This window comes from Alligator mississippiensis, chromosome 14 (assembly GCF_030867095.1).
Source record: "Alligator mississippiensis isolate rAllMis1 chromosome 14, rAllMis1, whole genome shotgun sequence".
Classification (NCBI taxonomy): Eukaryota; Metazoa; Chordata; order Crocodylia; family Alligatoridae; genus Alligator; species Alligator mississippiensis.
In genome coordinates, this window is record NC_081837.1 from 35,136,496 (window position 1) to 35,208,584 (window position 72,089).

Genomic DNA, 72,089 nt, shown 5'->3' on the forward strand with positions numbered 1-72,089 from the left:
CTTCATCTCTTTCTGCTTGTGCTTACGTGTCTGTGGAATACTAATGCTTATTGCTTACTTCATGTCTAACACACTTTGAGATGTACAGCTGAGAAGAGCTAGGTATCAGCGGTGCTATCTTGCATCAGTTAGGAAATGAGTTTAGATTTCTAAGTTGAGAAGTAAAATGCCAAACAGCTGAGCATCGGATAATAAAATAGACCAGCGGACATGGGAGAGAGATAAGAAAGATTGTGTTTATTTGAACAGCCACAGGAAACTGGAGACTGAAAAATGCCTAGAAAAAATCCAATTTTGTTTAAAAAAATGACAACGTGTTGACATTTTATACCTCGTTTGTCAAACCCCGACTGGCGCCATACTGTCCCGTCAAGTTCATGATCTGTTATTGTTTTGGGGCTTATCACGAGAACACCCCCCATTGGTCTTGTTCAAAGATTGCATGCTGCCATTCCCTGTAATCACGCTGGTAAGTAGTCTTTCCACCTCCCCTGGTAGAATCTGTTTCTCTTCATTTTCTGTCTCCCTGTGGTAGAAATAGTTGAAGTTTGAGACAATGACTGGAACAGGAAGTGCAATAGTTAATACCCCTGCAATAGCACACAGAGTCCCCACGATCTTCCCTCCTGGGGTGGTAGGGCACATGTCACCATAGCCAACAGTTGTCATGGTGACCACAGCCCACCAGAACCCATCAGGGATGCTGGAGAAATGAGACTGTGGCTCGTCCACTTCTGCAAAGTAGATGGCGCTGGAGAAGAGGATGACTCCAATGAAGAGAAAGAAGATGAGCAAGCCCAGCTCCTGCATGCTGGCTTTGAGGGTCTGTCCCAAGATCTGCAGCCCCTTGGAGTGCCGGGAAAGCTTGAAGATACGGAAGACCCTGACCAGCCGAATGATCCTTAGGATGGCGAGGGACATGTTCTGCTGACCGTTGAGTTCGCTATGCTGGATCAGCTCAGTGATAACAGTCACAAAGTAGGGGATGATGGAGACAACATCGATGATATTCATGATGTTCCTGAAGAACTCAGACTTGCTGGGGCAGACGATGAACCTGACAAAGAGCTCAAAGGAGAACCAGATGATGCAGGTAGTCTCTATGATGAAGAAGGGGTCTGTAAAGGTGCTAGGGACCAGCATGGCTTTGGTCATGTTGCTAGTGACCTCTTTGGTGGCCTTAAATTCCCTTTCTTCTCGGAACTCAGGCAAAGTCTCCACGCAGAAGATGATGATGGAGATGACAATCACCAGCACGGAGACCAATGCCACACCTCTGGCAGCACTGGAACTCTCCGGGTACTCGAACAGCAGCCAGAACTGCCTGTGAAAGTCATTGGTGGGCAGGAGAGTCTCGGGGTCTTTGATAAATCCTTCGTCTTCCCTGAACTGGTCCATAGCTTCATTGCCCAGTTCGTAGAAGGTGATCTCATCAGCAAAGACATCTATTGGGACATTGGCTGGGCGCCGGATTTTCCCCCCTGACTGGTAATAGTACAGTATGCCATCAAAACTAGGCCTATTCCTGTCAAAGAAATACTCATTTCTCATGGAGTCAAAATAATGCATCCTCTTCTCTGGGTCTCCCAGCAGGGTCTCGGGGAACTGATTGAGAGTTTTAAGTTGCGTCTCAAACCTTAATCCAGCGATGTTTATGATGACTCTCTGGTCACCTTCATCCATATCCACCCGTTCTGCACCCAGGTGCTCACTGAATTCAGCAGAAAACTTGGAGAAAATGGTTTCATTGTTGGCATTCTCGCTATTGATGAGGATTCTCCAGTTGGACAGGAGGCTGGCACAGCTGGGGCGTCCCTTCTGCGATTGGCTAGCTGAGATAAGGTCGTTTGAATAACAGGGATCTTCCACTATCTCATCGGCATTGTCAAAACTGACTAGCGCTACCTCCATCTCCTTCCAACTGGGCACGTCCATCATACAGTAATCAGATTAGCAGGATAAATCCCCGGGTCAGATACCAGCAGCTTGTGTCTTTCCCACGCTATGATGATCTGAAAGCAAACACACACAGAGACAGAGATGAATTGTGTGTGTGTGCTTATGATGCTTGCTTTCTTGCAAAGAATTAAATAGATCAGTGTCCATGCAACCTTTACTTTTTTTAACCAAATATCAGTTGCACTTAGGGATGATATTTCATGCTTCTGTTATCTCTGTCGGTCAACGCTTCTGCAGACTGTTTTTACATACATTCATTATTGCAATTAAACCTTCCAACACACATTAAAGTATCCAAGGGTAAAGGGTGATGATGCAGCAGAGCTTAGAATAGAACTTGGGTGTCCTGGCAGGAAATGCCCTCCCAAGCTTGCAATATCATAGTCCCTCTGAAACCTGGATTTCAAATTGCTTTGCACACGCAATCACAATAACAAAGCTTCACAAATTGCAGCACACAAGGTTAGAGTGATGCAGTGGTAGAACCTGAAAAGGAGCTCATGAGTCCTGACTGACTGCTTGAACCAAGAAAGACATGGGGACAGAGCCCGGTCCTGCTGAAGGCAACGGGCAGGGGTTGGTTCCTAAGCCAGAAATAGACATTGCCGAATGAAGCAGATCAGCTGTGCCAGGATGCATTGCAACACACGTGATTTGCTTCACCGGGCAAAACATGCCACCCCTTGTCCTGCTATTGATGGTATGGGACAAGGGGGGGTGATGTGTTTTCCTGGGGTATGAGGGGTCTAGTCCTGAAAAACCCAAGAATTCCTGAGCCAGGATCAGGCACCACACCCTGACAGTCCTGCTCATCTTCTCCACTCACCCAGACCTGGGTGGAAAACCTGTGGGTGGATTTGTCCCCAGTTACCCAAACAGGGCCCTGGGTACCCCAAGGGTGGGTCTGAGTAAGCATGGAGACCTAGACTTTCCCTGCTCACCTAGACCCGTCCGTGGGATCTCCGAATTGGGTCTGAGTAAGTGGGGAAACCCTGCTTCTCCGCTTATCCAGACCTGCCTTGGAGTTATCCGGGGCTGGTCTGGGTAACTGGCTCTTGGCATAAAGATTGCCCAGGGTGTCTCTCTGTGAATGGGGAAATCCATCTCCCTGGGGTGGCTGGAGAGTAAAGGCAGCTCAGCCTATCTGCACTCTCCCACCACAGAGCTAACAAATGTCCACTGCAATAAAGCAGCAGAATTTATGACTACTTTTTGTTGCACCATTGATTTTCCTCTGATATGACCAACAAAAGGTAGGGACATCTATATGCTCGCCATTTGTGCCACCATAAACATTTTTATGGCAGTACACATGGGTCACCAGGCAGCATCTATTTCTACCCTTTGTCTCTCATTTGAGCTGATGTTGGGCCTGCCACAGGGAAAGACTGGGAGCTGCTCCTACAGGGCATTGACAAAACCAGATAGGGATGAGAACTACCATAGAATAGTAGGGCTGGCAGCGACCTCTGAAAGCCATCTAGTCCAAGCCCCTGCCTAAGGCAGGATCATCCCTATTCAAACCATCCCATTCAAGGGCTTGACTAATGGCTAACCTATACTGAAACTGCAGAGTCAGCCCTGTCACACAACCACAAAGCATAACATCCTCACCTGCCACAGGTAAAACAGAGGGATAATGGTGGGCAGTGCCCTGCTGCTACAAGGATTGTTAAAGTATACTTGAGCGATCCAAGAAGGCTATACCTTCTACTGCAGAGCATGCATTCGCAGTAGTGGAAGGAGCAGGAAAAGAGAGCACGCGAGCGAGTGAGCAAGCTAAATCCTACTTCACCTTCATGTGCTTATGTGGCACTTTTGTAGCTGTATGACTTCAATTTGTGACACTTAACATAGTTTGGGTTTGTTCTGTTTGGACCCAGAACTGCACTTGCTCTGTGCTTGCTTTCTGAACATGCTCGGAAGACTTCAGTGAGCTCCGGCCCAGAGCCTTTGCTGTCAGCATGCACATATATGATTACTGATTTACACCAGTAGTTCTCAGCCTTTTTAGACTCAAGGCATGCCTCCTTCAACTCAAGGCTCCCCTTGGAAAATGCCAACTCTTACTTTTCACTTGGTTTTTTGACTACAGAACAATATTAGAGCAATTTTTCCATTGAAAGGAACCCAGACAGACCACAGCAGGGGAGCCTGGTTTTAACTCTCTATATATAGGGTCCTATTTGAAATCTCTGGGTTTAATCTTGTGAACTGTGTTTGGACACCTAACAGTGCTAACATTACGTGGCACCCTGTCGCACCCTTGAAAGGATCTCAAGGCAACCCAGGATGCCATGACGCTCTGGCTGAGAATCCCTGATTTACACAGTTACCATAAAATTAAAGAACTCCCTGCCCGGCTCACTGTAGTTAAACCAGTTGGAGGCCAACCTTTTTGGCAGGAGTGCCACAAATTAGCTCCATCCCCCCACCAAGTGCCACTCTGATCCGCTTCCCCTGCCTGAGCTCCTGCTCCCTAATGATCTGCTGCTCTGCTTTCTGCTTCCTCCCCTGTGCTCCCTATGCCAGCTGATGCTCTACTTTGTGATTCCAGCCTTACCTGACTCCTTGTGGGCATATTTAAACATGCAATTAGTGCAGCTGAATAAACGCTGCCACAATTTGGGCTGGGGTTTTTTGCTCCCAGGTGCAGTGTTTACACATGTTCCTGGGACTGCGGCATGTTGAGCTATGGTGGCACAGGCATGGCTGGCAACGAGCCTGGGGGGGGTCAACCTGCCTGCCTGGGGCTGTTTTGCAGTGGCTCAATATGCTGCAGAGAGGCTCAGCAGGGCATGAGGGTACCATAGTGAGGGACTAGTGTGGCATATTAAATACCTCTGCCATAGGATAGTACTATCCTACAGTGGGGTTAATTAGTGCACTCCAGTCTAATAGCACTGCATGTGTAGATGGCGAAGCTTTATTGGAGAGCAAATTAGTCAAGACTGCAGTAAAGTGCCCCCGTGTTGCTTGTCCCCCCCCCGATGTGCTGCGTGCCACACAAAGAGGCTGCCTGTGGCATACACACGACAGGTTAGCCACACTGCTCTAAACAAACAGACCTGGCCAGGGCGCCTGTACACATGATGATGTACACGTGACGAAAAGTGATGAGAAATTGCCATTTGTCTAACAGAATGGTGTCACTATGTACATGTGCACAATTTTTTTTCATGTAAAAAGATTTTTGACCATGGCAACTTAGACCACCTCCAATGTATTTTAGTTTGGTTGTGCAAATTGTCCCAATGCGGACAAAAAAAAAATCTGTCACGTGTACATGTCACACAACTCCTGCTGCCTCCCTATGATGCCTCGGGAATGGGCTGGCTTGCCCATGGGGCAATGTGAGAAGGTGGCTGGAGGGTGGCTGGGTGTGCTGGTGGCTGGAGAAGGTGGTGGGGATGGTGCATGGGGTGCCAGGCTCGCAGAAGCTCAGGCTTGGCTACGTGCACCGTCCCCGCCACCTTCTCCAGCCACCAGCACACTCAGCTGCCCTCCTGCCACCTTCCTGCACTGACCCAAGGGCAAGCCAGCCCATTCCTGGGCAGTCCCAGTTGGCATGGACAGTGCATGGGGTGCTGGACCCCCGCCGTGCCTGAGCTTCCTCGAGCGTGCTTGGGCTTCCAGCACCCCATGCACAGCTGGATTAGACCAGGTGCTGCCTGTGAGCTGGGGCACCACCCATGCAACTAGCCCCGGATGCCCAGGTGGCCCTGAGGACTGCCCAGGTGGGCTGCTAGTGGGTGGGTGCCACCACCAGAGGGAAAGTCTGAGGCCCCCACAGCTCAGGGCCCACCGGCAGCTCACTCCCCAGCTGTGGGAGAAGTGGGCAGTCTTCACGATTAAAAAAAATTAAAAATCAGGCCCCTTGCCATTTTTTCTTTTCTTTTTTTTTCTTTCCAGTGAAGCCTGCCCATGGGGGGGGGGGGCAGGGGGTGTCAGTGTGTGCTGTCACTGCTCCATAACAGTGACGGAAGCCCCTCATTGAAACGGTGGGTTTTTAATCCTCACAATTAAAAACCCACCAATTAAAAACCTACTGTTTTCAATTTGGGGGAACTAAACCCCCCTCCCATGTACAAATGCTTGCAATTATCAGGCACTCAAGTAACCTGGCAACTTTATCACATTCTGCCACAATTCACTTCCATTTCAGCGGCTCAAAGAAACGCACTAAGTGCTTGTATGTCTTAAAGAATACTTATGTGCACATCTCCGTTGAGCTATTCATACAGTCTCTTCCCTTTAGTTTATTCTCTGCTGTATCATTAATTTGCAGATAAAGTCACAGAGGAGCTCAGGGACCATATAAAATGATGGAACTAATAAAGATAGGTGAATACAAATTAGAAGTAATTGGAGTGAATCTTCTCTGATACATTCAGGATCATTTGCTAAAGCTGGATGAAAACTTTTTAGAGGAAAATTTTCCATTGGGGGAAAAAAAAAGCCATTTTTTTAAATAAATGGAAACTTTCTGAGGAGGTGTGTCAATTAGACAAAATTTTGTTTTGATTAACAGATCAAAATGATGCACTTAGAGGATGCAAAGTGAAAGTGCTCCATTCGGATAGTACCAGTATTATCTGAATGGAGCCGTTTCATTTTTCATTTTGAAAGGACAAATTGTAAAATGTATTTCAGATTATATTATGCATTCTCATCGGTCATAAAGTAAGAGTCCAAATGAAAGCTTCATTCTTTGAAAGAAAACATTTCAATAGACTGAAATGATTTGCTTTTTTCTTGAAAATTCTGTTTTGTGGGAAACGTTTGAAATTCTGGCTTCCGCTCCCATTTGAACCACGTTTCAAGATCATAATAATTGCTTGCCCAAATGAAATTCCAATTTCTGCACAGCTTTACTCTCTGTCTTTAAATACTTTATACCTATAATAGCTCAATAAGGAAAGAAAGCGTTATGATCTGCATTTTACAGACGGGAGAACTGTGGCCTTGAGCAGTCCGTATCCTCAATGTTACATAAAGGTATAACTCTCGCTGTTGTAATGCATTTGGCACCTAAACAGCTTTGAAGCGCTCCGCCTAGGAGCCTTGACTCAGATCACTTAGGAAGGCGGTGGCAGAGCAAGTCAGGGCCTGACCCCATGCGGTGCTGAGAGCTCTTCATTCCCACTGACTGCAAGAAGAGCTGAAAAAGCAGGCTCTTTGCACAAGCCCAAAACAAAAAAACTTTGGGAGTCCGAGTGTTTTCCTCTGTGATTCTTTTCTGAAGAAACATTTTAATTAAAATATGAAAGATGTTCATATGCACTGAAGTATTCTGGGGATAGGAGAATATTCCTCTCTTCTCTGAGTGACCCTCAGATGAAAGTGGTTGTCCTGTATTATTTATCATATGCTATGAATATGAACCAAGGGAAAAGAAAGACAGGAGGCCAGTGATTAACAGGGAAGAGGATCATCCACAGGACACTGGAAAAGAGCAGGAAGAAGTATGTTGTCCACCTTCAGCTTCCTCTGTGCAAAAATGAAGTTTATTTCTTACCTATGGGGACTTTTTTACCATCTTAAATTTTCCCTGAGCCTAAGGAAGGGCGTGTGTGCCTGAAAGCTTGGAGAAAAAGAATTTTTTTTGCAATTTCTTAGTTGGTCTCATAAAAGGCATCACCTCTGAACCAAGAAGAGTGTGTGCACCTAAAAGATTGGAGAAAAAGATTTTTTTTTTTTGCAGTTTCTTAGCTGGTGTAATAAAAGGTATCACCTCTGAACCAAGAAGGGCATGTGTACCTGAAAGCTTGGAGAAAGATATATTTTTTTGTGATTTCTGAGTTGGTTTAATAAAAAGGTATCACCTCTGAACCAAGAGTTGTAGAGTTTTGCATTTCTTTTTGTCCAGAACAAGACACAAATGTGTTGGGGAGCAAGTGGGGTCAACATACCAATCTGGTCCAATGGAGAAAAGAAGATGATGGCTACAAAATTGGCCCTTTTCAACTCAACTATAGACACGCTCTTCCTGGGAAAGCACTTTACTGCAAAAAATCCATGCCTAGGACAGTGGGAGTTGAAGCGTACCGTGGATGATGACGTCCACTGCAGGGCTCGATTCAAATCCATGCTTCACCTTTAGACAGCTAGGCTGAAGAAGCTGTTGAGCAGCAAAATATTTCTTCTGTTGGCTATGATTCACCCTTTTTAGACAGCACTTTGGAGTTCGTTTTTAAAGGGAAACAAAGGATAGTAGAGCAGCTGCTGACTCAGAGGCTTCTAACTAAGGAAGCCTTGATCTGTTTGAAAGTGTAAGTGGGGAAAGCATTAACCCCTTCAGCTCCATAGGGTCCTTGGCAACTTAGAAAATGTCAAGTTAATCATTGGAAAAAAGCAAGAATAGGATCCAAGTCATCTGGCTTCGATATTCAGCTTGGATCTCGGCTCAGGTTGGGCCTAGATCTAATGTTTGTTGACTGACTGTCTTCATTTTTGTCATGATATACACAACTTTCAAGTGACTCAGGGCACACAGAGCAGGATTATGGGAGCCACGCTCAAATAATGCTGTTTTACGTGCTGCTTTCTTGCTTTGGGCTATGTGGTCTCATTAGATCTCATAACACATAGTGCAGAGGCAGAAAAAGCCAGTTAGATGCTACAGGAAGTACGGCTGCTGTGTCAAAAGGCATAAGTCTGTGCTCTGAGACACTGCTCATGGGCTAAACGTCTAATTGATGCTTTTGTTGCTTTGTGGAACCAAAAAAAAAAAAAGAAAGAAAGAAAGAAAAAAAATTGCTATGGATTGACCCCAAATAAATGTATTTTGAATCTTTTTTTGGTGAATTTAAATATAACCCCACCACTCTATCGGTTTGGATGAAGTATTTCAAACAGAACTGAGACGTTTTGTTTTGTGTACAAGCCTTCTGGTAGGCACGAGGGTTTTTTAAAAGAAAAAAAACACCCTGAAGAGAAACCCTAGAAGAGATTATTTTGAATTCCAAAAACCCGTGTTTCATTTTTAAAATGCTGCAAATGATCATTTAGGAACAGGGGTTAAATGAATTTATTTGGCAAGTTCATGTTTTGGTTGAACTGGATTTGCATTTTTTTGGTGAACAAGTTGCAGCTGAAAGATTTGACCTGGCTCCACCCAGGGCAGTGTGAAGATGGGCTCTTTTGTAGGAAATGCTGCCATTTGGAGGATTGAAGTGTTATTTGCATGCCTAATAATATTTTGAGGCCCTGAGCCAGGGATTGTACCTGTAGGGTGTTAGGTGCTGTACATATGAAAAGACAGCCCTTGTACTAAAGGCTTGTTGCTGCAAGAACAAACCAAGACCCTGCCTCCGTGTGGGAGCCATCATTCATACATCAGGGCAATCAAGCTATTCTCTTCCTCCTCCTCGCCTTTGTCACAGACAGGACTCCCAAAGGGGAGTCATCTCTGCCCTTCTTTCTCTTTGGCATGTCTTTGGGCAGCAATAGTGGTGGATTTAATCAGCAACTGCTGCAAGTTGGCCCTGCTTTGAGCAGGGGGTGGCCTGAGGTCCCTGCCAACCCTCATTTTCTATGATTCGATGAAAAGTGAGAGATCAGGGTGCTGCAGAGAGCAGCAGCACTCAGTTTAGGCTGGAAATCAACCTCATTTGGGGTATGTGAGAGGGGAGAGACTGGTAAGGAGTTGCCTCTGTCTGCATAGGAGAGGTCAGATGGGGATGGTCATAACTGAACTGGCTGGATAGGCATCTGGCTGGGGTCATCTCACCCCAACGCTCTTTCCTGCCCAGGCAGGGGGTCGGACTCGACGGTCTGTTGAGATCCCTTCCGACCCTACATCTATGAATCTGTGAATCTGGGCAGGGCTACAGTTGGCCCTGCCTTTTGCGACAGAAGTGATAAATAAATACCCCCTTTCCACAGAAACCCTGCCACCATTTGCAGGCAGAAAAGTAAAGCAATAATGCACTGCTCAACACCACTCCAAAACATGAAATGATATTTGGAAACTACTTTGCATTGTTTTCTTTTTTTCTTTTTCTTTTTTAGAGCTAGGGAATAACAATACTTGTTGAAAGACACCAAAGCACAACTGGAAACGTATAGGAACAGCGTCAAAAATATTTTTTTCTTCTCTCAAGAGTACAATTTGTGGTGCAGCTGCTCTCTGTTCCTCCAGAATTCACCTCCCAAATGCATTCGGTATCTGGTACCATTGGTATCTCACTGTATCACGCTCCTTAAACAAAGGGCTTTGGCTTTTTTCTTTTTTTTTATAAGGATGCATAATGGAGAGCAAAGCCAGTAAAATTTGACATCTGCACTGGGGCACATAATACCATTATACAAACAGGGAGAATCTGATATAAAAATCAGAGGAAGGCCAGGTTTGCTGTTTAGGTACAGGCATGTAGCTGAAAAGATTTTGTTTCAGTTCCTGGTTCTGCAGGAGATTTCCTGGGAGAGATGGCCATAGTCACCTTCTTTGTAAAATGCTCTAAGGTTAGCAGCGGGTGTGTTTACACATTCATTAATGCACGATAGTTACTGCACATTAAGTGTAGTACTTGGATAACCAAGTACTAAATCAATGTTCAGTAAGTCTCACTACGGCACACTAGCACCGGCACATAGGTTTTTTTGGACGTTAACTGCACAGTAGCCTAATATGACTGTGCAGTCATGTATTAGCACAGGTTTTGCCCAGCGTGCTACTGCGCAGTGTTATTAGGCTACTGTGCAGTGAGCATCTTGTGAGGATGCACCCAGTGAGGATGATGGTTGATACTTACTACACAAAAGGGCCAAACTGTTTAAGAAACAGTTAACCCATGGTGCGGAGACTGGAGTTGACATGGGTGCCTAGTGTCTGAACGCTACTTAAGCCCTGGTGTGGGGCCCAGCACTGATCAACCCCTGTATTTTAGCCACAGTTATTCTTAGAAATGATACTAAATCACTCCAGATAATGAAGCACGTGCTGTAAGAAGATCTTGCTGTGGTCTATAATAAACGCGTCTTGCTCATCCTATTGCATTCTGCCGTGATGCTCCCTGAGATTAACAACCGCTTGGCCCGAAGAGCAGAGCTGGTCTCAGACTTTCCACTGCACATCAAATCCTGACATGAGGGGAATTCGTTTTGTTTCTGCAGCAAAGTGAAGGCAGCAACTTGAGCTTTTCATTGAAACTAGCTGTCAAGAAACCACCACATTTGAAAAGCTAAAACCAGATTTAAAATAAAGAAAATCCTTCCGGGTGAATCAGTGCATTCCACGTGGATCAAAGCATTTCACTCAGATCCTGACTTGATTTTCTGTTCTAGTGTTAGTTATAATGCAAACTATAATAAAGGGCAATGCAAATCGGCATTTTGAAATGAAAACTAAAACCTTTCTGTTTTGATGAAGTCAAAATGGAACATCAAAAGGTTTTTCTTGTGCACCACCTCATCAAAAGGCTTTGCTTCGACTTCTTTCCCTAAACAGAAGCACATCAAAATCAGCCAAATTCCCCAATGAGTTCTGGCCAGAGGGGAGGACACTCTCCCACCCCGATTACTCATGAATAAATAGTAAATGCATGCTGCCAAATAGCTGTTTGCAACCAGGGCTCCCTCCTTTCCAAGCCTATGTCAGTAAGAGACGCTCCCTCTGCCTTTTACGAGCTTCCTCCTGGCCCCAAATAATCTTCCTCACTTGACTGATCACTGAGCGAGCTTCAAGAAGAGGGCTGGAGGGCACACTGGACACCGTGTAGCCCAGGGGTGGCCAATCTGCAGCGCATGTGCCACCGGAAACCTCTGTGTACGGCACGCGGCAGAGCAGGGGGGTAGGGAACGTGGCAACTGGGAGCAGAAAGCAGAGCAGCAAGTCAGGCAGGGGAAAGGGATCACAGTGGCACTCCGGGAGGATGCAGGACACACAAAAGGGTTAGCCCCCACTCGCCTATCCCGTGGCTTCATAGTTATAGCCCTGTGTTAGACCGTGGGAAGTGAAGGTTCAAGACCCCTCTGGATAAAGGGGCTTAAAACTTGGCTCCCTGTTCCCTGGCCAAGTGTCTCAACCACAGGGCTAAAAGGTATAAGGGCCTCCCTTCCCTTCCACTTGAGGACATTTTGCACATACGCGAGCGATCCTATTTTACCACCGGTTCTTGAAGCCAAAAATTGCATTTATGCAGCTATTTAAGTGCCACTGAGGTACGTGAAGGTGAGATGAGTTTTGGTGGTAGTCTGAGCCAGAAATTTATCTTTTTTCTCCCTTCTAAACCATTTAACATCTGCTTCCCAGAATCTGATTAACTAATATCCCTTATCTTAAATCCTAGGCTGGAAAAAAAAATAAAGGTCACTTTAGAGGGTACTACTCGGGGTTTGTTTCTAGCACATTATTTTTGCAAATTAATCAATTTTTGTCACAGTTTCCCTCTCCTTCCACCTCAAACCCTGCTGTTGGCAAGAACGACACACAGTTTGCTTCTGCTTCTGCCTGGAGAAGACTACAGACACAAATGATCCCTCATACTTATTGCAATTAAACACTCTCCACCTGAAAACCGGGCATGCTGAGCAGATTAGAAGAGCCGTAACATTTCTTTCCCCCTCCCCAGCCTGCAATGCCCCTATATATCACAGTCACATATGGGACTTACCAGCACAAGGCAGGGCATCCTCAAAGCTTTGTGCATTTCTAAGTAAATAATTTAATACAGAAAGAAATGTGTGGAGGGGAAAAATTAATTTGCACATGCCCGAGAATGAGGTCTCTTTAGGATAAAAGGAAGCAGACTGTATAATTTACCAAGCTCCTTTCTATTTTGTTAAACTTTATAATTGATTGCTTTATAGCTAGGGGACTGGCTTTGCCTGAGAGCAAATGGAAAAAAGGGGTGTTTTTTCAGTTTTCGAGCCTGGCACCTATTTGTCCTAACCCAAGCTGATTCTGTTAGGGAAAGGCTTTTCTTCTGCCACCCATCTTCATAGGATACTTCAGATGCACAAGCGGAAAGCATTTGTTGAGCCTGTGGATAATTGTGCTTTAAAGCCCTTGGATTGTGCGAGCTAGGATGGAAATGAGACAGCTTCTGCGAGCCGCGAAAAAAGGAAGAAACTAAGGTAGGTAAACCCCCCCCCCACACACACACCTCAGTTCTGTATTAGCCATGTTCCCGTTCCTTCAGTGATATGCCACCTTTTATTCCCCCTACTCCATGGCAAACATTTTTCTTGCGATGACCCACTCCGATCCATTCAGCACTGCACCGCATCAAAGGAAAGACATCTTTTTCTGAATGAAACAGGGCACAAGCCTGTTTATAATCCCCAGTAATGCCACTGCATAACCCCGTCCTGAGAGCGGTGAATTCGTGCTCATGACATGACTTCCAGACTGGAACGGGGAGGAGAAGGGGAGACAGCCCTCAGCAGAGAGATTTAAACAAAACACTCTGATATACCACTTAAGAGCAGTATTAAAAAAGGGAAAACCCAGGGTAAGCTTTTCCTATCCTCCCGAGAGCCAGTGTATAACTCAAGGTGCCTACCTCTCTCCTGCAATCACAGGTATGCCGGGCTCCTTTAAACATAGCACACTTACACTTGCACTGAGTCAGGGATCGCCCCAGTGGATCAGGCAAGCGGCACATTTTAGTCCAGTATCCCGTTTCCGACAGCGCCTGCTACCAGATGCTTCAGAGGAAGATGCAAACAAGTCCTGTAGTGGCTGACTGGGAAATAACCTACTCATAGGGGAGAATGTCTCTCTGCTCAGAGCCCATCTGCTAGCAAGGCTTTGGCTCTTGCCCCAGAGCAGGAAGGCTTATATCCCTTATTAATAAATAAATACATTTCTCTATCCGATGTGACTGTGGATGTTCTCCTGACCCATAAACTGCCCACTCCCCCTGCTTTATCTGAATCCCTCCAGCTGAGCTCCTGGGTGGCCTCAGTGCACTCTTAAAATACTTAGCCTGGAAGGTACCTCCAGAAGTCTGGTGGCAGTACTGAGTTTACACTGGCTAATTATGGACTATTCATTTTGCTTGTTTTTGATGATGGAAGGACCCCTTATTTTTTAGGGTTTGAAGCCATTATGCATCCCACTATCCTACCCCTTCTTCCCTTCTCCCTAACCAGTCCCAATCTTTTCATTCTGTCCTCCGATCAACATCTCACCAGGCCTATGACCATTTTTGTATCCCCTTCCACTCCTTCTCGATCCTGTTGAAGATGAGATCAGAATTGATTGTTCACGGTTAAAATATCTGCAGCATCATCTCCTATTTTTTTGGAGCTTGTATCTAAATGTCCTTTCCTTTGACTGCCGCTGTACGTAAAAATGTCCCTACCAATACCCAGCCATTTAGAGTTAATTTAGAGCCCTGCAAGTAAGAAATTTTATTTTTCTTCATTGTCGACCATAAGTGTCCTTTGTTTCCTGCACTGTCCATGTGCCCAGCTAGTCAAATCCTTCTGAATGCTTTACAGACTTTTCTTGTCTTCATTAACTGGAATCATTTGGTGTGTCATCCAGAGGTTTTGCCAACTTACTCCCCATCCCTTTCTTAATATCAGAAAGATCATTAATAAATACATGAAACACTGGAAATTTGGAGTGCTCCACTGGGACTTGGGTTCTGCTCCCATGTGGCCATAGGCAAGGCAGTTTCCTTTTCCCTCCCTCCGTTATACAAAGGGGGTAGTGATGTTTCCACCTGACCTTGAGATCCATACATCAAAAATGCTAAATAAATGTTGGGCATTGCTTCAATGTCACCCTATTTAACTAAAAAAAAAAAAGGCAGGAAAACATGGCAATTTTGAAAAATGATTGAACCTCACTAAATATAAATCTTTTTTGCTGGAGCCAAAAGATTTTTCCCAGATCCATTTACAAATGCATTCCTTACTCACAACTGTTTGAAGCATTTATACCAAAAACGTCAGCCTATAGGGCTAGTCGTGAAATGCTCCCTCCAGTTTTCAATTGTTCATTGGTTGCCCATGTTCCCAGTTATTTCTTCTTCTCAGTAGTTAGAGAGGTGACACATCTTAAAAAAGGGAATAGCTTTATACATATTTACTCTTCTTCATAGATTAAGTTTTAGAGAGAGAACAATCAGGCTCCAACTTGTCGTGCAAATAGAAACCTGTAAGTAGGGATGTTTGCTAATGGAAAATACTAAGAGGCATGAATGCAAGTGCATAGAATAGCTGTTTTGATTTAATGTCAATCTTCACGAAGGCTAGCTTTCCCCCTTGGATCAAGTCTGGCTCTCCAGTGAGTGCAGTAATGTACGTGGACTGATGCTCTTTCTTCCATGACCCATGGGTCTTCGGACACTTTGAGCCAAAGCTGCCCTTGTAGGAAAGATCTAAGAAGTGTACAAGTCTGCAGCAGGTCAGAGCAGACAACCAGCATATTTTTCATTCAGTTTTTACCATGTAGCTGAATAATTTCCATCCCAGCTGCCCGACAGCCACGTGCATCCTCCTCCTCATCCCTGCACACAGTTTCCCAGGTATGCTCGTTTCAGACACTTCCTTCTGAAAATTCATTATAGCTTTTGATGATGACTTTTCTGTTTCAGGGGCGCAGGCAGAAAAAAAAGAAAGTGGAAGGGTACAGAGACAATGCCTGCCCCCAGGAACCTGCAGGCTTTGCTATGCATAGAAAAATGACAATGACATTTGACAGCCTCTCAGCAAACACGCAAAATGCAATGCTTTTGTTGCGACAGTACAAAGAACACAGCCTTGTACTTGTGTCTATTATAACTATTCTATTTCAACAACTTCACTCCACCGGGCAGTGTTCCCATGAGCAGCATATTGTGACTACCACCTTGCTTTCATCGCATGAGAGCAGTGCATTGGTCCCTGGTGTAGCCTCTCTAGCATCCAGAGCCACACCTGGGACTTAGAGATGTCTTCCCATTATACACTGGGATGGGGGGTCCTTGGAGAAGGTGGGACTGGTGGCTTGGGAGCCGCATTCTGGTGGCAGAAAAGAAAATAATGGACTTTGCCATAGGGCTTCTATGGCTTGTATTATGCAGGATATCACACAGGACGTTTCTATATATCACTCTTGGCCTAAGAAGACATATTCGTATTCTGGTTTAGGAAGTGACTATATTGCACAGCAGAAGTTGACCATAGCAACGTTATAAGGACATGTCAGATGGATAGATTGTGAAATTATAGCAAGGCCAAACTATTCAGGTTGTGCCAGGAGAAGTTTGGTACTGTACTGGGGTAACATCAGCTTTAACAGGGCTGTGGTATTAAACCAACAGAGAATTTGGTCCTAAATGTGGTAGGCTTGTGTATGATTTGGCCAGGTTTACAGATGGCTGGTGACTGCACATGCCACAGAGTGAGGCTCGCTTGGATCAGAGAGAAATGACTGCCTCTCCCAGTCATCAAGCCAAAAGCCTCATGCTTTAAAGTGTGAGGATATATATACACACTGATCACCACCACATGCAGCTGCAGTGAGCTCCGGCTGTACTGAGCGGCTCCCCAATGTTACGTCCAGTAACATTAAATTAGGCCTTGTACCAGGTATTGTTTCCAAGACTAGGACAGAGTGGCTAGGGACAGACATTCAGAAAGCTGGAGCCTGAATTGATTCAATCTTTGCAGGTTAGTTTAGCCTGCATAGATTGAACCAATTTGCAAGTGAACAGACATTCACTTTTGATTCCAGAAATTCAGGCACATGCCTGCAGCGGCTCAGGACAGAAGCCGGGGGTGCTAGAACAAGCCCTTGGCTGGAGGGAAACTAAGCTGGGGGTGAGGCCAGGCCCAGGAAGACCTGAATATGACTGGGGAGGGGTTTAAACCCTGACCCTGGCCTGCAGAGACCCCAGCTGGGGTCTGCCTGGAGTGGAAGGGGGAAAGCAGCCCCTGTCAGGGGTCCCCAGCACCTACACCCCTGCTCACTCGCTGGCTGGTGGCAGGAGCAGGGGCAGGCGCAGGGCCAGGCCCAGGCAGCTTGAGAAGAAGCAGCGGTTTAATCCCCCCATTGCAGGAGAGGGAGGGATGGGGGCGCAGGCACCGATAAGCGCTGCTCGTGCACCTGGGGCCATGTACCCAGGGCCACAGCAGCCAGACACCAGTAGCCAGAGGGAAGGGTGGTGGGGGGAGGTGTTTAATCCCCGCATTGCTGCCAGGGTCTCTTTGGGAGGGGCTCTGAAGTGTGAGCTTATTTTTTACTTATATACTGTGTTTCTTATCGTATAATTAGCTTAAGCCATTCCATGCAATGCATAGTAATAAACTTATTTCCACTTACTACAGATGGAACTAAATTGACTAAATTTCCCAGTTTTAGATATTTATTTCATTCTTAGGTGGGGGGCAGTTTTGCTGCCGATTGTTCATCTGTTCCCAAGCCAAATTTCCTTATTTTGGGTGGCCCATCTCTTATTTTGACGTTGGTCATCCAGACAAGGTATCTCCAAGCTTCTTCATTTTCTTCATCACAAATGGATCATGGTCAAAATGACACCCATGTCATCTCTTGTTGCTGAGTTGCAGCTTTGCAGCTCAGTTGAAACCAAAGTTAAATTAGCCAGCCCGAAGACTCATGCTAAGCAAAGTTACAAGAAGAAAAACTCAGGCCCCCAGGCCTCTGGGTCCCAACACCAAGGAGTAACAAAAAGGCTAAGGACCAGATTCCTAAAGGGACTTGGTCATGGTAATGCTGAGCATGACTATACCTAAGTTTTAAGCACCCAGAAAGCTTAGATAGGCACCTACAGTTCTGCTACTGAGCCTTTCCAGGACTTCCACCATCTTGGCCGAGCTGAGCATCTCATGCCTACCTCACTTCTAAGCCTATTGGGATTCACAAACCAGGTATTCCTGTGCCCAAGGCCAAGCCATGTCAGCACATACCTAACATGCCCCAACAGCACAGACACTGGGACCACTTCCATTCAAAACCATTTCTGAAGAAGGAGGTGATGATGCCCAACTAAGAGCAGGGCTATTGCAAATCACTCGTTTGGACTTAGGCACATACATTCTGCATAAGTTGCATTTTATGAACCCAAGACCTCTTCTGAATGTGGTCCCCAAGCAACTGTTTCCACCTTCTTTAATAGTGGACAAATCCCAATATTTGGAGCAACTGCAGTATTTGGGACAATCACTCATGCAAATCTCCTTATTGACTCCAGTGCAAGTAAGTTCTGAATCTCCAATAAGTATAAATACAGAAATCACACACTTTACTGACCTTCCTGGGACTTTGGATGCTCCACCTCTCTCAAAGTCAGGCCAGGTGCCTGATTTTAGAGTGGATTATCTGTCAAACACCCAGATTTGTTGATATTGGACTTAATTTCCAGACTTGTGCATCCACGGTTCTACATGAAGTCAATAGGAACCGGAGTGTTCAGCCCCTCACTCAGCTTAGATCAGGATGTCACAAGCTGGGCATCCCCAAAATTGAAGCCTTTGAAACTAGAAGTCTATCTGAGAAAGTCTGGTCTGCTGTATTGGAATATAAAACCCTCTCTCTTGTTTTTTTTTTGTTTTGTTTTGGGGGGGGGTTTTTGTTAATGAGCCACTTGTCACTGATGGGCATGTCTTCCTGTGGTTGCTTAGCAACTCTGCTAATAGTGCTGTGCACACAATTGAAGCTTGGATGCTCTCAATGGTAAGAGAAGCTAAGCTGAACATAAAACTAGGATCCTTCCCTCCCCACCCCCAGCAAGTGTCTGTTTATTGATAGTTAATAATATCTGGGGAATTTTAAAGGCTGCACAATGCATTAAAAAATAATAGTTCAACAACCTGGATTTATAGTCGGGTTTATGGAATGATTATAGCAGAGAAAGCTGCTTTAAGCAAGGAAGAGGATAGAGGGGCAAAAATTAAGGGAGTGCAGAGATTGCCGTTAGCAAATCACATTTAAAATAGCAGGAGGAATAAACATAAGTGACGCAATGCTTACTCATGCATGAAGAGGTGATAAGAAAAAGCCAGGCTGGCAGTTTAAAGGACAAGTCAGATGGATGGGGATTTTTCTAGTGCCAAAGGGTGTGGAAAGTAAATGCTTCACTTGAATGTTTGCAAAAGAACCCGGTGATCAAAATCCAGTGATTTGGATGCTATTACATTTACTCCTGGAAAAAGTCATTACAAACCTAAAATGGGTTTAATCAGTTATCCCCTCGGCTCAGCGCTTCTGGAAATTAAATCTATTAAGAGTTACAGCAAGCGTTTACAGTATTGCTTGTAGATGAATAAAAATAAATCAATAAAAATTGAGGGTTTGCAAAGGAAGTAGGAAATTTTATTGGTAGGGTGGTATATTAATGACGGTATGATGGTGATAAAGGACAGCAGGTGAAAGTTATAGCGCAATAGTTTCAGAGAACAAAGGACCTGTATGGTTACACTCACGGAAGTGTTACCTGACTTCGTTATTTGTATGACATTATCATCTCGGGGCTCCGACCAAGATCATGGCCCACCATAGCTTGTGCTATACAAACCCAAGTAAAAGACAGTGCATTTTCTGATAATTTTACAGTCTGAATAGGTACCTTTCACCGTATAACCACATATTGATTATACAGTGTTAGAATCCTAACAGGCAACATTAGCTACAACCAGAAACTCTTACCCAAACATTGGAACACAACATTTGTAGAATAAGGAGCAATTTCGCACTGATATACTAAATAATTACATATCGTAGGTCTTTTTGACACATACTTTTTAGTTCAGGTCTGGATCTGAAATGGATCCCTGTAATGACAGATAAAGTAATAAATACTATATAGACACTACAGACAAGGTTCCTTGGGTGAATAGACACTACGTGATATGTGAATGGTATGCATGATGGTATACAAATGTTGCAGTACAGATTGAATATGGACAGCAAACTATGCTCTTCTGTTTCCCACGTGCCAATATATGAACCACAGGGTATTCAATCAAACTGAAATCCAAAGCATTTAAAAAGGGTTTAAATGATTTTTAGCACATTTCATAATTGGCTGATGGAACATGTTGCTGCAAGGTTTCAATGAATACAAGTATTAAAAAGATTCAAATAAGGATGAGAGGGTTAGATGGATACGGGGACATTGCTCATAGTTCAATGAGAGAATTTAAAAACAGGAGGGTCGTACACTCTCCTGCTGCAGGGCTGAAGCTAACCATTCCTGTCCCATAGCAGATGGGCATTTCAGACCCGACTGCAAGAGGCACTTCTCATACGTTGCTCAGACACAGCCGGACCTATGAAAGCCAGTGCTGGGTGAGATAAAGCCGTGGCCTTATTTGCTTTGGTGATTCCCATGAATGCCTGGACTCACATCATAAACGTCATTCAGATCGTGGTGTTTTGGTTCCCTCTGAGAATCCAGGCAAACTAGCAGGATGAAGGCATACGTTCCTGCCTTTAACTCATACCCCTGCAGCATGCAGCTGCCAACAGCTTGGAGGTCTATGGTTCAGAAATCCTGCCAGTGTGCTAACATGATGATGGCCCTTTGTGCCACTGGGAGCAGAGCTGAGATGGCAGGAACAGCAGCACCACATCCTTTATTCAACAGGAAGGAAATCATGAGAAGGCTGATGAGAAGGACCATGAGAAGACTGATTAGAAGAGCCTTTATCAGGCTGACTGGTCTGGTCAAGCACAGGACTGTGAATCCAGACACCTGCAATCTCTCCCTGGCTCTGCCACTGACCCATAGTCATGTCATGTTCTTTCTCTGTGCCTCAGTTTCCCAACGTGTACAATCACAGTACAGTGCATCACTTGTTAAGGGTTTTGACTGCGGTAGATAAAAAGCACAACCCAGCAGCTAAGTGCTGTTCCAAGCTCCATCTCAGCTGGATTGCAGAAACTTCCCTGTGCAAAGAGAGGAGGCCCAATCTGAACTCTTTAGGTTTTTGAAATGCCACCACCCAACATAATGGTGTGACAGACAAAATACAGAATTGGGCTGACCTAAAATAGCAGGCAGAGAATGGTGCCTGGCTGCGTTACTGCCAGCCTTGATTAATCCTTCTCAGTTTGCATACTTTATTCAGGTTTTTTTTATACAAATAAAAAAAAAAATCAGATTAACAAGGAACCCGGTACATACAGTACATGCCATGAGTAAGATGAAATCTTTCTGATACCCAGACATACAGGCCAAATTAATCAACTATGGATTAACCGGGTCAATCTGTAATTTAATAACAAGAGAGATCAGGGATCAAAGTTAAAAAGGGGCTGGAGTCAGGCAGCATTTCCATATACAAAGGGCTGTTAAAATGTGGCACAAGCTGCAAAAGGCAGCAGCGAAAGACAGATGGTGTGAAATCAGTTCCACAGAAAAGCAGGCATGTTTTTCTAAGGATGCAGGAGTGTCTACAACTTTGATGCGTATTTGGGACTAATCCAATATCCACTGAAGTCAGTGAGCCCGTTTCCATTAGCTTCAGAGTTTTGGATTAGGATTTTAGGTTCAGATTCAGGAAGATTTAAGCACATGCTTAATTTTAAGTATGCTTCATTGCCTTCTGGAACAAAGATGTTCTCCTGAATCAGCCCTTCCAGCTGTGATCATTTATTTCCCACCCAGATTAATAAATACTAAGTATCATCATTATTATTTTCCCACAACTGCATAAGACCTCAGGAGGAACACAGTCACTTATCAAGGTTTAATTTAGACCATTGCATTAGTGATCTTAGGATGCATCAACTTTCTTAGCAGAGGGTTAGCAAGCAGGGTTTTTGCCCTAGGTGGCAGCTGCATTAGGGGTGGCATAGCTTCTGAAGGGACTATGACCTTTTAATAGAGCTAAATTCATAATTGTTGCTGTTGCTATTGTGCCTCATATTCATTGCTTGCACTGTTGTATATACAGAACATGGTATGTCATGAAGAACCATACTGAAACCATACTTACCTTTGAGGCACTGAATCACTTTCACCTTTGTGGCCAAGTTGTGGAATCTTCTTAGCTTATTATTATACATTAAATATTTAAAGAGCTTTAGAAATGAATGTATATTTTGATAGACGGACAATTACTTATGAAGTGATTGATTGGTGAGCATCAAAGAACCAGTTACATTTAAGATGGCAATAATGAAAAGCCTGATCCAAAGCCAAAGCGAGTCCTTCCTGACGGTTCCTAATCTGCTTTGACATTTATATATCACAGGCAGATGCAGACAAGAACACCAAGCCAAACACAGCCTTACTTTTTGTGCACTTATGAATCTTACTTCTGGGGCAGAGGCAGATCCCAGTTTTGTTTCCAGCAGTTCTCTCTTGGACACCTGTACCTATGACTTACTGTTCCCCTAGTGAAAGACAGTGGTTGCATCTACATGTGTAATTTATTGTGGAGTAGACTAATTAACTGCAGAGTAAAGTGTCGCCATCTGCACATGCGATGTTATTAGCCTGCAGTAAACTACTTAACACAGCCATTACAGCGGAGTAATTAACTGCAATTAAATGTACATGCAGACGCTGACGACAGGCATAAATTGCATCTGGTCAGTATGCCTGTGCGAAGTGGCTAGTATTCGTTTCAGATTCAGATTCAGCCAATTTGGGGGACAGCGATTCGATTTGGTGATTTGAACCTCTGTCTCAATTTGATTCGGCTGAATCTGATTAGGAGATTTGGCTGCTGCTGAATCTCTGAATCTCTGACTCAGCCAAACCAGGCCCATCCCCTGCCCCTCTCCCAGCCCGGCAATGGCCGCCCTGCCCGCCCCAGCTCTTGGGGGAAAAAAAGCCCCAGCTCAGCAGGTACTGCCAGGTGGGAGGGCGATCCCACTGCCCCCCACTGCCCCATGCTCCCTGCTGCAGCCACCGGGGACTGCCCAAGTCATCAAAGCTCTCTGAATCTTTTCTGAAGATTCAGAGAGCTTTGAATCAATTCAGACCTTTAAACTGGTCCCCTGACTCGGATTCGGAGATTCGGCCACCGAATTGGGCCGGATCTCCTCCAAATCGAATCACCACCCGAAGCTTTGCACAGCCCTACTGGTCAGCCCAGCCAGGAGGGGGCCAGACTCCTACCTGGTGCCTAGCCACACGGCTCTGCACTTTCAGCACCCTCATGCCCCAGCCAGCTGCCTGACGCCACCACCCAGAGCAGTGCAGGAGCAGCCCTGGTGTAAACTGTTCCCCCTGGCTCAAATTGCTACTATAAGTGTAGACAATGCAGTTGGGAGTAGTTTACTCCAGTTCAAACTGCTCCGGAGTTAATTGCTTCAAATTAATTGCATGTGTAGAAGCACACAGTCATATTTTCTTCACTCTATGAGGAGTAAATGATGTTGAGTGGTCTCCATGACATGCTTTTGGGTGCCACCTCTTTAATGGGGGACAGTAGTGGGGCTTTTTGTTGTTTCCTCCTTCTGGAATTACCAAAAAGCATGAGGAACTCGTGCTTCTTCTGACATTGTCTGGGAGGCTTTAGTTATTCTGAGCACACAAAGGAGAACAGGAGCAGTTTCCTTGAAGGGAAATCATGTTGCTGGGCGATTTGCTCAATCTCTGAGTGTAATGAAGTGTTATGGCATTTCAAAGTTGATTTCTAGGGGCTTTCCTTTCCACCACCCCCAGTCAAGCCCCGCTTTTCCTTGCTGCCAGTGGGAACTTCTTCGGGCTGGTAGATTGCCCTGAGCACCATTATGATCACCAGAATGCTTTTATATTTGGAGAAGGAGAGAAAACACAGAGCAATTCCTTGTACCTTTCCCCTGAAAACATGTTCTACCTACATTTATATACAGGGTTGCATTTTCGAAAGACCATTGCATGTCGGGTGCTCAGCTTTAAGACCACTCTGAATGCTGGATGCCTTCCGATCTGAATTTGCCTCTGAGCACTGATTCCCAGTCTCATCTGTGACCTTTGAAAATCCACATGCTGCCCTATTACCTTAAGCAGCAAAAAGGGATACCATTTAGAGTTTGTCTATATACAATTTTAACAACCAAATCTGGACTTTATTCTTGTTAGACACAACTAGTCTGGCATCAATGAAGTGTTAGTCTCCCCCACCCCTCTGACACCCACCCAAACAGACATACACACACACACACACACACATGCTAAGCTGCTCATTTGTCATCCTTAAGATAATTAAATCACAACTGTGAAGTGCCTCCTTGTCAAAACTTCACCTGGAGTATAGTTTCATCTTCCATGTGCCATGCAAATAATTCAGCCTGGCAGAAAGTCAAGTACTTGCAACTGAGTTGCTGTTACCAAAACTGGAGTTTTCAGTCATCCTTTTCGGATATGTAGCACTCTTACTTGGGAACAGCCTGAATTGAGATATTAAGAGGTTTTCTGCTTTGTGCTTTAATGTCACATCTTATCTCACTGAATCTGGACCTGCTAGCAGCTGTATTTTTGAGCAAGTGAACAAAAGCTGATTGAAAATCGATCATCGCAACTTTTTGGAAGGAAATATTTTTAAACTAACCATACACTTTTGCACACATGCACACACACAAATGTGCATTTTGGCAATTGGGGGGCAGGAGTTCATTGAAAAAGAAATAAAACTGAGCACACACTGAAAACCTAGCAATGGTGGCAACTGAAAGTAAAAACAGTATGATTTCTGGTTGTCCTCAAACTGAAAACTTTTGGGGTTTTTGCATTTTCTGTTTTTCACCAGCAGCCTAGATGTGTTGAAGGCGGGAAGGGAATCCCACAACAAAAATAATTTCAGTCACATTTTTCAAGGGGCAAAAACATTTCCTAGAGAACTCTAGCTGGGAGATATCCTCAGCCAAGCTGCTACTGTAAATAGGAAGTTGGCTTGAAAACATTGCTTTCCTGGTGCAATAATAATAATAATTTTGTGTCAACATGGACTAGCTGGGACTAATTTTGGAATAAAACAGTAGCTTTATACCTTCCTCTGCTAGGAATTGCTTTCAGTGCTAACTTGTTAGTATCAGTAGAGCTCACAGTGTGGACATTTGTCCTCTGAGACCACACAACTCATTTCACATAGGACACCAAATCATCCTTTGGGCATAGAGCTAGCAGTAAACGTCTCTTTAACAATACTAATATCTCTCAAACCAGCCAGCACCCTTGAATGAGCTTTAACTGGAACGAGCTTTTCATTACTGCTTAGATGGCTAAAAAAGTTTACTGCACCAGTCTTTGGTGGCCATTCACATACGCCAACATAAATCCTGCTTTGATGCCACTGTGGTTACTGGTTTAGTTTCCACACCTTACAAATAACCTGTGTGCATTCTGCTAGAAACACCGTCCTTACTATTTGTTCTGTATTCGATGTGGAGCCTTCCTAATACAGACTCATGAATAAAGCCAAGAAAGACCGCTTGGATTTCAGAGATGATTTTCTACAACTAGTCAAATGCATCTCTCGGTAAGTCTCCTGACTTCACTAAAGTTACAGAAATCATTGATTTGGCTCATATTCTCCTTAAGATCTGTGGGCCAAATTCTGGTCTATTAACCAATGCAAACATAGAATAGCTACACTGATTTCAGCTGAGAAGGACTCCACTATTAGTAGTGTGGTCATCAGGTGGCAGGCACTTCTATGTCTGCCAAGCTTACCGGTACTTTATCAATGAATGTCATTTAAAAAATGGTTCATCTGTTGTTCCAAGTTTTAAATGATCACACTTCAATACACAACTGTAATTATTCATGAATGCTCCTACCCTCTATGCTTAAGATTACTAACAAGCTAAACACAATAGAGAATAAAATAGAATATAGACACGCTAAAATATATTTTACTTATGGCATCTCTGTCATGAATAAAAGTCAACAAGATGCATTACAAATATTAATGATTATTTTGCGCAACCCCTAATGATTCAAAAACCTGTACACCATCATCAAAATGCAATGATACAGGGTAATTTATGGCTTGGAAAAAGAACAATTCCCTTAAAATTGTTTTCAGAAGATGCATCATTTCCATCTATCCATCTTGCATCTTTCTCAAGAGCATCAAGAATTAGCACATGCATAAAACTGAACATAAAGTGGATCCGGGAGCCATTTTCTGTTTGGTCCAATGGGATCCTTTTAACATGATTGATTTACATTTTGTCCTATTGAAATAGAAGAAAAGGACTGTTTTAATACAATGCGATGTTATACGTTAAGGTCAGTTAAGTTTCTACCCTGCTATTACTATAATTAGCACTCCTTTAAACACAATAAATGAAATAAAAGCCAAATCAGCCACTCACCTCAAGTCTAAGTCAAATGGCCTGTTATTTTTTCCCCTTGTGCAATTGGAGTATCCTGTCACGGAGGTGGCTGGTGTCTGCTTGTTTCTGACACAAAGATAAGGATTAGACAGAGTTTGCTTCGGATAAGACTCAGATTCAGAAATCCTATACCCCTACGAAACCCTATCTCACCTTGTTGTCCTTGGCTATAAAAGAAACACAAGGTAGAAGCACCCTCCTCAAAGCTGCACGCTCAAACAAAATTGATGTTTCTTGTGTGGGTCAGGGTCAGCATTTGAAAACAAACTCAAGTCTTGTAAAGCCAGTATTTCAAGAGCTGCTTCTTTCAGAGAGAGGTGAAAGTAGACCAGATCGCTTGGGTCCTCATCTGATTTTTCTCAAATAATAAGCGGCTTGGGGATGGGACCTCAGGTAGTATAACCTTACAGTGCAGACTGCCTCTGATTTTCCAGCATAGTGCTCTAGCAGCCAGCCCACAGGGCAAGCATCATTCAGTCACCTCTCCAGCCCTCTTTTGGAAGCTGACCTCCTAGTCAGCCAAGTAAAGGAGAGATGTGGGACCAGAAAAGGCCAGTCTGGAGGCTTTGTGGCTCAGCGAGATGCCTGCTGCACTAGATGGGGGACAGCCTTGAGTCCTGGCCTGGGCGCTTGTTCCCAATGGGGTGGAGACTTCCCCATTGCACGGCACTGCTTTCCACTGCATTGCATTTTACCCAATAACTCTTAAATGCAAGGTGCAGTGGCTCAGCTTCAAAAGGACGTAATCCCAGGCTGTGGCACGGTGGTTAGGGCGCCGAGAAGCTGGCCTATTGCAGTTCAGCCTCCTTCTGGGTAAAGGGGTCCTGCCTATGGGTTTCCAGTTTACTAAGCAAGTGCCCTTAGCATTCAGCTGTTGGATCAAAAACACAGTGGACTTATGCTCGCTCAGTCTACATGTGCCCACAGCAAAGGGCTAATGGAATCATAACTTGTGCAACAGTGCCCTAAAGACCACTTTTATGGCTAAAAACAGCATCATTTTTGGTGTACAGAGGGGGGAAGAATTCCATTGGCAACACTAAAATGTTTCATAGATTTGTACCAAATTAGGATTGTTTGGCTGGGGTTTTTCTGGTTCGAAAAATTCAGAACTGTTGGGCCGCAGGCACTTTCACATGGAAACATTTATGTTCTTTTGATGTCCCATTACTTTTTGTTTCTAAGCGTCCTTTAATCTGATTTGAAAGGAGTTGAAAAACCACACACAATCATTTTGTTTTTCAACTTGCTTGGTATTGCCAGCAAACTGAAACAATTAACAGTTCCCACAGCTGGAACTAGCAGCATAGAATAAGGGCAGGAAAGAAATGTGGAGAAGGATCAGTACTGAGCAGCAGTCAGCAATGTTTTCTGGTGGCAGACCACAATGCCCCAGCTTGGGTCCCCGGCAGGCCCGCTCTAGGACCCGGGCACCACTGCCATTGCCACTCTTCTCCCCACCACCGCTTCTCTTTGCCACCTTGCTGTGACATGGCAGAGGAATGCCTCCCACCACCAAACACTGCCAAAGGCCCAGCTTAGCAAGTTGAATCCAGCCCGTGGGCCATAGGTTATTGACCCGTGGCACCAAGTGTTCACCAGTGATGCAGTGCATGAGAATATGAATAAGTCTTCCCAAAGGAAAGGATGGAGGCCTCATCCCCAAAACTAGACTATGCAAAGAACAGGTGAACAAGCCATATACAGACACATTACAGACTAATCTGGGCAGAGTCAGGTAGACAAAGCCTTGGCTGGGATGATCTAGTTGGGGATAATCCTGCTATGAGCAGAGGGTTGGACTAGATATGATCTCCTGAGGTCTCTCCCAACCTTCATTTTCTACAGTATTATGACCCAGCTGCCTTTAAGATTAGTGGCAGTTAGATCAGAGAACAAACTCTGCACCGCATGAAGAGGACAGACCATGATCCTACCGTTATTTCTTCATGAACTGATCCCTGACCCTGTTTAGGGTCCTACAGACTCCTTTGGGGCTCTGTAATTCTGTCTCACGTTGCTCACAGATTGCAAGAATAGGACCTGGCAGCTCTCGGGTGATATACAAACTCCACTGGCACCATCATTAATGGGTCTTCTTCATCTTCAGCCTCTGCAACCAGCGATGATAACAGCTATGTTCTTCACCATAGAGTCTCTGCACTTTTAAGTCCAGGGGTCTTCAGTAACTGGGAGACGTCTCTAAAAAAAGTGGTAACAGCAGTAGAAATAGGTAGGATCTCTTCCAGTGGTGCTACTCCAAGTCAGCTCCTCTTGCTGTTTTGCTTCTGGATGCTACCCGAGTCACACACACCAGCAAGCTCCAGTAGGTCGCTAGCCCTCAATGGTCCACCGCAAGTAGGAAATGAATGGCAATGTTAACAGCAGTCACCAGTTCCCAAGTCAAAGGAAATTTCCAGGTGTCTTTAATAACATTCCCACCCCTGTGTTGTAATTACCCATTCAACTGAATGGTAATAATAGGAACTAGTGTACTAAGTGGCATATCAAGAATCATGTTAGCATATCAGTCTAAACAGGAATACTAGAAAGACTGCGGCTTAGAGAAAGGCTTAAAGTTGTTACAATGATGTCAGGAGATATGGCATAAAAGGCGCACTCATTAATACCTAATGGGTAAATAAATAAAAGATGCCACTAGTCTGTGAATCCTGATTCTTCCTCCCTGTCTCACACCCTGTGTTCCTCCTTCATCTTTATTCCTGTCTAGAACCTTACCCCCAACCCCCTTAGGTACTCTCTCTCTCCATCTCTCATTTTCTCACTGTCTTTGGTACACATATATAATTGTCCGTAATTGCCTGGCCACTAAGGAAGGCTAGTGCTATGGGTGAGACATTACAGGGCGACTCAGGAGACCTGGGTATTTTTCCAGGCCCTGCCATAGCTTCCTTCTATGACCTTAGGCCTGACACATAAACCCTTGGTCTCACTTCCTCACCTATGCAATGGGGATCTTCTTCTTTCGTATGGCGGCAGGTATCGACTTCCAAATCTACAAGCCACTGCCTGGTATTGCTGCTCAATGTGCAGATTTTATCTACCCTGTCTGGGCCTTTGTAAAATGTGCAGCTTTTGATTAAGTGCTGTGCTGGTTGCTGGGCACTACATTCATGCAGGGAGGCTGTCCAAATCATCTGTCCCCTATGTAGATCATAAATACCTTGGAGCATGGGCTGGCTTGCTGAGCAGACAGGAGGAGCCTAGGACTCCAGGGCAGATCGGTAGGACATCTGGAGGGTGCTCTGCACACTACCTAGTACAGTGGGGGCCAAACCTTTTGGCAGGCGTGCTACAGATTAAGCCTGCACCCTCCCCAAATGCCACTCTGATCCCTTTCCCCCGGTTGATCTGCCACTCTGCTTTCTACTCCTGCCTGATCCTGTTGCTGTGCTGTCTGCCCCTCCTTGATCTGCTGCGTGCTGCACATGCAGGCTGCCAGCGCCACTTGATGCATTCATGCTGTAGGTTGCCCCTTCCTCCCCGCTTCCCAGCCTAGCACCTGGCCTGATGGTTGGGATCACTTTGCTGTAAGGTGGGAGATGGTTTAAACTCCCTCTGAGAGAAGCTAGATCCTAAATCTGCTTCTGCTCCCTGGGCAAGTGCCCAGCCACCAGGTTATTGGGCTAAAAGATGAAAGGTCCCTCCCCTTTCTCCTCCTTTTACTGCCAATAGGTGCACGCACACGAGTGGATTCGGTGTCTATCTGTGCTGGAGGAAGATCAAATAGTGCAAAAGTGCCAGACGTCGCCATTATGCAGCTGCAGGAGTGCAATGGGATTTGGCCGATCGCACCCTCCCATTCTGCTCTTTGGGTTTCTCTGTCCTTCCGCCCTTGGAAATGCCAGAAACAGTTAAAATGGGACATGCTATAGCATATGCCGAGAAAGCATGCTGAGAAGAGATGGATGGAAACGAACATATTAGCTGCCTTTTTGAGCATGCACAGCTGAAAGCACCTGCCAGGTAACCCAACCCACCTGGCTTCCCTCCAGAGGGCAGCTCACTTTGGTGCACTAGTTGAACTCCCAGCATGACCCAAACTGGCCCACCTGGGGAGCTTTGAAATGCCTCAGGGAGGAGGAAAATTAACATGGAAACATGAAGACTGAAAGAGGAGACCCAGGCAGGAAACAAAGGCTTCTCAACATGAACTCTCTTCCTCTTCTTTGGATGTGACCTCATCCTGCCTGCCATCTGGCAAATACCTGGCATGTACCGCCTGTTCCTGAGGCCGGGTTAGGGATGGCTGTGGACAGCCAAGTGCTGCTGGACTTGGCAAGTTGAGCCATCTGTCTGGCTGACTTGCTCAGTCAGTTCCCTGGCAAGGAAGCTGGAGCAGTGTTTCGTTGCCGGGAGGAGGAAGGGGCTGGCTCAAGATGGCATAAAGGAAAGAGCAGAAGACTCTTCTATGCTTCTCCTGGCATCAAATCTAATCTTAACCCTTCGCAGTGTTGTCAACCTGAGAATGGAGCTGGGGGAACAATAGATGGTTCTGATTCATGGGCTGTTTTGAAAGGCCAAATCAAAACCAGTTAGGGTTAGACCAAAACCAAGTATTTTTAAGATTATTTTAGGGTAAATCAAACAGTAGAAAATGTACTCATTTGTAGATCAAAAAAACTTTTGTTTTGGTGACAACAAAAGGCTTGGGCAGAGCCATCCCTAGGGTATGGTGAGTCGGGGCGACTGCGCCGGGCCCCACACTTTGGGGGGGCCCACAGAGCTGGGCAGAGCAGCCACGGGTCCTCCTGCGGGGCCTGCCTGGAGCTGGCAGCTCAGCCCCGGGCCATGGAAGAAGCATGGAGACCACCCCACCATCACCACCACCCTTTGCAGGGGAACCACAGCCCCTCGTAGCATTAAGGGGGCCTTGCACAGGCTGATCTGCCCCAGGCCCCATACCCCGCTGGGGTCAGCTCTAGGCTTGGGTTTGTCCATGCTTAAATATTTTATTCAATAAAGTACCACGGGAATTTTGGAATGAAAAAAAAATGTTTTTAAATAAAAAAAGGAAAAAACCTGATCTTTGGGGACTTCCCATGGTATCTCATTCCTAAAGGAACGACTGCCATGGATTCAGGAAACAGTCAGCATTGCTAAGATCTGCATTTGTTGCCTCGAAGAAACGGTGTGAACAGTTTTCCCAGCCAGAGCTGGGAAAGCATGTGAGTATCTGCAGCTCCTATTGGGCCTGATTTCCTCACATCAGAAAACTCCACTGAGACTAACCGAGATCTGCACCAGCATCACTGAGATCAGGCTCTGATGCTGGGCCCTGTTTTGAGCTCATTCCTCTTTGGCCAATGCCGTGGATACAAAGGTCTGTTAACTAACCCTCATAATGTATCTTAGTATAGGATGATCTCCTGGGAGAGTGGGGATGGGCTAGCAGAAAGAGCTTGACACTACCCCCTTGCAGTCCTTGATGTAGGGACAGCAAAAAGGAGGGTAGACTGGCAGAAAGATAGAGGCCTGTTTGAGGATACTGTATTATGGAGATTCAGGGCTGCTGTACAGCTCCATAGGAAACCAGAGCCTCACAATCTAAATTAAAACGGCCCTAATTCTGCCCCACTTTATGCCAGCAATCCCTGTGGCCCCAAACTGCCTGCGTCAGAGCCTGGGGGACACTCAAATACTATAAAGACTTGTTTGCCCCTCGGCCCCCATTACGGTAAATGCTTTTTCAGGAGTTTTGACAGTAAGTACAATTTAGCAGCCAGCACAGAAGCTCCACTGCTCTCCGGAGCAAGAAGTTTGATGAGTGCTGCCCTTACATCTCACTTTCTCTCTCTCTGCCCAAGGACTGGGTCGTGAACATCTTTTCAGAGCCCGGAGGAGCTGGGACCATCAGGATGGGATGTGATCAGCTTTGTGCTGCCCATGGCATTTGGCCATGCAATTGGGAAGGGAGCAGGGAGGTGGGACATTTCTTTCTATATGCAGAACAACAATGGGCAGTGATGTGGGACAGGGGTAGCTGTCGATATGAAAGGAAGCTCAGCAGCTGGCTAGACAAGTGAATAACCAGGCCCCAGACTTGGTGAGCTTTTGCAAGAGCAGGCTAAGACTCAGAAATAAACTGATCCCCAAAACCAGGGGTTAAATCCTTCCCTGGACCCACCCTCTTGGTTTGGAAACAGGGAAAAAAATCCTCCCCTGGGGCAAGGTAGCAAGCTGTGAAAATGAAAATCCAGGGCTGCTTTTGGGTACCACGACTGGGGACTTCTAAAACGATGCAGTATGAATAATAAAAGGGAAAGGAAATATGCATTGATGTTGCTCCTGATGCAACGGGTGCTGATAAGGGGGCAAAAGGCTCTGTCCAGTCATTTCATATCTGGTGTATTTAGTGTAGAGTCTGTCGATCCTGGATAGGCCTCATCAGCCATCTACAGATACAGAGACAGAGCAATCATGGAAGATAATCATCCTCGACTGTGAGGGATTTCCAAAGAGAAAGAAGATAGAGTCTGATGTATTCCCACATGAGCATCAGTAGCAATCACTCTCAGCAAAAGAAAAGCTCTAACGGCGTCTTCACTTGTACTTTCACTCCAAATGTGTTTTCCTGGGACAGGTTTTTCAAGTGGAATGAGAGCTCAGGGCCAGGAATACCATGGCAAGAGTTTCGCAATGCACCAAGATGTCTTCAGCAAACGCATGAAAGCTAAAAGCTCCACAACACGATGCTTTGACTGACGCAATGAAAGAGTGAGACAAGACAGTCCAGTGTTTCTAGGATGGCACGGTGGGGAGGGAATGCAGACTCTCAGTAAAACGGGTCCCCAAAATACTTTATTCTCACAAGAGGCAAGGCGACTCTTTCAAGCTGTTACATTCAGATCTGGTACACATAGGAGCTGATCCACTGGAGCCAGTAGAGATATATCCACTTCACTCGATCTCTTGTTTTTCCTTTTTGGAGAGGTTTCATGAAAACTTTATTAGAACTCATGGATATTTTTCTTTCTGCTAAGTCCTTTTTCTCATAAACTTAGCCCAACAATGCCTCAGAGCAGCTCCTTCCAGCTGACGCTCAGAACACGCCTCATCATTTGGCTTGTTGCAAAGGGATGATTGAAAAGAAGCTGAAGCTACAGGAGTCCTGGCAGAGCCGCATGGTAAGTAACACTCCTTGCAATATTCTGCTCCCAGGCTCTAGTTACTGCTCCATGGCAGGAGCAGCAGAAATAACATGTCATGGTTCAAATCAAGAATCCAGAGCCACCCACCCCACACATGCCCGAGTTGCAACAAAACCCAGCGATCCTGGATTGGCCTCATCAGGCATCTTTGGACCCACAGATAAGGCAACCATGAAAGACAATCATCCTCAGCTGAGAGGGATTGCCGATGAGGGTGTCTAACTTAAGTTACAGGAAGCGGGGAACAATTACTAGAATGGAAATGATCACAGCCAGCAAAAATATGCCTGGTCCTATATACCCAGATCTGTTGGTCAAGGTAAAGAATAAGGAAGGATGGCACAAGCGGCACCGGACTCATCCAAACATTGCTGCTTATGATAGAAGTAATAACGTAGAAGAGTGGTTTTCAAACTTCTTTCATTTGCAGGCCCCTAAAAAAATTTTAATAGAGATGTGAACCCCTTTGGAAATTTCGAATCGAGGTGTGGACCCCTATGAATGGTAAGCGTGGGTACTCATTCACATACTTTCGATTGATCATAGTCATCTTTTGCAGACCTTTTAGATATAGTCTACTGCCCTGCAGGGGTTGGCAGACCACAGATTGAAAACCTCGGACCTAGATATCACAAACATTCATCATTGGGCTAACTCTGGTTCCCCCCCCGTCTGTAGGTGTGTTGTTATGCATGCAGTGGGCACAAGATGACATACATCAATGCTGAGTGTTTGAAAAATCCCACCAAAGGTCCTTCCGCGTCTTTCAATAGATTTCAGTGCTGGGGGCAGTATCTGGCTGCTGAATAACAAAGAGGCAGAGGAACTGTAAAGGGCCCCAAGGGAACAGAACTAGGCATAATGAGCTGCAATGAAGCACAGACAACTTGAAGATGAATTTCAGGCAAGACTTGCAGGCAGTAATATCCACCGACTCATTTAACTAGTCCCCTAGGGAAGGAGCGGGAGCCCCAACACACACAGCATTTTAAATTAGACAGGACAGCCCCTAAGACAGTAGTCTTTATGGTGGGATTGTCTACCGAACCTACGGGAGTTTGGCACTGCTGTCCCAAGTCGGTGTCTGTTAGGGGCCAGTCCCATGTTGACAAAGGGGGATAGCGATCTATCTTAGGCACTTAATATGGCTCCTCTTTTAGGGGATCAGACTGCCTCTCACTATTTAGCGTCTATGCTTATCATACCCCCATGTGATGCAACAGTACACTATACCCGCAGTGCTCAACCTGTGGCCTGCAGGCCAGATCCAGCCCACAAGGTCACGTCATCTGGCCTGTGGGGCTCTCCACAAGTCCAGATATATGGCAATGGGGAAGTGACCACAGCATTAACTGCCTGCTGCCAAATTTCGAGACCCGTGGGGAACCCCCCAGGCCAGAGGACATGGCCCAACTGTGCTGTGCTGGCCCTTCCAGTCCATGGGCTTGGAGGGCCGAGCACCGCGGCACTATACAGACATGGACCCAATGCACAAGGAAAGGTCACACTGGGACCCTGTGGCAGAGGGCTGATTTGAATTTTGTTTCCCACACCCAAGTCCAGCAACGTGACAACTGGGCTGTTCTCCTCCCTCCCTATCCTGTGTGACCTGCTAATCCTTTCCCCTCCTTTAACTTTTATGAAGCTCTGCAGGTGTCACATGAGCAGATTTCAGTTTCTAGATCTATTAAAGAGTCACTGATCGGGGACAGCCTGGTCAGCAGCTCTGCAAGCTGATCCAAGGGTGAGGAGGACTGACATGGGGTGACCCCATTCAGCCCCCCTGCACTGAGGCTGGGATAGATTTCCAGGGTTCATTTAGTTAATTGTTTCTCCCCTCCTGCAATAATTGCTGACCAGCTGTTCCCCAGCTTCCCTTCTTAGCTTGCTCCATTACACAACCACTCGAGTCTTACTGCCGTGTTGTTTAATTCCTTCCGTGCTTTGGCCTCAAACCATTTTTGGTTTGTTTTTCTCCTCCCTCTTCTTGCTGCATCCTGCAGCTACCACAGGCAGCTACAATGGCTCCTCACAGCCATTTTTGCATAAGGCTGAACACAGATTTCAGCGAGTACAGCTTCATAGATTTTAAGGCTGGAAAGGTCTATGGGGATGATCTAGTCTTCCGGCATCACGCAGGCCACAAGGCTTCTCTGAATTAACTCTTGCTTCAGGTGCAATAGTTATGCTTGAACAAAGTCAAACAGTCAGTGATGGGAAAATCTACCATAAGTTTTAGTAATGGCTAATTACTCTCCCAGTTAAGTGTAAACACTTCTAGATTTTGATCAACTTGCCTCTTAACCCACTCTTTGAAAACCTAATGCCTCATCTTCTGCCTCTTAATCAGTCCCATAGCTCTTCTGTGAATTCCCTCCAGTTTTTCCCGGGTTGTTGGCTGCAGCTCCAGTTTTTTAAACAGTCATCTTGAAGCTGTGGATGTGGACTTTCTCAGCAAGACATAACAGGAGTCCCATTACCTTGCACAGCACTGAACTGAGCATCCTGCATGCTTTCTCAAGACACTTTGCAGCTGCTTTTCTAAGTCTCTCATTCTGCAGATATTATGAACAAGGCCATTCTTGCCTGACGAACTGCGGAGTATTTCAAAACATTTAATACTGAAATGGTGCTAGGTGGTGTCAAGACAGAAATGGCTTACATCTTGTGTAGACTTGTAGGCTACGGGCAGGTGTATCTGTTAACTGCTTTAAAAAGAAGCGGGGAACACAAAAACATTAGATTGCTATGAATGAAACAGGGTTAAAGTTGCATTGGCTTTGCTACACTTGAATTGCTAAGGGAGCACGTAGACCTAACAGTTATCTTCCCAAAGAGCAAAACTCTGAGGGATGTGATACATTCCCCATATTTGTCCTTCTTTTACATAAGCCAAACAATTATTTATGCACGTAGCCTTTATAAGAAACATGCTTAATGTGGTCAGCCTCTAAGTCAAACTGAGATTTTCAAAAGCAATTGCTTGGTACCGAGAGTAAGTTTGCAACTGCAGATGACTAACATAGTAGAGAGAGAGCACGCATAGGCCTGCTGTGTTGGGGGGCGAAGTGGAGGAGTCAAACCTGACTGTTTTGCAGCAGAAGAAATCAAGCTGCACGTTATCTTACTACAAAGCCTACAGTGGTTTGATTAGCAAAATAAATTAACACTTACCTATTTAGCAAAAACAACTGCTTTTGAATCCTCTGCAGTCTAGAGCTTGCAAGGTTTATTCTCTCACTCAATATTAAATCACGCTGTATTGCAGCAGCAACAGCTGCTGCTAAATTTGCCAGGCTCTGGAAGTTGCTACGCAGCCTAATCTGATCTAGCTAGAAAATTAACTCATTTGCTTTTTTGGCAATGATAACTGCCCTTGAACTGTCTATCTGCAGGTGAAGGCCCCAGCCCTAGACTTTCCCCATTCACATTACTCAACACATCTACTCAGAGCCTGTATACACCATACGTTCAAACAGAGGGTCAGCCTCAGACATGCCCGAGTATCAATCAGGCCCGTTCCTCCTCTCGGATGACAGGCAGCTGTATCCAGTCCCTCTCCTCTTGCTTTCTGCCTTCCCTTGGCCTTCTCACCTGTTTTCCATGTTACCTCCAAGGTAGCTCTTTGCTCCATTTGATTCCAAAGCCTCTGCCTTCACTACCATCTGACAGAGCTCATTTCCACTATGCCCCAAGTTACTTGCTTCATCTCCAGCGCCCCTTGTCTATCTGTTGGGAAGAAATTTTAAATACTTCTACCTGCTTCTTCCCCATATTTATAGGAGACAGGGCTTTCTCCAAGCCTTGCACAAGCTTACCTTTGCTGAAAACGTCTACGCCTTTACTCCCTGTTACTTTCACACTCAAAGAATCAGAGAAAATTGGCCTAGAATGGATTTTGAGTGGTCTAGTCCACTCCCCTGCCCCAAGATGGGATCAGCTATGCCCAAGCCATTCCTGACAGCCATTTGTCTAATCTACTCTTAAATACCTCCGATGGTAGAGGTTGCAGAACCGTCCTAAACAAACTATTCCGGTGTTATACCCTCCTTATAGTTGGACAGGTTTTTTTCCTGATATGAATCTCCCTGTTAAAACTTAATCTCAACACTTCTGGCCCTGTTCCCTGCCAACATGGGGAACAGTTTCGGATCGTCCTCACTGCAGGAACTTTTTACGTCCTAAAGACGGTGCTCACATCTCCTCAGTCTTCTTTTCTCTAGACACTTTTTCCATCACAGCTGGCAAGCCTTCATCCTGGGAGGTCCCCATGTGCATCTTGTCAGCCAAGTCATCAGATTCCCACATGCTTCTCCACCTAACCGGCTCTTCTTGCATCTCTCCCACCAGCTTCCTGAAACAATTACACCAGCAGGCAGCTCTCACACCACGTGGTTTCCCCAGCCTGGCTTGACAGGACCACGGAGGTGGCTTTCTGTGCAAATCAAGGCCAGGACCTGGGTGGAGGAATCCAGGGTCAGGATCCTTATCTGGTCATGAGTCCATGGGGCAGGTGGAGGACAAGACAACAGCAGAATTAACCTGGGTGATGTGGCCTTTCCCAAGCCTTCTGGTACTGCCTATTTTCCTTAACATCCCTCTCAAAAGTCCCCTCTTCGCTGGTCTCTGGGCAGTAAGTAGCTGGCTTTGCAATAGTTTGCCCTAAGTCAGCCCTGTCCCCATGATAAGACACAACAGTGACCAAAAGCAGTACTTAAGGATCAAAACCCCCACTGCTCACTTATCTCACTCTGAGAATCCAGCCAAACCCACCGATTTCTGTCGCTCGTCTCCACAAACTAGAGACTCGCTCCTCCTTTATCAGACATCCGCTTTCAATTCTACAGACTACGCCTGGTTAGCTCTCCCTGGTGGGTGACCCACTGGCCCCACTTAAGGTACTGATTATAATTGCACTGTGATCAGTGCCAATTTTGCCACTGGCTTTAAAGGAGACGAGATTAAAAAAAAAAAAAAGATCAAACAGGTTTCTTCCGCTAATGAGAATCTGTTTTAGTTTGTAGTGCTGCAATCTGAAAAACTACAGAGTCCATTGTATAGCGGGCAGATCCGTGGATCTTATCCAATCCCAACTGAAGCCGATAGAAACATTCGCACTGACTTCAAAAGGGCTTTGATCATGACATTTGTACTGGGATCCACACTGAACCCAGAAGAAGGGCATGTGAAAGATGTCCAGAATCCTACCCAGTGTATAGCTGATGACGAAGGAGCAAATAATTATCCAGGATTTGGTAAGGGGTGGGGAAAGTTAAAGCCTTGTCTGCATGCATCACAGCAGTAATGACCCACTGATGGAGCATTTTAATGGCAGCTTCATCTTGTAGGTGTTAAACTAGATCCTCAGCTCAGAGAAACTGGCACAGCTGTAGTGCACTGGAAGGGAGGATGCATCCTTCCACTGTTAGACGTTGCACCCAGAGCTTGCTGCTTGTCGATGGCAAAAACAGCTCCCCATGAATGAGATTGGACACTGCCTTTTCTGCAGCATCTCCTACCTGAGGATCTCAAGGAGCATTACAAACTCTAGCAAGTGAGGTGTTCTACCACCCCATCCCACATTTACATGGAGCCAGGAGAGGTCGTGGCAGAGCTAAGATGAGATCCCAATATCCTGATGTTTTAGCAGCACTTTTACCACTGGACAACCCTCATCTCCATGGGCTTGCCTGGCACTTGTTGAGTCTCATTTTACTACCGCCCACCCCTCTCCTCTACTCTTTCATGATCTATTTATCACTCCACTCTGATTTCACTGAGGTGTGCTATGCTATCCCTCTTGGCTCGGTATCAACAGGGAATCTGATCATTGTGCCCCTTGGTCACTTATACATACACTCAGTAATAGCACTAGACCCACACTGACCCTGGTGGGGATCCACTCCACACCTCTTCTCTTCCCAACTTGACACCAAACCATTAATAATTTCTGTCTTCTGCCAACCGCATCACCACCGCTGAGGTTCTCATGATCCTAACCACGTCACTCCGGCTCCTGCATAGGAATATCACATGGAGCTGCCTTGCTGAAATCAAGCTGTACTTTGCCAGTAATATAAAACCCTCCTTTGCCATCACATCCTGCCACCACAGCACACATCTACCCTTGCTCTTACACCTGCTCTGTGAAAAACTGACCCAGGAAAGATTTGCCTAGTCTCAAATTGGAAGATCCATCCCAGAACCCGTACACACTGCCTGTCTGACTTGGACGACTCATAGGCCTCCTGCATGGTCACTTCTGGTTGGTGTGGAGGATGCAGGCACACAGCACAGGTTGCATTTGACCTCAGCTAACAGAACATGCTCACATACCTCCCAGGCTATGATTTGAAACATTGCATAGATGGAGATTAGGCACAAAGAATTTCCATGGGTAGCACTCTTAAAGCACAGGTGTTAGTCCTGACTGATGGAAATAGAGAAAGGGGCACCAATGAATAGAGAAAAGTAAGGAAGAAGAAAGGAAAAGGGAAAGGCAGCAGGGAAGAGGTAGGAGGAGGGGGAATGAGGATGGGGAAAATGTACAATGGGAGAAGTTTCAGGGCTCTCTTTCAGGCTGCTCATGACAATTGAGCCTCTGAGCTTACTGATATTGTAAATCTGCAGTGCTGTGATGGATCAAAGTGCTGATCACAGGAGCAACCAGACCAAATTAGATCAGACCAAATGTCCATCAAGCTCCTATCCTGACTCTGACCATGACCTGCACCTCTGTTTAAGGAAGCTGCAAGAAACCCCTTCCTGGCTAAAACCCCTCAAAGCCTGCTGCATATTAGCATTCATCATGCAGTGGGATGCTACTCTGCAGAGGAAAGGGGCTGGTGGTTAGAAGTGGGACAAGGGAACTGTGTCTCTTGGATTCTCTGTTTCCAGCTCTGGCCCTGACACCGAGGCCATTCCCAAACACAGCAGAAGAAGGGGATTGCAGATGTCCCTGCACATGCCTGCTTCCAAGTCTCTAGTGCTGCAGTCTGAAGAGTTTGCGTCTCAGTGTCAATAATTCAGAGTCGCAAACAGCGTGATAACAGCACGCTCATGAAGGCGGCTGTGACATGCCTTGTAATGAGGGGCAGCTGAGAGTTATGCATCCCAGATGTCACCGCGCAGTGGCGTGCTTTTGAATTGACAATAGGGCTGCTGAGTGATGGCTGTGACATGGAAAAGGCTCCTGCTCTTGAAGACAAAGACAAAAATTCTCCATGGACTTCAATAGCAGCAGAATCAGGCCCCATCTCCTTCTGGCAGCCTAGGTGATTTCCAGGCAAACAAAGACATATACCCATTAAAAAATGTGAAGAGCCTGACTCATCAATATTTTACTAAGTGGCATTTTAACCTCTGTGGCATTCAAGGGCTCCTCCTCCTCTGCTGCAACTGATTTCAATTCAGAAAGCCGAGGAGCTGGACCTTGTTAGTTCTTAGCGATAGTGCAGGGGCTCAGCACCTCTGAAAAGTCGAGCTCAAAGGGTCTCCAAATAAGCATTCCAATACTGAGGCAGTGGTCTCAAAAATCTGTCTATTATTTGCATTATGGTGATGCCCTGGGGCCCCAATATGGGCCAGTGCTCCCTTGTGCTCAGCCCTGGACAGACCTATAGAAAGAGAGATTCTGTGCCCTGAAGAGTCTAAAATCTAACTCTACAAGAAAGACAAGGATGTCTAATCATGCTCCTTGTTTAAAGCACATGCTATCAGCAGAGCTCAAAGCACTTTACAAGAAGGTCAGTATCCTTTCCCCCTGTTTATACATGGGGGGAAACTGAGGCACAAAGGGGGAAAGGCACCTACCCAGGGCTCCACAGCAGCCTGATGACAGAGCCACATCTCCTGACCTCCTGTCCAGTGCTCCATCCACTGGATAATGCTGCCTCCCTCACTTAAGCTACTAAAACAAAGAGAGACAAAAGACCTGATCTGAAGCTTGCTGCGGCCTATAGGAATCTGAGGGTACCAGATCCAAGCCTAAATCATTTGCTTCAACTCACACAGGACACACTTGGTAAAGTCACGAGTGAGACCAATAGCTCCTGAAAGCAAGTGCATGAATGTTCCTCTTTGGGCACGTCTACCCGTGAATTTAAGTGACTATATTTAATGTGCATTAAGCGATTTTTGATAGGCGTCTATACATGCAGGGACTTGGCACTAAAGTTAGTCCCAAGCTCCTGGAGTTGGCACTGAAGTTTGTCCCAAGTCCCTGCAGCCTTGCCATGTGCCCCTGTGGCCACCGGGAGAGCTCTAGCTGCCAGCACTTGGCAGCCATGTTGAAGCCAGAGCCAGCGGCCAGCACCTGGCAATCATCTGGGAACCTCTGATCCCTGGCTAGCCCCTTCCCTGTCCAGAAGTCATGTGCCCAGTGACAATAAAAACAACCGCTTACACATGGGGAACTATATACAAGGGGGAAACTACACAAGGGGAAAACTATTTACAATATTTTAGGTGTTCAAGCCCCAGAGGAGGGGGCTATGAGGAGGGGCCTAAGGGGCAGGTGCCCAGCACCCCAGCCCCTGGATGTTCCCTGGTGCTGGGCTTAGGCCAGTCTCCTAGTGGCAGGGCAGACCCGGCACTAAAGTTACTGCTGGGTCACATCTATACAAACATTAATGCGCATTAACTAATCGCACTTAAACTTGATACTTGCATTTGCAGTTATCAAATTTAGGTACAATTAGCCTAAGTTAATGTGCATTAAGGGCTGGAACATGTAGAGATGTGCCCACGATGCACATTCACATAGGCTATAGCACATTAACACATCTTGTGTAAATGCACCCACCCAAATGCACCCACAAAACCCATTTTTGTAGGGGAAGCAGCATACGCTTGCCTGCCTAGTCAGGTCACTTCTTACCTGGCAATTCATCATAAGCTGGCTGGATGCTAGCAAGCAGCCATGCAAAAGAACACACAAGACAAGGTGATAATTACCCTGGAGAATGAACTCCTCTTTGTGCTGGTGAAACCTCAAGTCAAACAAGCAGGCAGAAGCTGGATGGATCAAGGGCAAAATGTGCAGACTCACCTGCAATTTGGTGGCCAAATCTATCTTCAGGCACTTGAACAAGCAGCTCGGGTTTTAGAGGTTCTGATCACCTCCACAATTCATTGGAAGACGAGGACCCGAATCATTCTCATTATTTGAATGCCTAAATACAAATATAATTGTCTGATTCCAGTCCTTCCACTTGACCAATTGCTGCCACCGTTCTCTTGCTCTGTCCAAGTGAGTCCCACTGCATTTTTAAATTCCACTTTGATTGCATGCAACCAAAGTCTCAGATGCGCAGGCACAAAAATCAGCCATTTTGGATTTGTTGAGCCCAACTCTGCCCTCACACAGGAATACAGCAAGTTAAGGGAGATTCAGCTGCACAAAACTAGCAGGGGATCAAAATCAGGCCTGTTGCCCTCCAATATTACAGAAACGGGACATTTAGCCAGCATGGCCTGCAGATTTGCCCACCACACCATTATATCATTGTCCTAACCTGGCATATAGACCTTCTAATTTAAATGAGGTTTTCAGAGGGTGCTTCTGGTGGAAGAGAAAGCTTAGCTGGGAGAACCAGGTTCAATTTTTTGAGTTGCCCCAGATTCTGGGTGCATCTACATGTGTGCTTTACTGCGGAGTTGACTAATTAGCTCCACAGCAAAGCATCACCGTCTACATGTGTGCTGCTATTAGGGCGCAGTAAATTAATTAACTCCACTGTAAGATAGTAGTATCAGGGACAGTACTATCTTATGGCAGAGTCAGTTGCTATGCCAAAACGCATTTGTAGATGGTGACAGGAGCTGCTGGGGCATGAGGGTGTTAAAGTGCAGGGACTGCCTGCCGCGTGGCTCCACACTTTACAACCCTCATTCCCTAGCCAGCCCCTTGATCGCCTGATGCTGTCCCCCAGAGCCTGGAGCTGAACCCCTCCACTGAGCCTGCTGCCAGCCCAGGGCTGCTCTGCCCTGGCTCAAACTGCTGCTCTCCCATGTGCACATGTAAATGCTGCACCCAGGAGCACTTAACTCCAGCATGAACTGCACCAGAGTTGATCACGTCACCTTAATGGCACGTGCAGATTCACCCTCTCTCTATGGCTTTGAGTAAATTTGGGAACAAGTGCAGACTGCCATGCTGCACTGGAGGAGCCATCATGATGTATGCTCTGCTCAGTACATCTCTCAGGGGTCTAAATTGCCTCATTTATGGATTCAACACGTTCAACATGCATGGAGTGGGAGCAGGTGTGTAGGGTGTGCTTTACCACAGCATTCATGGATGTCATTCGAGCTTGGATAGTCTCTTTGGCCACCATACTGTCTCTCTGTGGTGGGGAAAATACTAACACAGTTCTATTATTAGATAAATGCAGCATAATTCTCTCCCAGCAGTAAGGAGGTCATTATTATTTACACTACAGCAACACTCAAAGATCCACAACAGATATCAGGGCTTAATTGTGCTGGGTGCTTTACAGATACAGCAAGGGAAAGCCACTAGTCTTATAATCTAACTAGATAAGACAAATTGTGGGAGAAAGGAAGCAGTCAAAGCCAGGCACAACCGGAGATGATTGCTAACTCAGGTGCTGCCTTGTGAGATTATCCCTATGTTGGAATTGAAGCCAGAGCTGTAAAGCTAACAGGCTTCTAAGCTTTCCAGGTTTTACCTTCACATTTCAGTTTATGTCCAGAAATTGAATCTACCTTGAAACATGCCCCAGAGTTGAACTGTGGGCTGGAGTCATCATCAGTGGGAATTAAGGGCAGGGATTATCCAAATTCAGGACTGAAGCCTGTTGGGACTAATGTGAAAGGTCATATTCTGAACAAGGCTACTGCACTGAGAAGCCATTTTAACAACTTCTGTTGGGCATGTGATGACACTGGCTAATCCATATCAACATGAGCATGTGGGTTGTGGAAAGAGAAGGAGGACTCTGTAGCAATAGCCAAGAAACGGTGACATGGATGAGCTTCTACTACAATGCAGCAACTCTGAAATGCTCCAAGGTGGGGCTGGCGGGGTAGCAAGTTCTTTCCTTGGATAGTGCCGAAAACCTTTTCATAGTTGACATCAGCATCTATTAATACTACTGATGAATGCAGAGGCCTGAGTAAACAGAGGCCTCCGTGATGCTAACTGCTGTCTGCACACATAGTAAAACGCAGACTTTACTTAAATAATTGTAACTGGTTCTTCAGAGCTAGAGAGAGAGAATAAATAACCTCATTTTTAGGTCACTGAAGCCCAGGGTATGTGACTTGCCCAAGGTCAAGCAGAAAGCACATGTGAGAGGCAGACACACTCTTCTTTTGATCCAGGCCCGAGGCTTACCCCTAAGAAAACTCGGATGCTCCATATGTAACCTGTGCAAATTAATCTAAAGGAGAGAGACAGTGGTGCATGAGATTGTTTCTCTCTCCGAGGTGACTTTGGAGCTTGGCTTGCCTTCTGCCTCTCTCTTGGCACATGCTCTGCCTTGAGACGTGCTTTCAGAATCAGGTTTCCTAACCATTAGTTCTTTCCTTTTCCTTCCTTCCTCTGGGCTCTGATCCTTGCTCTGCCTTTTGTTGTTTTGGAAGCAGTACATATTAGAAATGGGCTCAACAGGGGCTACGACTAGGGCTACGTCCCATGTACACAAGACTTCAGAAATTCAGATCCAGGTTCTCCATTTTGACTCTTCAGACCCTCCTCACCTCCCTTGTGAAATTAGTGAGGGATTTTGCTTTATCTAATAAGAGAGACGGCACATCACTTAAAAAAAATACAGCTCCAGCTCCTAACCCCATCCCAGAATTAAGGGAAATCGGAAGAGAGATTTTGTTCACATTCCATCTCCAATATGTCTGAGAATGAAAACTGGTAACTAATTGCACCACCTGCTGGTTAGCAAAAGCCTGTACAAATGGGAGGAAAAGGCAGTAAGGGTGAAATCCTGGAAGTGAGCTTGAGTTCACAAAGGCTCATGCTGAAAGACAGACAGACATTGAGATCTATATGTTAGTCTATAAGGTGCATATCTATCCTGCCTTCTTCCTGGGATTTCCCAGAGAAATTGTATTTGCTTTGCCTATTTATGCTATTCTGCTGGTGCTGCTCACTTAACTCTCTAAGTCAAGTCACTGTAAACGCTGTAGCACGGGCAGGAATCAGCTTAGCACAGAAACAACTGTTCAGTGTCTGTGCACCAAGTAACCAGAACAAGCAGCAACATGCAATTAATTCCAAGCCTTGAACTAATTCCAGTCCCCAGGAAGTGAGGGTTCAGTTCTGGGGAGCTGTGAGCACTGACAACTGCTATGGGTTTCTGCAAGCATAGATGGCACTGAGAACAAAGTATTTGATGATCACTCCAAGAGTCTGGTGCAAAGCACTCCTCGTATGACGGTGCAGACAAATGATACCATACTACAGAGTGATTTACTTAGATTGTATGGTAAAAAGGAGCCAGCAGGTGTTCTTGCACAGCTACTGGGGACTTTCACTCACCCCCGAGTCTGTGTGCACACAGATGCACACCTGCCTGAGCAAAGCACAGCCTACAGCACAGGCCCACTAGCTGTGTGAGTGCTTGGAGGACCACACTGTATATGGATTGGGGTTGCAAACTGTGTGTAAATGCCCAAACCAGCAGTTAGGTGACTGGGTGAAGTGCAGCATGATTCTGCCCAATCAACTCTCCCAAGCAGGGCACTATTACTGCATCTGACCAGGAGATGGCAATGTAGCTCGGTTTGCCAAGACTGGTCCTAGGGATGGATTTGACTCAGGTGGTTGACACATGAACAAGGCAACAGTATAATTTACTCTTTGAGGATTGCTTTTGCCCTGGAGTCAAGTGACTTAGACTCCACCATGCTTTGTGTGTCCATTCCACTTTTACAATAGAGTAAACTAAGCTCACTTCATATTACGGGTGCTGTATGTTCACGCTGAGTTATATATACAGCAGCTTGCACCAGATACCATTTTTCAAAAGCTCTCTTTATTTTTTGGTGGACTACATGATGGTGGAAAAAACTTACTCCTTAATTATGGGGGGGCAGGCAAATGACTTTTTATGTTGTAACATACCTGCAGCCATTTAGGACATCAGAGCTGTCAGCAGGCTGCACTCAAGACCTCAAGTGACAGCTCTCAGTTCTGGTACATGCCATTTGAGCTAAGGGAGTAGCTCTTTGGCCCGGTTATTGCACTTTGATGTAATCAAGTGGCATTTCCTGACAGCTTCTATTTAGCAAACTGAGGCATCTCACAGAGGTCCTATAGCTTAGCCAGGGGTTACACCCAGGTTGCACAAGTCTGAGTCAAGCATCCTCACAACTGAAGATGCTTTGCAAGTAGCCTGTGACATCCACCAGCAGTGCACACAGAGGAGACAAAAAGACATACACATCTGGAACTCTTTCTCCATCCAGAAGAGGGTAGTGGACTGTGCGAATGTGCATGAAACTTTTGACTTTTTCAAAACTTTATTATAAAAATATTAAAAACAAAAGGTGAAAAGGCAAAAGCATGTGGCTCGCCCTGAGGCCAAGCATGAAAGCCTTGTCATTAACAAGACACTTGTATCACCAGATATTGAAACTCTTCCCCTGCCCAATGCCCTTCATAGGGTTACGCATTTAAGATTAGCCATCCATCTTCCACCTTGCAGAGCGTCCGCTTCCATGGCTCAATGTCGCACACTGGAAAGGAAAAGAGAGAAACAAAGACTTACTGCCTCTCCAGTTTAGATATAATGCATTTTTTATTCATTATAAGCAAGATCATTCCCTGGATTTGTTCACCTGCCTCCCACTGAGTTTCTGCTGATAAAGGACCTGATATGGCCCTAAGGGATCAATACCCATCTGAGATAGCAGCTGCAAATTGATTGCTCCGCATTCAGGAAAGCACCACCTTCCCCATGTATATGTGCAGTACAGGGAAATGTCATGTACTCAAACATCTGAGATTGGCATTGAGCAGTAGTACCGCCCTGACAAACAAAGCAGCTAGAGAATGCTGTTCCAAGTCTCTTTGTCTTCTAGGACAATGAATTTAATGAGCCCATTTTCTAGAAAGCCATTTAATGAACTCCAGGCTGCAACAAACATCATTGTGGCGAACCGTAATGGCCTATTACAATATTCCAACTGAAGAGTATATACATTCCCACTGTATAGTGCTCTCCATGGCTGCATCCAAAGGGAAACAGCAGAGAAAGGGTGATCCTTTTGATTTCCCTCTGTGAAGCTGTGACTAATTGTGATAATCATTTATACCCCCTCCTCCCACTTTGTGTCTGACCAAAGCTGTGCCTAGTGGAAGGAATTAAAATGATCAGTAGAGGCACGTGTATTTGGTGATGAGGCTAATAGGTTTGGTCTCCACTGATGACACTGTGGGAGACTAATATTAGTATATATAATTACACACACAGCTTCAACTTGCTCTGTTAGCGTTGAAACCCTCACTGAAAGGGGTTTTTTTGTTTTGTTTTGTTGGGTTATTTTAATCTTGCTTTATAGTATTCTAACGTTGGATGATTAAAAAAATTAATCTGTCAGTCGGCCATGGCCGTGGAGTTTGGGCCTGGTTCTGAATACCAGTATATTTGGCAGGCACACTGATGGCATTGAGGTCACGGTCCACCTCCTATTTTGTTCCATACTGGGAGGCAGCCTTTTATAAATGGGATGCTGATCCCTGACTGAGACTCCTAGGTGCTCCCAGAAAAACAATATACATAATAATAAATGGCATTTCAGGGCATGAAGGCTCCATGTACTCAAGTCATCATACCCAATACAGTGAATTTAAATAAGGAGTTATTAAAGATCAGTATGAAGGGGATTCATTCATGAACACACTGCTGCATGTGTCGTGTCCATCTGGTTTTCCCAAGTGATTCAAATGAAGCCAGGTCATCACCAAGTGAGTTCAGATGTCAAGTGAAAATACAGAAGAACAGATGGAGCAGTGATGATAGTATCAAATTGATGGTGCTGGCTTTTACAGTCACTGGACTGGTTTTTGTAGCCATGAAACTATTACGTAGTAGAGTAAATCACAATAGCTGTAAAAACTCCTTGTGCAGACACTATGGTGGCTCAATCTGGTTTAGCTTAATCCTCTTTTAAAGCTGATTAAGTTAATTAATAAAATAGCATGTTTCCCCAACTAACTCCCTGTGTGGGCACGGCCCAAAGATGTAACTGGCACGTTTCAGACCAGCCCTGAAGGATCATCCAATGAGACAAGTCCTGCCCAGCATTAATGTGAAAGACCAGGTGTGCTGAAGCTGATGAGCTCTCAATTAAGGGATGCAGAATTACACTTATTATGTCAGATTCAGGGCCGTGCGCACACAAACAAAGGAGGCTGAGAACAAGAGGCATTTCATAACAAAGAGGCCACCTTTAGCTTTGCAAATAGCATAAATAATTAACTCAAAGTACTCAGCTAGCTCTAGCCAAGCTATTTTGATACTTTTAAGTTTGCTCTACTGATAGGTGGAACAATGGAATATATCAAAGCAAGCTACAGAGTGAAAGAAGACATCTTCTTACTGGATAAATGGTACAAAAAGCCTTGCTATAAAACACAATCCATCTTAGTATCTAACCACTTATTGTATGCTCTGAGCCTTCTCCTACTGCAGCTAACAGGCCAAATACCCCAAGCTTTAGCTTGATTTTGGAAACATAATCTGACTGTCACTGAAGTCAGCGGAAGTTTTATAACTGACTGTGGTAAGTACTGGATTGGATCCTTGCTGCCTTTCCAGGAAGATCATGTTCTCCAACAACCAGATGATCATCAAGATCCTGGCCCAAATCGCAATGACTGAACTCAAAGGTCTTTATTCTTGGAGGTTTTTAACACCCAGCTAGACAAAGCCTTGGCTGGGGTGGTATAGCTGGGGATGGGTCTCCTCTAAGCAGGGGGCTGGGATTTGATAACCCCTTGAGGTACCTTCCAACCCTAATTTTCTATGACTGACTCCAGCAGGTTTCAGATGAAGCCCTTAGTCATTCTTGGACTGGGAGCTGGTATGAGTCCAAAATACAAAAATAAACTCCAGTGGTCCTTTCCATGCAAAATTCATTTGGCCTTCACAAGATTATGGCTGTTTGTCCCAGGTTTTTGAGATAAGGATGGTCTTTTTCAAAGGGAACTTGAGGATTTAGGCACCAAATCCTGCTGAAAAGCTGATTTCTTCAGGGAACATTTTCAAGGCCGTCAGCTCTCTGTCCGTGGTGCTGATAGCTTTCATTTCAGAGTCTATTAGCAGATGCTCTGGCTCTGAAGTTGACTGATTTCATCCTCATGCTCTTTGCCAAAGGATGGGGAGGACTGCGTGGGATTGTCTTTGTGATTTTCCTAGAGCCTCAATGCAGTTCATTTTAAAAGTGGAAAGGATTAATGGGTGTATAGCTTATGATAGCAGTGCATGTGGTTTTGATTTGCTCTCATGGCTGGCCAAAATAAGAGGATACGAATGCACTACAGCGAGCATTTTAAATAGCTACAGCAAGTGGGAAAAGTTTACAACTTCTGTACTTAAGGGCATGAATTTGAATCCTGTTGTTTAGAGGGGAGGTTTGTGAATGAGCCTCAGAGCTTCTTCATTTCTCTGCTGTGTTTGTGAGTGGCCTTGGTCAAATCACCCGACCAGTTGTATATACCCACTGGCCTTTATGGGAGGTGTCCATTCAAACACCTGGTTACCAAACAAGAATGGTTACCCTGTTTGACAAATAAAGCTGAAAGGCTTTATTGGAAAGGCTGAGAAATTAAGTGACCTGCCCAAGGTCACTCAATTAGTCTATGGCAGAGCTAGGAGTAAATCCAGGGTGCTTTTTTTCATTTACATGTAGTTATACACAAGTATTTTTTTTCCTGTTATTCAGTTTAGACAGTATCTGCTTCTCTCCCAGGCCTGAAGAAAGGCACTTTATACCCAAAAGCTTGTCCAGCATCTCTCCCAACTATATAGTTCATCCATTAAAAGCCAGTCATACACATTATAACAAACAAACTTGCCCCTCAAAGGGCGGTCAGGCAGCCATTTATGGCAAGTCGATGAGATTTAGGTGCATAAACCTAAACCCTCTAAGACACTCAACTACCCAAAAAAAAAAAGAAAAGAAAAGAAAAAGAAAGAAACCACCAATGGGAGTTAGGTGCCTAAATACCTTTGAGGACCTGGGTTCAAAAAACCTTTTTGCCTGCCTTATCATTCTTGCCATATTCAGAATGTACAAAGCCAGGGTCCGTGCTATTACCTCCTTGATATCAAACCCATTTGCCATCACTTTTATTTTTTTTAAACCTGACTATATCACTGTGCTTGCTTTTCTCCTCAGGCCCAAAGAAGAATGGCTTGCATTTGAAAGTTTGCCTAACTTTATCCCAACCACACAGTTGGTCCAATAAAAGATATCACCCAAAGAAATCTTTGCCTCTTGCATTATCGTTTCTGTCCATTTGAGTGCATCCCAATGCCCAATTCCTCTTCTCTGCCTAAGGTGACTAAAATCGGAACTAGGCTTATTTTGATTGCTTAGAAAACAAGTAATCTTGCAGGAAATGCTGTTGCTCTGCATATGTCCCCCATGTAATCGTTATAGTTAAAGTTTGCTAGGTCCCCATAGTGATTTTTTGTTGTTGCTTTTGCTTTGTTTTTACAAACTGGGAACTGAGGCAGAGAGAAAATATCTAGCCTATGATGACTCAGATGATTTATAAGGGATTCAGGAACAGTACCTCAGGTTTTATGAGTACCAAGCCACGGCCTTAACCCTAAAGGCATCAAAAGAGTTATACAGGTCTGGTTTTTTTTCCCTGTAATATCTGCATCATGCACAGCTCCACTGGAGTCGATGGCCTGAATTCTGGCCTTTTCAGCAGTCTGGCTATTGCAGAGAATGTACAAAGCTGGCTTATCCAGTCCCACAGGGCCCAGTATAATATCTTTAATGCCATGCTTCACATAGCCCTGACTGAAGAGAGAAGGGCTGGGGAAGAGTGTAGCTATTGCCAAGCTGAGCCACTGAAGCAACATCTCAAAATACTTGCAAAACCAAATGGAGCAGCTGCTTGGTTATAGCTTACGCTGGGGACGAGACCAGAATTTGTGAAGCACAGGAGTGGCTTCAAGCCAAAACCTGCCTCCATAAACCAACCCTGTCTCAGTGAAGAGGATCCAAATTGGATCATCAGTGTCACACCTGTGTAAGGAAGCGGAGAATTAAGCTCTAGGAAGGTTTTCCCTGAGTGAGGCTGGAGAAGAGAGCCCCAGAGGCCTGCGCCCCTGGAGACTCCAATACCTGGTGTCGGGATGGGCGATGGGACTTATAATTCAGCAGAGAGCAGCCCCAGAGCGCTAGAGGAATGCCAGCCTGGAGTTCCCCCGGTGTCTGCTACTGCCTTTTGCCCGGAGGAGAGATCATCTGTTTTGTGAATGCAACGCGACTGTTTCCTGCACAATGCATTTACGCTCCTGGATAAAGGGGTTAATCAAGTGGAAGGAAAAGGTCCTTAAAATAAACTCCATGTTACGCAGCAAAGAAGTGGATCCCTGACCCGATGGTCTGCACACTCTGTGGCCCAGGTGAAATACGAGGAGCAAATCCATCCCTAAGCTCACAGCCTGAGCAGCTGGAGACTTCCACTTTGGTGTGGGAAGGGGGAAGAAGGCTCCCCTTCCCTCCATGGTCATGACTTCTGCTTACAGGTTCCAGTGAAGCTACACAGCGGTGGATCGACTGGAGATTGCTGTTGTGCCACCCTACTTGGTACAACGTCAGGACCACACACCACATTGTTGCATCCCAGAATTTGCAGGGGTTTCCCAAAGAGAGCTGGGGGTGGTGGGGATCACACATGTTCTCTCACTCTTTGGAGCCAAGAGAATGAAGCAAGGCTGCCCTCTAAGTGCTGGTGCCTAAGTGAGCATGGTGATCAAGAAAGGAGTCACGCCCAAGCCCTTTCCTTATAGCGGGGGGAGAGACACAATGTGTCTGAGACCAAGGCAGGTGCAGACTTCCATGGGCTTGGGGAAGAGGTTCCTAATGCCTGATTTTCTCCTTGCTTCTGTCAGGGTTTATACCAGTGTAACCCCATGAGCTTTAATGCAAATACCCTTGATCTACACCAATGTAAGTAATAGCAGAGTCAGACCTCAAAAGCTGCAAACAACCATGATTTTCCCTTGGATACCCGTGGCCTTAGAAGCTGGCCTCTTTGATCAAAAGCACTTTGTGAGCAGTTGCTATTAAGAAGAGAGTAAGGTGAAGTCTGCACCTGCCTTGGTCTCAGACACATTGCGTCTCTCCCCCCGCTATAAGGAAAGGGCTTGGGTGCGACTCCTTTCTTGATCACCATGGTAGAAGAGGTTCCTAATGCCTGATTTTCTCCTTGCTTCTACCATTGATCAAATTCTGGATATCAATGGTAAAACTCTCAGGGGCCAGGATGTAGGTCCCTTGGCCACATAGTGCCCCAGTTGTTTGTGGCATAAAGATGTTGCCTGCTTGGGATGGTCCGTCTCCTATCTAATCCCTCCTGCCTTCAGTGCCTCCGCAGAGCCCATCCCACTGTAGCTAAGTGCTGCCATTTCCTGCCACCTCCAGGAGATGAGACTGTAAAACATTCTCTTAAAATGTGTTTCCATTCCTAGCCTTGGTTCCTGCAATCAGATCTGCTCTCTTGTGAATTCCCCCAGCCTACAAAATCATTGTTATGACCTGTCGCATCCAGATCTGTCAGTCACATTCCCTCCTGTTACATAACACAGCGTGACTAATGGAAGTAGACTTGACAGCTGGGAACAATGGCTTCTTGTCTGGGAGAAGCACATAGAGCCACATTAGTTTCATTCATTAATTCACCCCCTTCTCCAGTGTGATTTTAAAGAGCCAGGCCCATACCCTGGGCTGGGGTACATCCACTTCAATACAGTCAGACCCACAGAAGTCAACAGGGTTGACAGTCAGACCCACAGAAGTCAATGCCAGCTGAGGATCTAGCTCTCAGATGTCTCAGCATGGATATTAAGGTTCTTGAATATATCTACAGCAGAACTTCCTAGCAAGAGTAAGCACGAATTACAGAGGAGTGGGGCTGGAAGGGACCTCTAGACCAGTGGTTCTCAACCTTTTTTGTACCAGGACTCATCTGTAAGCATCAATGGCCAGTCTCAACCCCATGCCCCTCACTCCTAACCCACTGCCTCCTGCCCCCATCCCCACAGTGTGTGGGGCAGGGGGGGCCCCAAGCATCCCCTTGCATGCTGGTACTTTGCCAGCCTGCAAGGGAAAAACCCACAGTTTCCCACATTTTTCTCCTTTAAAGGAGAATCTATTTTTCAAGTTTGTTGACCCATTTTTATAGTCTGTTTGCAACCCTTTCATATATTCACATACTTTTAAAGTGTGTTGACCCACTTTTGAGGCACGACCCATGGGTTGAGAAATGCTGCACTAGAGCTCACATCTAGTCCAGCTCCCTGCCTAAGGCAGGATCTTCCCTATCCAAACCATCCCGTACAAATCCATAATCTAAACTCTCCATAAAACTACTATCAACCCTGATGCAACACAAGACATAACACCCTAACCTACCACAAGAGAAGCAGGGGAACCACAGCAGCCAACATCCCAACAGTGTAAGGACTAGTCTTCAAACCACAGAAGCCACCCACATTAAGCCACCATAGCCCAGGGCTATTAACCACACTAAGCCACCATAGCCCAGGGCTAGGTGAGTTACTAGAAACTTGCACAAAATATCCATGCAGAGTGAAAAATCACCCCTGTTCAGACTTGGCCTTGGGTTGACTTAGTACTCAAAGGAGAATTTTCCCTTAGCTTTCAGGAAACTGCATTGTAGATCAGACTAATGGTTGCTCTAGTTCACTCTCCTCTCTGGGGGTATGTCATCTGTTATCTCAGATGTTAATAGCAATGAAAACAAGGTAAATCAGGTTTTAGCTCAAGTTAAAAATTTAGATTCAAAACCAGGCTTCTCTATAGCTTAAACTTGGACCGCCATCTCGTGTTAAATCCAGGTTACCTTGTCTTCATTGTTATTTTAAGGCAAGTTGCTGTCCCTGAGCTAAAAACATAGTCTTCTTGCAGTGAAGACATGCAAGACTGGTGCTTCAGAAAAAGATGCAAGAGACCCTCCCTAGCAAGTGAGAGGCTCCATACCAGCTATGAACTGCCTGCCCAGAGGAGTTTTCCATCTATTGACCCCTCTGTGAAATCCTATGAAATGCAAACTTTCATTTCTACACAGGAGAACTTTTACAATCTTTTCTCCGATGCCTGATGAGGGGGGGTTGTGCCTGAAAGCTTGCAATTAAACATTTATTTTTTTTTGCAAAAATCTTGTTGGTCTAAAAAGATATCACCTCTACTACAAGTCCTGATTGCCATATGATAATTAGGGGAGTGCTGTTTCTAGTTGTCAGGAGAAGGTCATTTCTTCCCAAATCGATCCTTCAGAGGAAGGTATATGAAATAGCAACACCATAAAAGCTATGGCAGAGCTGAAACAACAATTGAAACCCGTACCATTTTTCAGCACTGGTTTATGCACCCACGGGAAATATTTTAAACAAGATATTAAAACCATCCCTGCAGCAAACTTTGCTTGGGTTGCGATGGCAGGCAGCCACCTCTCAGGGAGACAAAAGATCTGTTTTTAATACAACTCGCTATGGTACACTAACAACCAAAGAATATTCACAAATCAAATTCCTTGAGATGGATATATTTATACAGAAATACTCACAAACTGTTTGCTTTCCAATAGAATTATATATCTATATATCTGGATAACATCCAAAGCAATCAGTCTCGGAAACATGCCCAAGTAATTATGAAAAGTCAGATACTAAAGCAACACAAGCCGCCTTGGAATGCTTCAGAAGGAATATTGATCCTAGGGCACAACTGCTTGCAATCTGGATTTAACAACGCCGCAGTTATTATTTTTACTCTTATTTTTATGATAGCATGCAGAGGCCCTGACTGAAATGAGGGCCACATAGTGCTAGGTGCTGTACAAAAGCATAGTAAGAGAGAAGCCATGCCTTGCAGAACCTTCAGTCAGAAGAGCTAAGCCATGCCCCCCCCCAAATTTACCATCTAAAGAGACAAGACAGACACGGGAAGCATTATTCTCATTTTACTGATAAGGACATGAGGTGCAGAGGACTGGAGCAATTTACCCAAGATCACAAAGAGTGTCTGTGAAGAGTCAGGAATTAAACCCTGACCTCTTAAATCTCAGACTAACGCCTTGACCACAAAATCATTAACAGAATACCGTTACTACCTTAAACTGGCTGCAAACCTGGATGAATGGACTGGTAACCAGCATTACAAATTTATGATAGGAAATCACTGTTTTCAGACCAAATAATAAGCTAGTGATGTTATCTGGTAGCTAAAGCACAGGCCTGGGTATCAGCAACAGGCATTCCCATCCCAATTTGAAATGGGCATCTCTGTGTGACTGTCACTCTGGCTTGGTGTAGAAATGGGGGCAACGATACCAAACCTTTGTGGATTATTTCAGACCCTTGCATGTACAAAGGACAATGGAGCATCACTGTCCCTGCAGCATCACGGACAAGAAGGGCACATTTGGCTTCACAAAGCACATCTGGGCACAGCCAAGCTTGGACCTAGAGGTTTTCAGAAGGTAGAGGTCTTTCTCTTGATCAAAAACTGGAAACATCACAGACTTCTCTGCTCCAACTTCTCATTTGACTCCATTATCTGTAACTTTGGCGTTATCCATGTCCCTAAGTGCTACTTCTCTTTATCTTTCAAATCCCACTTCCTTAAAGACATTTAGGAGCCTAAGGCCTAGAGGTGTCTGAGGCAGTGATTTCAGTGGGAGTTAAACAGCTAAACACATTTGAAGATCTGGGTCAAAGTGCCTAAATCACTTCTGGAAAATAAAAAGAACAACCAGAGCTTTGCCTCTCATCAATTAGATGCTTTTGAAAATTGTATCCCTCATCTTAAAACATTGCCCCGCCCTTCTAATTTTGCTCCTGTCCATTTAATTGCCCTGATGAAAAAATGCTTTAATATATTCACCCCAAGCTGTTTTAGCAGAGCTGTTTACTTGGATGGATATTGCACACAGCCGTCTTGTATTATTTAACTCTGTAAAGCCTTTTGGAGCTCGGCATGTTTGAAACGAGCTATAAATGAACAAATATGAACCCACTGGCCCTAGCCTCTCCCCATGAAAGCAGATGATTGCTTTGATCTGCAAACTGTACAGCAGTTCATTGCCTAACGTGTAAAGGGTGAGGCAGCAAGACTGAGTATCTATGGAAGGGGGAAATCTCTGCCCCAGAAGGAACCCAAGAAAAGAGTCAGAGGCCTATAATACCTGCCTTCCCCCTCCCTACTGGCTACTGAAAAGACAAATAATTCACTGCAGTCTTGAAAGATGTCATTCATTTCTCCATTCTCATCATGGTCCTACTCTGCTGGCTAGCAAGTAGGACTGTGAAGGGGCCAATGATCCAACCTCCTCTGCCCTGTTACTGGAGATGGGAGATATGTCTGTAGAGCAGAGGCAGTGCTCTGCCTTGGACACAGGTGTATTGGGCTGGGGACACACATGCCTGGGCATTCGCCCAGACCTTTCTGGCAATCTTGCCCTAAATGTGGGGCAGACTTGGATGAAGAGATGGTTTCCCTGGAACCGTCATTGGGAACATTTCTTTCTGCACAGCTAAGCTTTAGTTTAATAACGTCGGACAGGGGAATCATTGTTGTGATTGGGGAGTAAAGTTGCACAGCTAAACTTTAGCTTTATGATGGTGGTGGGCGCGGGGCGGAAATCATTGCTGTAATTGGGGACTGAAGCTGTAACCCACAATCTTCATCCTGCACCTTTAGATACCCTTAGATTACCTGGGACCAAGCTAAGGAGCGCCTTGAAAATAGTGACCAACAGCTTGAAACATTTGTCAGACTAGTTCTATGTTTTTTGGAGCTGCGACATGCCCCACACCTTGCTTTGGACAGGCAGAACAGAAGGGAAAAAAGATCTTTCTTTTGTAACTGAGAGTAGTAGTGAATTGCTGTACTTTTTACTTTACTTTTTTCCAGTAAGAAGCAGAACCTGATCCTACCATTTTCCCACAAATGAAGCCCACTCTAATTTCCAGTAGGTAGCTTTTGAGAAAAAGTGCAAGTTGCATGCAGGAAAATATGGTAAGCTTGAACTCATCATTAGATTAATGCAGTTGCAACTAAATTAATTGGTTCCAAAGAGGCTCCTCATGAGGCAGAAGTTTGCCCTGGCTGCTTCTTCTAGATTTTTTTGACACTCAGGTTCTTTGTGTTGCCAAAACCATGCTAATTAAAATTGGGTTCACGGGACCAGCTCGGTGAGAGCAGGCGGTTTTTACTGCCTTGTGAGAAACCCCAGTGAAATCCCTCTCCGTGACTCTCTGGCAGCAGTTTGTCCTTTCTGTGCTATGTTTGGTATCAACAGATTTGTGAGCATGAGCACAGGGGAGATTTGGCCACTTGTCATCAAGCCCATTTGCAATGCTCTTGTACTGGTAGTTGCTGAATGTGTGTTGTTGCATTATCTGAGAGAGTGAGAGGGGGATAAATTCTGCTAATAATCTGCCGTGAGCTAGGGGGAAGGGTGCTTTGTCAGCTAGAAATGTACTCCTCTGTTTATCTTCACCAGCCTTCACTGCCACGTACAGCCCCCATCCTTGCTGGGTCAGATGACACATTGTCAGTGAAGCCCAAGTACCCTACTCAAAGACTGTGCATCGTTAACTGTTATGGCTTGTGGAGGCTGCTCAGTGTTGACTCACATGGGACTATCCGGGTGAGTAACTGTTCACCAGAGGCACTAAGCAGCTCACAATCTGGTCCTTCATTAGGATGTGCCTCCAGGATTAAGGGATTTTGCATAATTAACACCCTTTTTATTGCTCCTTACAAGAGCCCCAGCTATTGTGCCGGTTTTGTCATTTGCAAATATGCAAATATGTACTTTATATTCTGCAAAATCCGTGGTGCTGCTAGTCTGATTCCAGATAACATTTTTATTCCCTGATCCCTACAAGTTGCTGCTGCTTTGAAGCAGTCCCTGACCTTTGCATCTCAGGAGGCTGAGGCTCGCCTCAGTTGTGCTGGAAAGCTGGGGAGCTCTAATCCTGCAGCAGAACCAAAGCCGGCACAAACTGTTGAGTTGCATCGAGAATCAGAGTCATCACACAAAGCTCCAGCTCCGCTCTGAAGAAGCTCAGGTGACTTCCCTCACTCCCAAATCCTGTTCATCTGGTTCTTCTGCTTTAAGGAAGGGCAAAAGGCAGAAGTGCTAAAATAAAATGACTTCCTAGCCTCAAGAATTATAACAAGTGCTGTGAAGACATTAATCCGATTAGCCCTACTCCAAGAGGTATGTATCGCATCCTTGATCCCCCTCTCATACATAGGGAAACTGAGGCACAGGGCGAGATTTTTGTTGCCCTCATCATCACGTAGTAGACCAGTTGTCAATAATGAACTAGTCATCAGTCCCAAAAGGGTTTTGTTTCCCTGGCAGCTCAATTGCTGTTTCTCATCCTACCAGATAGGTGTAAATCCCAGAGCTTTCATGCAAAATGCCACTGGAGTCAGGAGGAAGAATGCCTGAGCTGGTGTAATTTGGCATTTCCCCAGTGGTTTGATGATGGTTTATACCAGCTAAGGATCTGGGCGTCATCCAGACACCATCAAAATTCAGCAAAGGGTCTCCTGATCACAAGTCCCCTCCTCCCTCCCCCCCAGTCGCTGAGGGCTGGGCAGCAACATGCACTGAGGAACATTCACCCTGTTGTGTGGTTCACACCCTCTCCTGGATCTGAGTGCCTGGCTCTAATGCCCAGAGCTGTAGCTGATGTATTGCTGATCTGTAATAGGTGCTCCATTTGCCTGCATGCTCCTGTAGCAGCAGCCTCTAACTCACTGTGTTGTAAATGCTTTGCTCTCTCTTAAGCAGACAGGCACTCCATATTTAAACCCAAATTTTAATTCTCCTCCTGCCAGAGAAAGCAAATAAACTCGACACACAAATAAAACACTTCTTCCAGGTTGTTAAACATCTGCCTGCACCTCCTGCTGGCACTAAATAAATACAGCAGCCAAGAAGAGCACGGTGGGCCAGATCCCCAACTGGTGTAAAAGAATATGGCTGCACTGGGTTTCTTGGGTCAAATTCTCAGCTGGTATAAATCAGTGATGCTCTATTGGAGCGAATGGGGCCACATCCTCACTTGATCTCCAGCCTTAGCTCCAGTCAGTGGTCTGGGTAGATGCTAAGCCATTGCAAATCACTGCAGCTCCACTGACTGCTGGAGGGTCTGCCCAACTGCTGCAACACTAAACAGACTGGACATGTCCCCAGACTACAAAGGGACAGGGGTCACAGCAGGGAGCAGAGCTTGCTTCATCCCTCCGGCAGCTGGGAGGCCACGGGAGGCACCTCCTAGAGCACAGGTGCTTAAGCCATATTGGATTCAGACTTTAAGAGTGGAGAAGGGATGGCTTCCCCCTCGTTCACCCTTGCGCAGTTGGTCACATGCATTGTGGACTATTTTACCACCTTTTCAAGCAGAGGCATAAGCAGCTTCTGGATACTGGCTCTGGGGACAGGTGTTATGTTCCAAGTAGGGACCGGAGGTGGCTTTCATAGTCACAGCATGCTTCTCTCCATTTACATGGGGTCTTCAGCACATAAACTCCACATATACATAGGTCCGGTCATCTTCTGATGAGACCCAGCCAGGACTTAGGGAGACTGAGTGGTGTCACATTGTAGACATGGACACACAAACATCTACCAGGTGTAATTTATATTCAGTTAATATACAGGGATCAGGATTGGATTTGCATGTTGCTCTCCAGAGGTAGCTCACATAGCAAGCAGCTGGAGGCAGCCAACTATGTTAGTTTGAAGCCAGGGCAGCAGCTATTACCGTGCCTCACTGCCCTGTCTTGTCTCCAGCACTCCTTTGGGCAGCCATTAGCAAGAGATATGTGGGGCCAGAAGGAGAACAAGATGGGGGTTGTGGCTGGGAAGCTATGGGTTTGGGGTTTTCAACCTACCCCAAACTGGTCTGAACCTGGAGTGCTCCGACTTCTCAGCATGACACGCTAGCAACCATGCCACAGGTCGGACACCAGGAAGACCCTTCTCTGGTCTGCTTGTGGAGCTGGCTGCCCTAAGGGGCTGCAAGACAGCAGTCTGATGTGGTGGTTTGAGTATCATGCGGGGAAGTAACAGACACCAAGTTCAAACCCGCTCTGGTTGAGAGAGGCCTCGAACCCAGGACATCTGGCTTCCTAGATGAGTGTCCAAGCTAACGATCCCTAAAAACATCCACCCCATATCTATTTCTGAGACTAAGTCTGATAGCCATGAGTTCTGGCTGACTTCATTTTGAGGCAAGGTACATTGTTTTATCCAGGGCCTGACTATTCTCCTCTGTACTAATAATAGTTAAGTCCTCCCTTCTCCAATGCAAGGTATACTCTGGCCAGAGTTATCAAGGATTCCCACAAGGATTGAAGGCCCAGCTTTTCCCACAAGCTCAGCAAAGAGGGCAGAGGGTGAGCCCTGCGTTCTTTTAAAGTCTGCTCCTAACTATCACAATAGAAAATGCTGGCTTCTTTTGAAGATCTGACCCTTATTTCGGTGATAAAATGGACCCTTATGTTGGTGATAAAATGAGAAATTAATCATGGTGGGGGGGGGGGGGGGGGGGGGAAATCCACTGTTAAACCAATACAGATTCTGAGCAGTACTGGAGCGCTATAGACTTGAGAATCAGTTCTGAGCTTTCCAAACCAGCCAAAATCCTCGTATCCACTCCAGCCCAGTCTTTGAGGCAGCTTCAGAGACCGACCAGAATTTTCTGACTCTGTATTTATGTTGGCAACAGGCTGCCCTCCCCACCAGGTCACCTTGAACAGGTGTCAGAGAGAAGCAGGCATCTCATGCTAGAAGTTGTTTTCCTCTCTCCGTTTCTTCCTGCATTGCAGACAGCTAAAGTAGTTGCTACTGAAATGATCAGACCAGCAGAGGTCACCATGTAAAAAGGCAGAGCAAAGATCTCCAGCAAAACCTGAGATGTTTTTCCCCCCACTTTATTTCCAGCATTATCATATAAGCACATTCATCCTCCCCACTGAGAAGATAGCAGCAGCACCATAGAACTGTATATAGGTTTTAAATAAACAAGTCTCCTCCAAAAAAAACTAATAAATACTTGCCACCCACACACAGAAAAGAATTTTTATTACAGAGGTGCCCAGAGGAGCAATTTTCTTATTGCTTGCTCCCCTCCCATCCAAGCACTAGACTTATGGTTACTGCGGACATCTCTCTATTCAGCTGCAGTATCTTGTTGCCTCTGCAGTGCATTGTCCCACAGTGGACGTGCGAGTCCTGGGAGCAAAAAACAGCATGTGACAAACTTGAGAAATGATCCTAATCCCAGCAGACGTGGTTTTCTATTATCTACAGATAAATATTTTAAAGGCTGTGAACTTTTTTACCCCATCCCTCTTTAAATGACTTTCGTTTTGACGCTGTGCTACCAGTAAGCATCTGCCGGTATATTTGATTCAATAATGATGTGAAGATACCATTAATACTGACTGAAAAAAATAATGAGCGTTCTGTCTGACTTAAGGGAATTTAGGTTCCTAAATCAGTTAGGTGCTTTGAAAAATTTGAATCCATTACCTTCAATGGCCTTCTTGTGGACAAAGGCACTGTTCAGCAAAACTAAAGTTATCGGTACCTTGCCCGGTATTAATTTGTGCCTCTGTTGCATTTCTTCTAATGGGATTTTAAAGGCACTTTACAGTAGAAATTTCCAAAGCACCTGATGAACATCTACTGAGTTAAAAGCAAAGGGACATATCAGACCTCAACTGATGGTTTTAACTGTTTCAGGCCTCTGTTATATCCCATGGTAAGTAACAATTTAGCTGCCGTAGTTTAGCTTCCACTTATCATGGGATAGGGTGAACACATGAAACAATTATTGCTAACGTGTGTCAAGTCCTCCCTCCTTTTAATTTCATATTATAGTATCTGTTCATTATTTTCAAACTTGGCCCTTTGAAGCAGAAGCCTCCCCCTGCCAGGGCAGGGGGGGAGAAAGAATCAGCAGAGCATAGGATAAGATACTTAGGCTCCTAACTCTTATTAGCTCTCACCCGCAAATTAGGCACCGCAATAGCTAAGTTAAGGTACTTTGGTGCTGGAGTTAAGCACCCAGGCTTCCTAATCAGAGTGAGGTGCCATAGAGGTGTGATCCACGCTGATCAGGGAGCTACCTGGAGCCAGCCAAGAGTGAGCACGCAATGTGTCTGAACTTCAGCCCTTCAGCCACGTGAGCTCCAGATCCTCTGGGCTGCATACAGGCATCTCTGCCCAGTTGGGACCCAGACTCTGAGCCCCACTCCTCAGGGTAGATGTCTCTTTGAAAGACTAGTTCAAGATGAGCAAAGTTCACCACTCTGAAAACCCGTGTCAGGCTATCTGCTTTTTGTCGCATGTGCAGCTATACACTGGTCCGAGCTCTCACACAGGATAGGGCTATGCTCTTTCAGCTGGAGAGGATTCAGACCCACCTCTCCCATGTCCCACGAGACTGGTTCCAGGCTTTTCTGAGGGACAGCACCCTGCATCCTTCCTGCGGCAGCTTTGCCACTGTGCAGAAAGAAACGCTAGATTTACGAGGCCAGAAGGAAAGCAAGCAAGATGATGCATGACTCTGTATCTTAGTGGTTAGGGCAGTAAGCCAAGAGAATGGAATTAAGGATACTGGTTTCTGCTGTATAATAGGGATGCTACTGCCCTCCTTCCTAGGGGTAAGTAGTTCGAAGGTACTCATCATGACAGTGAGGGAACCAAATAATTACTGGGACAGACAGAAAAGGGAAGAGTCACTTTTGCATATCAAAGGGTATTTTTAGCTTTTTCAAGAGATGACACTTAGCTGATTGCAAGTCAGTGATGACACATGAGAGAAGGCACTTTGATTGCATCCTGAGCTGGGCACCATGAGATGAATAGGCTTGTAAGAACCGGTGCTATTCATCTTTGCACCAGTGTTTGAGTTTTTTACCTGGAACATGATTACTTTATCAATTCAGGCATGTCCCTGAGTGAATGCACAAATGTGCTGAGTGTGCATAGCCATTTAATACTTCTCAACAGCCATGCAAATCACAGCATACCGCTATCACAGGAAGACGAGCTCAGTTCAAGGGGCTGGAAAGGAGAGAGGAGATGGGCCTGATTCTGAGAAGTGCAGCGCTCTAGTAGCTATGGCTGATCAGTCCTGCAGTTAAAAGTCACTAGGAAGTTGATACTCAAGAAAGTTGAGTTCAGTTCACAGCTCTGACACAGACTCCCTCTTTGACCTCTGGCAAGTCACCCAAAGCCAGATTCACTGCTCCCACTACAGCAATGCAAAATGGTGCAATCTGACCCAGACAGCCCAGCAAAGAATTCCCTGCCAGCGTAAGGGAGTGTCCAGCTGCTACACATGGGTGTAATAGGCTCCCTCCAGTGCCAAGTGGCAGAGGGAGCATGTCTGCGGTGAGGCACACTACAAGTATATTCTGGCAATTCATACAGGGATGAACGCCAGCCAGTATAAAAGTTAGAGCAGTCCCTAGGCAGCCCTAATTTAAGCTGTGGCTGGGTCAGCCTAGCAAATCAGGCAGGTATAACCAGCTCTCTGCCCCTGCATTAAGCCTACCTTGGCAAAGTAATGCTTCTGGCCCTTGTTATGCTCCTGTGAGGGTGAGAACGGCATTAGCAATAAGGGAGAATGGCTCTGCTTGCAAAGAGCTCTAGTGCAAGTGCTACAGGCTGTGTCACAGCTGGGACTTAGTCAACATCCCATCCTATGTACATAGCTGCGTCTCCATCTGGTGCTTTAGACTGCACCTCTAACTGTTGAGCAGCTTTTGCAGACAAAGATGCTGCTCCAACCCTGAGCCACACCAACATTTAATATTAAAACTGCTGTTTTTCCATCTGCTTCATGATTGCAATTGTTTCCAGTTCTTTTTCTAAAAGATTTAGGACTCCCAAGCTTCTGAATAGTTTTTTCCCCCTTTTTATTTGCAACCCCCATCTCCTGCTGGGGTCCTGACAGCTTTTCCAAGTAGCAGTAGGTTGGCCTGATGCATGGAGGGGAGGTCTCTAAAATGCCTGTTAAGCGATTGCAAGTCAGTATGTGGCACAGCTTCCTCAGAGAGAACGGATTAGGTAGTACAAGGGGAGGAAGGGGTAAGAGGGTGTGTGCAAGTTACTGAAAGCAGCTTGATCTAATTGCAGGGGCCTTGTTCCTTCACCGATGTGCTGCCTTCTGCAGCCCTCCAAATTCCCACCTTTGCTACTCCCAGGGTGACTTATTTATGAGATGGGGCATGTTGGCATTCAAGGCAGGTTCTGGAGCCATTTGTGGTTCATGATGACCGATGCATTCTGGGACTGGTGAGAACTTTAAGGAAGAGATTTTGAGCAGCAAAGCAGCATCTGAGAATTGCCTAATCCAAGTAATTCTCCTAATCAGGAGAATAACCTGAGACCTGACTCTTGTACTTAGCCCCCTCCAGTGGGCTGCAGGATTAGGTCCTACTCAAGTATCACCCGCCCCTCCCAAACCTTCTCCCTGCAAGGAAATGTTTCCCCTACAGGGTAAAATAAAGTAATCTCTTGCCTGTTTCTAATAGAAAGACTGCAGAGGCCAAGCTGGTTACATTCCACCCGCTCCTTTCTAAACCTATTGTCTTCACAGCAAGACAGACAGCAACTAGTACTAGGTGCTTGCCGCACTATGGAGGTGATGGAGTGCCTCTGTGTGAATAATGGCTTTCCATACTGAGTTCTCTAGAAAGATGACCCCCTCCCCAGAGCTGTGCTGGAGGAATCCTCCATGCTAAATACAGCTGCTGTTGCCAAGATAAAAAAGTAAAGCTGTGAATAATTCATGCTTCAATCTTTTTTACCCTGGCCTGCTCTAAATATTTAAATAGCACCAAGATGTCTAGATCTGTACTTACACAGGAACACCCACTTGGCTAGAAAGGAAAGGCCCCCACCACCGCTTTTTGCCCCGAGAGAGTCAGCATGGCATGGTCCAGTGCATTGGACAAGGAGTCAGGAGACCCAGGCTTCTTCCTGCATTTGCTTCTGACTTGCTTTGTCAGCTTAATAAGTCAGCTACTTTCTGTACCGCTCTTTCTCTCCCCAGTCTTTGTAAACATGGAGCAATATCCATGGGTAACTCATGAGGATCTAAAGTTGGGGCCCTCGATCTTTGAAAAGCAGAAACCTCTCCTGCATAATCTAACAGACTGTTAGCAAAGCCTGCATGTTGCACGCTCTCTGGAGGAGGGCAGAAGGTTGCATTGAGCCCTTTATACAAGCTTTGTGGGCACCAGGTGCCTCACGATGGACATATACAGCACTCGGCACAAAGGGGCCTGCAAGCACTAGTGCAACAGTAATAACAATAAAGACCTGTGGAGCATTCATAAAGCTTCCAGGAACAAGTAGACATAGAACAATGTGCCCATTCACAGCAACAGGCTCGTTATGAACACCACCACCAGACAGGTCTCAATCCTCCTCTCATTGAAGCCAATGGTAAGCTTCCCTCCTCATCAAAACAGAGCACTTTTAGCTAAACCCTCAGCTCTTACACTTATGCTCAGTACTTCTGCATTTGTGCAGTCAGTGGCTGAAGTTTGCAAAGACAGAGATATGCTGGGCTCCTTTTTAATACAATCTCAGCCTTTAAGCAACTCAGCTGTGTCTTCTGGGTTGGAGGCAGGGCCAGGCCTTCCCCAGCAGTGTGTGTGAAAATAGCTAGTGCAAGAGGCAAATGCTAAGGCAGGCTCCCTCAGCAGCTAGCATAGCCCCGGCAGCCGGAGGTGAAATATGGACTCTGATCAGCATTGCTTAACCTGACAGCTGTGCCAGGAGCCAGGACAGCCTAGATTGTCCCCAGCTGGCCCTGATTTCCTGAGTGGTCTTGGCTACCAGAGCCTAACTACCCCAGCTGTCCCCACTTTCCTACATGGGTATGTCTGCCTGAAGCAGTTTTTTCAGTGCCTAGCATGAGCTGTGCCTTCTTGTCTGGTCTTGGGTGGTTGGTTGGTTCTGTGTTTTAGTTCCCTAGTCCCTGTTTACTGCCTCTTTTTTTTTGGTCTCTGGGTCCTACTGGCTGGTTTCTGCCTACTGTTTCATGGTTTCTGCCTGTTGACCTCATGCTCTTTCTGGATCTCTTTTGCTCCAAACTGCCTTGCCAGCTCCTTGCTGTTCTCCTTTGCTCCCACTCCTTCCCATGCTTGACTCCAGCTTAAACCCCTGTCTTCTAACAGCTGGCTCCTGGTAGTGGCTTAGTTTGGTGATTGTCCACATCCTGGTCCTGCCCAGCTGCTGCTACTACCCTGGACCTCCTGGCCAGTGACTCTGGTCTGGACCCCTGCTTCCTGTTCCTGACCTCCCTGTCTTGTGGTTCTGCCCTGGCTGATTGCCTGCATTTTGGTCCTTTCCAGACCTTATCCTCCTGACCTTATCTGTTCCTGATCCCCTGGGTTGTGACCCTTTAGGGTCAAGTCTTGACTGCCTACATCCAAGTGGGTCATACCCCTCACAAGCTTGCTGAGGAGCAGTGAGTGTAGCACTCTCCTTTTTTGCCACCTGCGCTCAGCTGAGTGCATACAACTGGTAAGACATACAAAAAACTAGAACTCTTGGTTCCAAAATGATACCTTTTATTAGACCAACTGGAAAATGGCAAGAAAATTGTCCTTTTCTGCAAGCTTTCAGGATCAAAGTCCCTTTGTCAGGCTCTGGGACAAGTGTAGATGGTACAAGATGGTAAAGATTGGTAAGATCTTTTGAAGACAGAAGCAAAGCTTTCTTTGACTTCACTAGGGGCAGGATCTTGCCCTGATTTTCCACACACACAGAGAAGCAGCATCAGCTGTCAGATGGAACAAATTTTATTTTAGATAAGCACAAAATGCAAGTCTTTACAATGAAACTGTGTGGGTCACACTGTCACGCTCGGCGGCTCCCATTATCATAGTAACAAAACATTTCATAATCTCAAGTGTTCTTGTCCTCGGGACACGCCTGCCAGGTGATGCAGAGCTATTATCCCCATTGTACGAGATGGAGAATGGAGTATGAGGATAAATAGGTGAGAGTTATCCATGCTGGAGAAGTCTTCTTCCCCTTAACTACTTGGTACTATACTGTGCCAGCCCATTCTCCAGTCAAGGTGTGCACCTGAGAAATGGAAAGGTTCAGGACAGGGAAAACAAAACCACAAGTTGTGTAGCTGCATGTGCTGCAACAAGGTCAGACAAAAATCAGCACCAAAGGCAAGCCCGCATTGCTTCCAACTGTGGCAGGGAGAAGTACCATGAAAACACACCCTACCTATTAGCTCTCTTTCTATGCATGGCTAACACTGAAAATACCATAGCTGCTATTAGAACGGCCCTGGGCATGTACCAGCAAGCATGCTCAAGACGGAGAGTATGAAAGTGGTTCTGGACACAGCTCCAAGAGTGATTGTCTGATATTTTTGGCACTTGGCACACACCAAACAGGAGCAGGTGAGTAGGGTGTTTCCATCGTGTACTCCCTAGCACGGTTGGAGATGGGCTAGATCTCTGCCTCTTGAAGCATGCTGGAATTACAAGCATGCAAGATAGGGAAGTACTAAAAGGCCCCACTGAGCAAAGACACTTGCACACCAGTGTCCACATATAGAGCTTCTCCCTGAGCTTGTTAACAAAGGAGAATCAAAAATCTTGGGTTGCCGATGCAGAGACCTGATGGTCAATAACACCTAATGAACAATGAAAGCCAATTGCTTATTTAAGTGATGTCCATTGCCAGCCCACAAGATCAAGTGTGTTTACATGATGATTTAATGTTATTTTGTCAAATTTATAAAGCTAGGATCAGATTGTAAAGGAAAGGCAAGGGATGTAGTCCCCCAAATGTAGTTAGCTTTCAACACGACACAAAGACTAGCTTCTACAGAGGTTATGAGCAATGATCTGATCTCAGTTATGTCAGTGTAAATATACTGGAAGTCAACTGGAGTACACTGCCAGCAATAAGACCAGAATCTGGCCTTTTACACATGTATGAGTCAGGTTTTTATCCACATTCAAAACAGGCTTCCCAGAAGAGCTCCATTCCCATTTAGGCACTGAAATAAATGTGCCACGTTTCAGTACAGTTGATGCCGTGATTTTTTGGTGATCTGCTGATTAGTGTCATGATAGGAGCTGAACACTTATGGAAACCTGGCCCCTAGTATTCAGGTGTCTAAATGATTGCTGAGTGCAAATAAAAATCTGAGCCCAGGCTCTATTTAATGTCTTGCTCCCACACTTACAGCTCTCTGTACGATATCAATATGAGCAAGTGCTTCAGAGAACAAGGCATTGAAGGTCTTGCTCCCACCTTTGCTTGGATCAGCAACTTGGGATGCAGATATATGACACATTTGCTGTCACATAAATTGCCTATAACCATAGTAGAAGTAGAGTGGGCATAGTCTTACACTTGTGTACATCACTGCATGCTGTGGGAGTTATCCTTCAGAAAGTGAGGCATAAGTATACACTGTGCCACATTAGTTCAAGTCCCAGACCTTGTCACTGATATCATGTGTGGTTTGGTAAGTCATTCATACCTGGTCTTCCTCTGGTACCTTTTACCTCCCTTGCCCATATAGTTTGGAAGCTCTTTGGTGTGGTCTTTTAGTAGATGTACCTAGGCCGCCTGGCACAATGGGACCAAGATCTCACTTGTGGCTTCTGTGTGTCACTGAGGTCAAACAGTAAGGTGTTGCCCATACGGACACAAACCAGTACACCCCCTGTCCCTGGACTCAAGTTATATTAGCATAAAGGACTTTATACTGGACAAACATTCATTCATAGACTGAATACCACTATAAAGGTGCCTTTCTGCCATTGTGACTGTTCATACTATTTTCCACTAATCTTTCCATTTCTCTAAAAGAAACAGCTCTAAATAGTTACGCTAGAGCCATGCAGTTCTTCTAAATGCTACAAATAATCCTGGAGGCATGTTGATTATTGCTGTCTGGCTTCAAAGCACTGCAGATCTTAGTCTGGCAAATGACTGATTTGGGTGGATGGTGGCTGCATTTAGCAAGGGAGGAAACTAGTACTGGCCAGGACTAAAGATTTTCTTTGGTATAAAATATTTAAGATTGTTTTGCAACTATGAAATCACCCTGCAGGGCTGAAGTAGAGTGGGGTTGATTCTCCTCTAAGTGTCATCAGCTGCACCTGTATAGAGTAGGTTTAAACTCTACAGGTTCAGAAAGAGTTTGGCACAGGGCCGAATGTTGGCATAGGGAGAACAACCGGCCCTTTCCCCAGAGCAGAAAATCAATTATGTATAACTAGACTAGCAAAGTGCTGAACCAGGCCCACCATTCCCTATAAAGGGAGAGGAGACTTACCTCTTGGAAGATACCTTTATACTGGTATAATTTAATACCATATCACTGTATAGTACCAGAAGGCAGGGTAGAGATGCCCTGTATAGGCTAAGGGGTGTGCTCACACAAACTTATGCATCTCTAGTTAGGTTAGTTGGAAGTCAAGCAGCAGGCAGGATAGAGATGCACCTTGCAGACTGACAGAGCTAACTGCTTCTCTCTGTGTAGTACCAGTGTAACTGCTAAGTCTCTCTAAACCTTAAATGTTAGGTCTAACTTGACTGTTTCCCTTTACCATACAACATCAATTAGATCCAGAAGAAGTTCAATTTATATCTGTGAAGCAGTGCAGGCATAGAGAAGTACCTGACTTAAGAGTCAGGGCATTGGGTTTTATCCCTTGCATGGCCAATGGACTCTTATCTCACATGTCCTCTCTGTGCTTCTTCATCTCTCTGTCCAAGAAGAGCTTAAACAGAGTCCTTGGCTAGATCTTTGTACAGTGTTTGGCCAATAAGGACCTAATCTAGTAGCTGATGTAATACTAATAATGGCAAAGGTGGCAATACCCATTAGATTGATTCCTTTTTGATTTAAATAACACTAAGAGGCCATTGGTGCCCTAACAATGAATCAGACATGCAACAGAAGATGATAGGCATCAGCTGCCAAAAAGAATCATTTCCAGATAACAAATTAACTCAGCTGGAGCATAAATCAAAGCAGCAAAACAACCTTCTTAGACCCACTCGGGGAACCTAGCTTCTTCCAGAACCTAGCAAGCTAAATGGCTTTAGCAGCATACTCAGAAAGGTGTCCCATCTAGGTTATCTTGCATTAAGGGGGGACAAGAAGTTGCCCACTCTGAGCCACCACAAACAACATCCCACTCTGTTTCCTATTGAATGGATAATAGCTGTGTCTTCTCTAACTGCCTCTGTGTCTGGAGTCTTGCAGGGTGACGTAGCCTCTTGTGCAGGCAGTGGTCAGGCAAGTTAGTTTTACACGTCCTGACTAATACCTTCTAGAGCATCACGGTGTAGATAGAAGAGCTACTTTTATGGCATCCTCCATTGTGCCAGTTACTAGTCTACATGGGCAGTGTCCAGGTGATTGGATCTGGACAAAAAGAGCTGACAGAAAGGCTGGCTTATCTTTGTCATCTGATAACAAGGCACTAAGACAGCCCTGCTACTAACTTGTGTGACAGCAAGCAAGTCACTGCTCCCTGCCTCACTTTCCCCATGGGACATTGATACTGACTGCCCATGGGGCACTGCTTAAAATACTTGGGTGCTACAGAGTGGCAATGCTGGCAGTTAGTAGAAATTCTGGGTAGTAGAGAAAGAAAAGGATGCTAAAGTGACAGTTAATATCTTGAATATTATGACATTTTTCTGCCCCATTTAGACAGGGGAGACTTACTTGTAGGGTTTCTCCTGGCAGTGTGAAACTAATTGAAACAAAAGATATGAAGTCTGATTCTGAGCTCGCATCTACTCCACTGATGTAACAGACCTTTATTCACAGCTGGTTTCTCACTGCACAAGAATAGGGTGGGTAGGCACAGTCTGTAGGCTGCCTTTACCTTCCTGAGCCCTTGTTCATGTTATAGGAGCCTTCAGGCTGCTCTAAATTAAGTTCTGCCAGTCATTGTCCATTATGGCTATGGCTAGAAAGCCACTAGGAAGTATGATTGCAGCACAAAAGGCTAGGGTAGCCCTCATCTAGATAGCTTAGGTACCAATGGCAATGAAAACAGGCTTCATGCAAGCTGTGCGAGGCCTCAAAGACTTTGGGTGCTTCTTCAGGGTGACTGAGCCCCTGCTGCCTCATCTTTGCTGTGATGATCACCCTAGATTAAAGGTAGTTCAGGGATGGGCAGATAAATCCTAGTCATACCTCTGACTGCAGTGTAGAGGCATCCTGTGGGTGCTCAGATGCAGAGAATAGCTCTAATGATGAACTCCATCTATACATCCTCCTTGTCCTTTGTCCTTGTCCAGTCCCCTTTGGTGCTCCTTATCTGAGCTGCGTATCAACTGAGAAGGCCGTCGGAGCAAGAGAGGCTCTCAGTAGGTTGGAGCAACACAGAAGTGCTTTGGTGGAACAAAGAATCAGCCCCAT

The 72,089-nt window shown here is 45.5% G+C and overlaps 1 protein-coding gene across 4 annotated transcripts; it reads right to left on the bottom strand.

Annotated features, from left to right (window-relative positions):
* Positions 1-216: 216 nt before the first annotated feature.
* Positions 217-36,895, bottom strand: KCNA10 (potassium voltage-gated channel subfamily A member 10). 4 transcript variants are annotated; one of them, XM_019492462.2, is made up of 3 exons: positions 36,541-36,895; positions 26,174-26,260; positions 217-2,012 (listed from the first exon to the last, which is right to left on the bottom strand). In XM_019492462.2, exon 3 carries the CDS (start codon positions 1,936-1,938, stop codon positions 376-378), a length of 1,563 nt encoding a protein of 520 aa, XP_019348007.1. In that variant the 5' UTR covers positions 1,939-2,012; positions 26,174-26,260; positions 36,541-36,895; the 3' UTR covers positions 217-375. The 4 variants fall into 4 exon arrangements, 3 of the variants coding, with proteins under 3 accessions (XP_019348007.1, XP_059573266.1, XP_059573267.1); XM_059717283.1 differs by lacking the exon at positions 36,541-36,895 and adding an exon at positions 28,132-29,235; XR_009456579.1 differs by lacking the exon at positions 217-2,012 and adding an exon at positions 25,073-26,032.
* Positions 36,896-72,089: the final 35,194 nt, after the last annotated feature.

What these genes read in the sequence shown, in the direction of transcription:
- KCNA10 (XM_019492462.2), bottom strand. Translation starts at nt 1,938, where the DNA reads ATGATGGACGTGCCCAGTTGGAAGGAGATGGAGGTAGCGCTAGTCAGT.